The sequence below is a fragment of the Homalodisca vitripennis genome, chromosome 4 (assembly GCF_021130785.1).
Source record: "Homalodisca vitripennis isolate AUS2020 chromosome 4, UT_GWSS_2.1, whole genome shotgun sequence".
NCBI lineage: Eukaryota > Metazoa > Arthropoda > Insecta > Hemiptera > Cicadellidae > Homalodisca > Homalodisca vitripennis.
In genome coordinates this window covers 134,154,412-134,226,500 of record NC_060210.1, presented here as the reverse complement: position 1 = coordinate 134,226,500, position 72,089 = coordinate 134,154,412, and the positions used below count along the sequence as shown (strand labels likewise).

At 32.9% G+C, this 72,089-nt stretch overlaps 1 protein-coding gene and 1 long non-coding RNA gene across 5 annotated transcripts; one reads left to right on the top strand and one right to left on the bottom strand.

The window, feature by feature from the left end:
- Positions 1-21,447: 21,447 nt before the first annotated feature.
- Positions 21,448-50,230, top strand: LOC124360206. 4 transcript variants are annotated; one of them, XM_046813615.1, is made up of 16 exons: positions 21,448-21,663; positions 23,584-23,819; positions 24,348-24,530; positions 25,777-25,895; positions 27,708-27,747; positions 27,968-28,144; positions 29,537-29,703; positions 30,236-30,348; positions 32,754-32,835; positions 34,225-34,301; positions 35,594-35,685; positions 44,647-44,784; positions 44,889-45,055; positions 45,889-46,064; positions 46,209-46,338; positions 49,956-50,230. In XM_046813615.1, exons 1-16 carry the CDS (start codon positions 21,540-21,542, stop codon positions 50,215-50,217), a joined length of 2,283 nt encoding a protein of 760 aa, XP_046669571.1. In that variant the 5' UTR covers positions 21,448-21,539; the 3' UTR covers positions 50,218-50,230. The 4 variants fall into 4 exon arrangements, with proteins under 4 accessions (XP_046669571.1, XP_046669570.1, XP_046669569.1 ...); XM_046813614.1 differs by having other exon boundaries at positions 27,965-28,144; XM_046813613.1 differs by having other exon boundaries at positions 27,702-27,747.
- Positions 50,231-51,620: 1,390 nt separating this feature from the next.
- On the bottom strand, positions 51,621-58,299 carry LOC124361493. The gene is made up of 3 exons (XR_006922307.1): positions 58,094-58,299; positions 52,859-53,007; positions 51,621-51,740 (listed from the first exon to the last, which is right to left on the bottom strand). It is a non-coding gene; the product is annotated as an uncharacterized LOC124361493 (long non-coding RNA).
- Positions 58,300-72,089: the final 13,790 nt, after the last annotated feature.

Genomic DNA, 72,089 nt, shown 5'->3' with positions numbered 1-72,089 from the left:
TTTTTCTGTCAACAACCTTGTTTTACTCTTTTTCTTTGGTCCAATGTAAAACTAAATTGGACTATGCAACCTTGCTTCTGTTTAGTGGAATTTTTGGAAAATGTTTACCATAAATTCTTTACAATACTCCAAAGCTACTGAGTTTTATTTCATTCATTAGACATCTTAAAAAAGTAAGTAAAACATATTAACACAGTAAAATCAAATTTTTAAAAATTACATTTTGTATATTTTGCATAATTTCAAAATTGGACTAATATTTAAGTAAAAACTAAGTACATTTATAACACAATAGTATATATGTAGTAAAAATTAGATAGCTCTACTGTAAGTCGTTTTTGAGAAATTTTCCTTCAAAATTCCATACTAACAGTTTAGGCAGTACAGTTATGGAACTTTGACAGTTAAAGCAGTACCAAACCACCTTGATCTTGTGATCTTGTGGTTAATACAGCCTCTATCACATTCCATGTACTCTCCAATTCCTTCGATCTTCAGCCTAGGAAATATGATCAATTTACATCTTATCAGTGCCGTAAAGGTACTGATCATAATCAAATCAGTGATCCTAACACTTTAACAGGGACCTTCTGCACTAGATGATTCCCTGGAACCTTGTGCTTAGGTCATTATATTGTATCAGACGGCGTGGGAGCGCCAGGAAGTTGTATTTTGAATTCTTTACATATAAAGTAGCTATGATTGCATTGTATTTCCTAAAGTACTGTGTAACTTTTACATAACCATTGTAATAAGTCCAAATTTAAAATAAAAATGAGTACAAATAAGGAATTCCATATGAGTTTTGAGTATACTGCCAAAACCTTTAAACGTTTAACTTCCTCTTAGTACAGCGTCTGAAATCTGACTGTCACAGCTATAATTAATTGTGCACATAATGATACAGTGACAACTAGATTACACTATATTTTGAAGTATAAGAGCCTCAGTTTTCAAAACGATGTAATAAGTTTATTTTGAGCTTTTTCTTCATCACTTTTTTGGCACTCTTTAGACTAACAAGACTCCATATTACAGGAGTCAAGTCTTGAGTCCTGCTATCATATTTAAATTTTGGACCTATAACAGTTTTAATATAGGAGATGAATTCAACATCGTAAGTAGTAAAAGTTAGATAGTGCTTTATGAAATGCAATGCTATTTGCAGAACACAAATGATCAAGCACTATATAATTATTCATTGTAAAATATGTATATATAAAAGCACAGATTAAACCATTTGATAAGATTTGAGACTTTCATTGAAATATACTGTTAATGCAAAGCAGATTTTACAAAAATTTATATGGTACTGGTTCATATAAGAAGAACTATTATTTTTTAGGCTCAACATTTTCTAATATCTATTTATTTAACTGCGGCATTTAAAAATACCAGTGTTACAAAGCTCTATAGGAATGTAGAAGCGTGGAAGAAGTTTTCCTGTTATTCCAGTGGTTAAATGAAACTGATGAAAAATTCATATTTTATCGGTTTAATTTTTTTTATGGATAAACATCCATGTACAACTACATCCAAACTTTCACAGTTGTCATATTAGAAGGACGTTTTCAAGATATGCAATTACAATATATATGCATTAGTTTTATTGCAATTTTGAAAACGTAATCTTACTGTATGATTCAGTTTAATATAAATGCATGCATTATATGTTTAAAACGTAAAGATTAAGTTCACTGGGCATAAGAAATTTATAGATTTAAATGTGAAAATTAATGGCCTTGTAATTTAAATTGTTTATTTAAATGCCAAGGCCGTCTCTTAAGGTTATTTCCATCGTTCTTGTCGCCTCTGAAGTTATTACCTACCATAAATAATCGATTTCAAGCAATGATGAACATTGTTACTCTTTCGATGGGGGACCGCATGAAGACACTGTCCTTGCGAATAGCGATCGTCGACGATAAGCTATTGTTGGAGGTTCTAAGAAACAATAAGACGTTCGCAACTAAGTATAGATAGAATTCCTCAGTCTACTTATCTTCCTGATCCTGTACGTATTACATTGCTGCACTATGCGTTGGGCGTACCTCATACTCTTCATTGTTACTATAACCTCAAAAAGATGTGGGTCATCGTTAGTGAGGCTTAACACTGGATTAGAAAAAAATTTCTGACTTTCTGTGTGTTTTTTTTTTTTTTTAATTCAAGGTCTCAAAAACGAACTGACATATGCTTGAAATCGTGCACGAAGCTTCACTCTACACGAGGAAAAGTGAGTTTAATGATGATTTGTCTCAGCGTAACCGAATATTTTAAAATTATTCTTATGTGTAATCAAAAATTATTCTTTTCTCCATGGCAAGGAGAAATCCATAGAATAAATAAATTTGAAAACAAACTCTGTGTACTCATAACAGATTTTAACATATTAACATATATAGCCGTTTTATCCCTATCTAACATAATTTTATGGCGACTTGGTGTACAGACTTTTTGAACCCTGATATGAAACCCAATTCAAAAATGTAGCAAAATATCTCGAAAAATATTCCATATGTCGACTTAAAATTTTGCATTTCCACATCTAAAAGAATGATTTCTATAACGTTATATGTCCAAACATGGAATTTAATCGAGCATTGTTGAATCCTATCACTTAGTAGACTGACAAAATTTCTCTTTTGTTTGGTTTTTTATAAAAAAATGTCTATACTGTATGATTATCTGTGGTTCTATCCGTCATATTAAATGAGCTATAGGCTTGAAATTTGTCTTTGAACCTTACCGAAGCCTGTTGTGCAACACGTGGTGCGGCGTACTTCTACCTAGTTCTAGACACCGGCTTTTTAAGCAGCCTTATTTATTTGCATAAAGTTAGGATATTTACGAGGCAATAAAAGAACCATCATCAAACTAGAATTGCAAGAGGAGAAAGTGAAACAAAAGAGATGTGTAAACATGTCTACTCCTGGTTTTTTATTTCATGACATATACTAACCATGTGATAAATTATATCATCTATATAGTTAGTATTACAAAGTCTCAATAGGTGTATTCTCACCAAATGTTTAAAAATCAATTTGAAGGCCCACCAACGTGTTTAAAAATATAACCATACGACTTAACTTAATTTCAATCTGCATATAATCAGAACCAGTTAAAAATATTGTTTTTACAAATGCCAAATAATTTTATACATAAAAACTAAACTAAGCTATGTATATTTAGTTCTTAAGATGAGTGTACGTATTTGTGAGACAGTGTGTAAATGTAAGTATTTTTAATTATACATTGGGGTTCCATAGTAGAAATTTAAATATCTTGAAGAAGTAATTTAAAGATCCTCTCTTAAGCATTTTACAAATGGGTTACTGTGACAAAATCATTCAAATTTGGTTAATGCATTCTTCCATTGCTGTTACTGATGAAGACAGAAAATTTATAAAAATACTAGAAAATATATCCTAAAATTGCATCTAAATGTATAAACTTATACAAAGATAAAACTTATCTTGTGTCATACTACGTTTTACTTTACCATATACATAAACTAATATGTAAGCAGACAGAGTGCATTCATGAGATTTTAACATCTGACATATTCATAAAGTAAACACACACAAATTATAGAGTGGAAATCAATATTTAAAAGTACTCTTGCGTTGTATTTCCCTAGGGAGGTAGTGGACCTCCCTATTACCTTAGCATTACCTTAGGTACGAACCTCACTGGAACTATTGCTTTCAAACACTGCTACAAAATCGAACTTAATGAACAAAAATGTTTGAATATATCTTGTGACAATATATATTGAAAAATATTTCATCTCGGGGCTAAAGATTTGGCACGTAGGCAATAACTTATACATAGGCAATAACGAGTTCTATCATATTTTATGCTCAAATGTCCATGAACTTTGGCTGAGCGACATTTCGCCCATCACTAGTAGGCTGAGACAATTTTTCACGCCTAGCGAGGGGATGTAAACATCTATGTCCTGTATGATGTATGCTGTCTATCTATCAACAAAGCGTCTTACCAATTAAATGAGCTATTGATGAAGTTTTGCATGTAACCTCAGCTACGCCTGTCACACGTAGTGTCACGTACTTCTACGTGTTGTTTGAAATGGTTAACCCTTTTATTCTTGAACATAATTTGAAGATTGCTTCCCGCAGACATTAGTCCTGGCCATTCGAGTATATTCTTAAAACAGCGTATGAAAATAATTAAAAGTATTCTTGGCATAGTCCGTCGAAACAATTGAGAAATGAATTTTTGAAATCACAGTCGATGTTCCCATTTCATCAAACAATAGAAAGTATACAATTGCAGCTCAACTGCATCCTGGTTCTAACCACTATATTTGAATGTCTTGATAACCATAGGAACAGTCAATGTACGTTAAAACCGAAGGCTGTAATCTATACTGATAGCCAAAGGCATTACATGTGATTATATACTCTTAAAAACTATAATGCTTGACATCTTGTTGAAAATCTTATTGCTGAATTTTAAAGCAGGACTGTTGACAGTGTTGATGTTCTTACGTACATGCGTTTGATCTTTAATCCACGTTTTAGATGGATGTTCTAACTGGTCTTCTCAACCCAAACCAAGATCACTGCCCTTATCATTTTGAGCTCAAGCACTTTTTTGTTTACTGCCTGATAAGATAGATTAACATGCAGCTTAATATAACTTCTGAGTTTGAAAAAAATATGGGGATAAGCTTGTATTCATATCTCAAAAATTTCATCTCAACTCACATTGCAATTTGTAAGAGTGCATTTCTTATTCCAATCAATTATTCTCATTTATTTTAAAATTTAGGATTTTCTGTTAAACATTTGTGGATATGTTCGTTTAAGCAAAATTATGTTTGCTTACAACATTCTTTTCAAATGAAGAACATTGACAGGCCAAATTCTTCATATTATATTAGCCAAAATATAAAAAGTTCCATTTGCATGATAGTACCTTAATAGTACAATACTAGACCTTCGTCATTTGCTACCCAGTTCCAATAAATTAGTACCTTATGATACTTAAGTATTTTACAGGGGTTTTAATGAAAAAACAATAGTCCAGGAATTGAGCTCCAATTTTTACTTAATCTAGTGCTTCATGATCGAAACAGGAATTTCTTCTAAGAAAGGAACTCGATGCTTACTGTAATAACTTTGTTGGAGATCGAATCGGGAGATTATTGAGAGGGTTAATGGTATCAGAATTAAATTTTATTTCTCATGTCACATATTTTGTACTCTGACACACACAAATGACACTCAACCAACTGTGAAACAATGTTTGTAATGTAATAATAATCACTGCAGACAGAGAGATAAAAAGAGAAAAAAATTGTCAGCTAAATGATCTGCCAGATATGGTTGGCTACCGCTTACTAAGTGTTAAGAGCCACACACTGAACAGAGAATTACATCATCAATAAACATCTACAACTTAAATAGTGAATGTGACCACTTTCTCTCTTCAGCGTTACAGTTAAAATTATGTGGTAGAAAAAACTCTTCATATATAATAGTTATTATTTCTTTATTTGATTTCTTCACATGACTAAAGTATAAGTTACAACCCAAACAATATTACATCAAGTATAAATTACACACACACACACACACACACACACACACACACACACACACATATATATATATATATATATATATATATATATATATATATATATATATATATATATTCTATAACAACACACATTATATAGCATATTATATATATATATATATATGTGTGTGTGTGTGTGTGTGTGTGTGTGTGTGTGTGTGTGTTTGTTTGTGTGTGTGTGTGTGTGTGTGTGTGTGTGTGTGTGTGTGTGTGTGTGTGTGTGTGTGTGTGTGTGTGTGTGTGTGTGTGTGTGTGTGTGTGTGTGTGTGTGTGTGTGTGTTGTGTGTGTGTGTGTGTGTGTGTGTGTGTGTGTGTGTGTGTGTGTGTGTGTGTGTGTGTTGTAATAAAACAAAAAACAAGACAAAACAAAATTACTTCTTAAAATTATATTACTAGATTAATATATTGCAAACGACATGTAAGAGTAATTAATCTTATTGCAGTTAAATATAAAGAAAACCAAAAACAGTTAATTCAATTTAAGAAAAATATGTTGGAATGTTAATAAAAATACAACAAAAAAATAAAAAAACTGAAATACTAGAGGGCAAATACACACTTTCTAAGGGACATATTATAATACCTTAATCGAAGAAGTCATCAAGTTTCCAAATAAATAACAAATATTGATAGGAGGAAGTCACTGCATTAAACATGTAATTGCATTAAACATGTAATTTCTATGTCCAAAAACTTTAAAAAGGCCCAATATGTATAGGCAATACAACTTACTTATCTCATACGTTTCATATTCCATGAAATGTTTATTTACTGGCGATAATTTTGAAACTGTTCTCAATTAAAATATCAAAAAGTTTTGTAAAATTTACATATTTCTCGTGTTCGCAGTAGCGGAATGGGAGTTAAAAGAAAATATTTAAAGTACTTGAATTGTCCATTATGTTCACAAAATACATTGTTATCTCATATGGATGGTCTCAGTTTGTTTACAAGTTTATTTATTCTGCTACGTTCTCTTTTACATCATGGTTTCACATACATAATACATATATAAAAGGTTTCGCAAACGCTCAGCCAAATCCCACGACGTGAAATGCTCCATCGTTGATCTCAGTGCTGCAAACATGGAAATGAAACTTCATGGAACATTTTGAATATTTAGATCACTTCGTTATTGAGATATCTAGGGGATAGATAGACAGATTAAATTAAATTATTTCAAGCTTTTCCCTAATATTCAGTCAACAATAACTATGCCCAAATACCCTGACTCGAGTTAAGAGTATATTCCACTGAAAACTGTTTGATTTTTCAAACAGAAAATAATATTCCAAAAAACTGGAGAGAGTGAAACTTTGACTGTTTCCTATTCTAGGAAATTACCTTTCTTCATACACGCATATGTATATATGGCTGAATAACATTTATGGAAGAACTATTACATTGGATAATTAAATAAAATGTTTTAGATGAGTAATCAAAATTACTTCATTATTTTAATAAATGAACACACTGCAAGAGATACAGGAGATAAAATCCATGCAGAAATAACTATCCTATACTTTAGTTTTAAATCTTATAAATGGTACTTTAACATTGTAGTTATATAAATATTGATTGATAGCAAATTATTTTGTTACACACATGGGTAAAAATTAAGCATTTTTACTTGTGAATGTAATTAGAATTTAGTGCATATCGTATATTTAATAGTGGGCAAACCACACCAACAAGTATTATTGCCAAATTCTTAAGCAATACTTGAGTACAAAAAACATTACCAAGAACGATGTTCAGAGCAAGTATATAAATTAAGTTATGTGCGGAATGGTCTTCTAATGGGATTCATATATTTAACGTGAGAAATTGTGACTTCAGAAAGTAACGAGTTATCCTTGGAGTGGATCCTAAGAATATCCCGTTTCACATTCTTGTATCATGTACGTTTCCTGTGACCTCCAATACATCACATCTCGTGTTTGTATCCTGCAAACTAACAACAATTAAAAGTTTAATTTTTTAAACTCTAAAAAAAGCAAAGCACTTAATACCAATCCTTAAAAATCTGAATAAATATCCATTAAAACTCAACATTCATAATAAACTGAAGAGGGTTTTCAGTAAGGAATGATATCATTTTATAAACAATACCAAAGATCACCGTATCTACGATCGCTGTTGGTATTAAAGTTGGGAGCAGTTGTCCAACATTACGAGCAGGAAGAGGGATATCACTGATGTTCCAGCTCCAGCAGCCTCACTTTCTCCAGCAGCTGAACATTACTGGAGTCACTCATTGAATAATCAGCTGCATCTCTGCATGCCAACCTCTGGCCACGGATCGTTATACCGGAGATATCTGAATTCACTCATCTGGTTCTTCAAGTCTCATCGACATTCAGTGACCCTCCGTGACTTCCTGTTTTGGATCGTTCAAATTAATTATAAGAGTCTTTTTTGAAACGCATAGGGTTGTTGACTACAAAATAAGAAATTGATTGTTTCCCTCGAAGCTTTGAATTCCGATAGGTTTTACAGAATGAACATGTTTATGTTTGGATGTTTTGGAGAAACGTTAAATTTATAAATCAATACCATGGATCATCAAAAGACCCGACGCTTTGTTGTCGATTGTCAAAAGTTGTCGATTGAAATTTGCTGTCTTTTGCTACCTATTGGCCGTAGAGTGCAGAGTTCTACTGTAGGCCTAACCCTAGAGCAACCTATGTCCAAGTTTCAAGTCTCTAAACCTTTATATACAGAGTGATCACACAAATAGACTAAAAGATTACAATACAACACCAACTATTTAAGAACAATCTATTGGGTCGTCAATGGGGATACAACATTTTAATATGGTAACGTGCAAATCCAGTTGTTTTATTAGGACATGACTAAAGGAAAATATTAAAAAAGAGGGTGGGTGTTTAATTTTTTTCATAACAGATTTAAGAAAATCTGACCTAACTACAAGAAAAGAAACAAAATATGGCCTAACTACAAGAAAAGTAACAAAATATGGCCTACTTTTATGGCGTACGTTTTATATAAATGGAAACACCTCACCACTGATATTATAATTTTTTATGTATTTGGAATTCATGTTAAATAAAATTGTAACATTTGTTAACAATCCAATAAAAAAATTATCTCATCATTCAGAAAAGATGTTGCAATTTAAAAACAAGAGCTGTTTCTCTGCAGCATAACTGTGACGCTGGTAATCAATTTCGGAATTGAAATTGCATCCCATAACTTCCTGAGATAAGACTTGACAACTGTTTGAAGATCCAGACAAATTTTTGTTTGATAGATGTTTAAAGAATTATTTGTTCGCCATTTCTTACTTTCAAATCGTCGTGCTAAGAACATCTTAGTCTGATGTTCTCTTGTTGGAAACGACATTAAAATTGCGTTACCTTTATTTCTCATTTACTTCCGACTTGGTATAAAACCATGCAAGATTAAATTTCTGTAGCTTAGATATAAATTTAAGCTACAGATCTATTATATATTACTTTCCTATTATCAGTCAGTAATACAAAATACAGCAAATAAGCAATACAGCCTCAGTCATGTGCAAACACAGAGATACAATACACAAAACTAAGCGAAACAAGAAATTTACGTGACGTTTTTACTAGCCAAGTGTTAATTAAATCTATTACTCGAGGGTCTGGACAAATTACATGCATGTATATCGCCTATAGCCATGGAATGTTACACGAAGCTTCGTTTCCATGTAAGCATTAACTACTCCGATAAAAGTGTATGTTACTCCATTGAACTTGGCTTAACGTTAGTTAACATGTATAAATTGGTCTTAAGGGTAGCCATATTTCAGCGAGAAATTAACAGAATAAATACATTTGTGACAAACCGGTCGCAATCGTGTAGTGTGTTTCTACCTTGTTTGGATGTAAAAGGACACGCCTAGCAAACCTGTGGTGCCTACAATTTGAAGGCACTCTAAATGTCGATCAATGTCGGTCAAATGATAAAGATACATATATGTAGACTTTGGCAATGTGAAACAGGAAACTGCCATAATTTCCAGTAATTAATGCAGAATAATCTGGTTAATTACCAGATAATTATCAATAACAATAAATAAATATTACGTGTCTAATTAGTAGAAATATTAAGATAACAGCTACTCGGATTTAATGCTATTATTTAAAATCCTTATTTTTATGGATTTCAAGATTATGGCTGTTATAATTTTATAAAGTATGTAGATTTTTAACTTATCCATTATTATAAGGTATCCTAGACCAGAAGGGTTCACTTCTGGTTGATTTCATTTTTCCAGGTGAACCTACACTAGGTACAGCAAAAATCTATGAGTCTCTTAAATGTGGAAACCCTATGGATATATAGTAGCAGCACAACACTAGAAGCAAATATTCGAGATATTGGGGTGCAATAGTTGATTGATAGGTAATTTCTACTGCGGAACGACTGTTGGGTTGGTGGGGATCCATAAGCGTTAAAAGGCGTTGTTAGCCTCCATATAAGAGTTTGCCATCTCTGCCTGCTTTGAGTGGAGAGGCTGGTACAGAGCTGGCCAATTCTTCTTTCAAGAAAACACGACTTAGATTAATGTCCAAAATCCTTCCTCATGGTTTTAACAGGATAAGCTTCTACCCCTAATCTTATCCATCCAGAATACTCTGTCACTCCGGAAGCAGTCCTTTTAGGATTAATTACAATCTCTCAGCTTATTGTTCTAAGTGAAGTATATAATGAACAATAAGTGATGTTTTATATATATATATATATATATATATATATATATATATATATATATATACACACTTTTAAAAATATCTTTGTTACAAGATGGTATTTGTAATAAAGCATCAAAAGTAAACGTACAATAAGGTACCAGCGATAACGGGTAAAGAATTGAATTTAAGTTCTGCCTCACTCAAAATTAACAGGAGATTTGTAATTATATATTCCTTGGAAGATAATCATCCCACCTTGTTGTATAAAACATATTACAATATCCGTTTTATCTTACAAAATTTTAATAGCAGTTAAAAATATATACATGTTTAGGAACTATAAACAATCTTTGGAAGTTTCAAGACCGTAGCTGCTCTAACTTTCAAAACAGATTCAAGTTAAGTTTCAGACTTCAAAAGAACTTTAAAATGTGTATAATTAATATAACAAATCATCTACATAAAATAATACGCTTTATTTGATATTATAATATACAAGCAATTAACAATAAGTGATGTTATACAGTATACAGTTTTAAAAATCTCTTAATGTTACAAGATGGTATTCGTAATAAAGCATCAAAAGTAAACGTATAATAAGGTACCAGTGATAACGGCTAAACAACTGAATGTAAGTTCTGTCAATCAAATTTGAACCCTAACAAAATTGGATCCTTAAGTAGTGTATGTCTAATCGTTTTCCATAAATTCATTTCTAGTACAAACATCGTCAACATAAATTCAACTTTCATTGTTGTTAGACAGGCTTTAAAAAAACCCTATCTATTTTGTTCTATCAATAAAAATGCTAGATGTTGATCTTCTGTTATTTAACGATTGCCTGCCATCGTTAAGAAAGGTTGCTCCACAGACAGGAGTCGGTCAGAATCCAGTGTTGTATAAGTGCTAGACACCCATTGGATTACCGAACTGGAGTCAAGGTCAGTGGGTATCCAGGAGTTCCGGGTCATCCCAAGGCCGCGTCTGCTGGGATGAGCGCCTCTCTCGGCTACGGGAAGTAAACAATCTTCAGCTTGGTTACTGTTGGTTACTTAATCCAATCAAGATCTCACTTTATTGCGCCACCTGGAGTTGACTCGGAATGTAAATTTGTTACGGGTTGAACGTTACTAAATACGAGGATTTACTGATAATCAGTGGCATTCTTCTTTGATGGTGGGACAAGACAAGGTTCTCTCAGAATCGTGATTTTTATAAGCTTTATTGGACAGCCAAAAATTTAATGGCTATCTGGAAAAAAGAAGTTGCATCTCTATAGTTTAACTTTATGTTTGTATTTCATTAATTTATTTACACGTTTTAGCTTTTATTGGCTGTGTAAGGGAATTATTGTGAGATTAAAATTCAAAAGTTAGTTACAAACGTTTTTTATACAATTGTTTATTGCTACTGCAATTTGACTATTCACAATAGGTGTGACTGTTAGTCACAGCATCCACTTGAAATGCTGAAATAGATCGGTAACAGCCTAGACATCTTCTATCCTCTTTAATGTTATTTTTTTCATTATTGTAGCTGACGAATTTCGAATTAAACTTTTTCATTTTGTTAAGGATGTATGTCCCTATCCAACCATGTTAATTTTGCTAGGTTAATGTCCTCTTATCTCAGAAACTACTTAATATATGATTTTTTAAAAACTTACCATTTACATTTGTTAGATATTGTTTAACCTTTTAAATGTTTAAAGTTATATTTTTAATTTTAGTAGCTTACAGCAAATTGACAGGGTACCTTGTGAAGTATTTTTATAAAAAATATAGTAAACATTTCAAGATTACAACATGAGTATGAGTACTTTATGAGATAACTAATCATATGTATGTAATAAATGTGTTTTTTATGTTTACGGAAAAAAGCGTTGTCCTGGAGACACCAATAGATCCCACCAATAAATGTATTTACATATTAAAACATTTCCGGATCATGCACTGCCTTAAAATTCTTCAACTGTTATTTTCTTTTTCAGCATCTGGAATGCTTTCTGACTCCTATGGTCGCAGGGTTTCATGGTTTTTTATGCATTTGACACGCATGTGATTAACTTCATGAAGCCTTTACAAACAGTAATAATGTTTTTACACTTAACAGCCAAAAGACCTTCTTCATAACCTTTATTCGCATCACTGTATGTGAAGTTAGCATCTAGAGCTTCAACTTTCGAGCTTTAAGATATAAAAATTTATTTTTTGGTATTTCTTGACATCAGTATAGACATAAAATTTCCATTTACGTTTAGCGTACAATTATATAAGCATTTCTTTGATACATTTCGGTAAACCAAAGCTTTGTAGGTGTGTATCCCACCTAGTCTCTAGTACAGGAGGACCTAGAACATTTCATGAGTGCATGTATTATTTATATATAACCACGTATATAATATAGGTTTCACACTACGTATAATAGATAAGAAGTACAAAGTAAGCTAATTAATGAGGTTGCTCATGTTACGCGATTGTTAACTTCCAATATCCCGGCGGAGCAAGTACATTTTGTGATTTAATGTTTGTTGAAAATTAACTTCTGCTAACTTCAACAAAATTGTAAAATACCAATTCAAATTAAATATTTGTTGTAATTGAAATATTAGAAAAACACAGCTACAACACACACAGCTTACAAGGTAAATCGTGTTCTCTCATGAAATTCCAGCTAACTCAAAAAGTTTCCACTCCTATTGCTTAAAGGACTCTCTCAGTTGCTGGTGACATCTGCTTCCTATTTTGTTGGAGAAAGACTACGTTTCTAGTGATCAGGTTTTTTAATCAGCAGTCAGACGTATCTGTCTGTACAATTCAAGCTCTTTCTCCACACTCGATGGAGAGCAAGTACCAGAAAGGAGTGGTGTATAACATTGAAGGTCGAATGGTTAGACGTAGACTCGTTGTAGGACTTTTATAGTAGGCTCACAGTCTTGTCTAAGAAGGGATTTTCCACTAATTATAAATTTAATTATGCTGTTTTTTTTTTTCAGAGTGATCCTGTATTAGACTGAGATCAATTCATACGGAGTCTTCAGTTCAGTGTAACTCATAAGTGTTTTATAGTTCATAAAACATATGTACCCTTGGATCACCATCTAAGTGTGAAACTACACACTTCTTTTGTGCCACTGTCTTTGCCTGTCTTTATCGAGGTACGTTTGGTAAACCGATGGGTCAAGATGATCAAGTTCTTGTTGGATCTCTGATTTTTCGGATTAAAGCATCGCAGAGACGCTCTTCATAAAACAGTAAAACTCCTCTTACAAAAAAAGTCACAATATTATAAACAGTGAATATATTTAAGCATTGGCTGTGTTGTGTACCAGATTATCATCCATGAATCGTCGAAGGATTTAATGATATCCAAGACTATAATTATAATTTATATTTTATTTAAACGACTATGTACGATATTACAAAAATGGACTTAGTTAATGTCTAAGAAATTTGATTACATACCATCACCGTAGAAGAGACCTCTCGTTCATAATATTTCGTAATGCACTATTTATTTTGGAAGCTTAATTTTAGTTTGGTTAAAAACTTCTAGTTATAAGTTTCACCATTGCTCTTAAGTTCATCCAATCTTCAAAGAAGTAATACGCATCTCCTTTTTATTAGAAGACATTTCCCTATCCGGAATCACCTCTGAATAAGCTGATGTTTTTTATAGACCAGTGTGTTAAATACTGGAGTAGGAAAGCGAAACGATGCCAGTGATCAATTACGTAACTCGAACTGAAACGCTAAATTTTAATTTATTTGGTTCGTTAACTTCCAAGATTTTACTAGTTTATATTGATTTTTTAAAGTTTATTGGGTGGATTCCTGAAGTCCAAATTCGTAACCTCTGATGTGTGAGCACCTGTGATGTAAGATACTGTAATTGAGTAATAATTTTCGAACGTTAAGTAAATTGGCTTATTTAAGAGGTAGGAGTATGCAACGTATTGCGTCACAGGTTAAGCTGAGATTTCAAGTCTATTGCGTATTTTATTCTTGAGATGTTCTGCAAAATTCTTACATCCTCCCGCCAGACAAAAAAAGAGACTGTGTCAGAATACTGAGTGATAATCTTAAAAAAATGCTCAGAAAATTTCATGACTGGATATTCTCAATTAGAATTCATTCTTTCCATGTAGAAATAAAAAATTTATATTCTGGAGATGATCCTTCTCGAGATACCTTGCCAAATGATATATTCAAAGTTTTGTTAACTGAGGTTTCATAGCAGTGTTTAATAAAACATATCCCGTGAGTTAAAGAGGATTCTATAATGCAAGAGTGTGCTGAAATCAAGCATTGCCACCGACTTTAAAATTGGATTTCCACTCTATTATGTTTTCAATGTATGAATAAGCTATATGTGTAAGAATATGCCACACATTAAAACCTCATATAATTGTACTCAGCTACATTTTTTTGACAACATGATTACACATAAGATCAATGGAAACATATTTGCTAACGCTCATCCAAACGTCATGAGCCATCATGGTAGATGCACCATCACCATACTTAGTATTTCTTATGTATAAATGAAGATTCTTGCAAAACTTTGTCTATGGGTCAGTTATGAGGACAGACCGGCAGAAAGAATATAAATTTGTCCAGCCCCATAAATGATAGGCTTCGCTAACGCTCAGCTAATTAACATTCAATACATTGATTTTGTAAAGTTTAAAATATTGCAATATTCTATAAGGATTTACTTGCCAGCTTCGCGGTACCATTCCGGCTTATTATACTCGCTTATGCTTCATACGTTTAAATTGGAAAGGCATGCATAAGCTCTTTATAAAGCTCACACAAAACACTTTATTTTCTCGCTTTCCAATTCCTGCACACTATTAGCTCATGTTTTCTTCAGCTTAAGAAATATACAATTTGCATCTGATTAGTATAATATCACTGCAATACGGGTTGCACTATATTGTTTCCTCAGCGCTATGAAATACAATAGGCTACTTTATATCTTTATATCTGGTGCATTTAAGACCTCAACAATTTTCAAAGACTTGTAAAATATATCGTTTCTCTGACTGTAAAGTCACTCAAGAAATGCTCGCCAAGCAATGTTAGTGATCGTATCAGTGTTTCAACTTTACTCATTATAAAAACGACGTAATTCATTACTATGAAATTCAACATCAAGTATATCACGTGTACACATTCACAGTATTCTAAATAAAATTGGGTCTTATACAATGTTCAAATTAACTCATCTGTGCATTTAGTTTGGGATTTTTCTGTAGTAAAAATTATACACTTATAATAATTGGGTATTGATATCCATTTATTTATTTTCTTTCAATTGCAACATAATAGCAAGATAAACTACAAAATTCATAACAAGGTACCAATAACAAGATAAACTTATAACAGTATGAAAAACATAAAGCAGAACGATCCGTAACAAATAGCAAATAATTATAGCAAATAATATATACCAAATAATCAAATAAATCTTAATTTATTAGATTTAAAAATCGAAAAATATACCTAGTTTTGATGGTACAGAAGTGTTTTTGAATTTTTAACAGGCCAAGCACTGACTCTACACTAAAAAGAGAGGCCATGTAGATTGAATCTCATTTCACTGACACTTTTGTTTCTTGAATGAGGTAAAGGAGACATCGAAGAAGCCAATCTCAGAAAACACTAGGTCTTCTCCCTCACAAATCTCGGCAAATCACTATTATAGCTGTAGCTAGTAGGCAGGCATCTCCGCCGAAAGATAAATTTGGATCTAGTACCACAAGAAATCGCAATATCAATACTGTACGTCAACGTAGGACAGGTCAATGAGGCCGTTCACCGGTTCAAAAAAATCAGGCCGAGGTCAGAGATCCTGCGCCTCGACTGTGGGGTCTACAACTCATAGAGTCTCTCCAAAACAGTGGTAGGGGTTTCGAGATACCCATAACCAAGTCTAGAACCCGGCATTCTGATAAAACGTACATGTATTTTTTCGAAAACGTTAATGTGGCATTTCAAATTAGCGAAAATATATGCATCACACATAATAGGGTTGTTACTATAAAAAAGTTAGAGTTGAAGTAAATAGTTAATAAAATACAGTTAATTACTACTGCAGAACACTTTTTTGAGAGAAGCGCCTATATCTATTCTTCCATTACATATGTATAAAAGCCTACTGATTGACTTATCGCGAAATAATATAAAGGATTTACATGGAACTGTGTTCATCTTACCTTTTAGGTGCACGCTGAGAAATTAGCTATGCAAGTTTCACCAAAATCCGAAAAATCCTCAAAAACAGCGATACTATTCAGATTTTAAAACATTAAAATTACCATCAGGGCCCAACGTGAGTTCTGTGGATATGCACAAGACTATTCTGTTTGCATGTTTTTCTAACCGATTCCGGGAACTCGTGGAAAGCCGCAATATCACTTTTCGTTAATACTGGAGACTTGAAATGAGTAAACAATTTAAAACGTTTTTTACAATGATAATTGTAGAAATGCTAAATAATATACATTTTAACCCACAAGATTAGGGGCCTAGTGCAGTGGGGAGTTGGGTGCGAAAATTGTGAATTTCTCTTATCACAAATTTTAGCAATTTTTGGGACCTCTTGTATCAAATGAACTCTACTATATTTTCGTAAAACAAAACAAGGAGTTTAAACAGTTCAGAAACAATGGAGAACTTCAACATGATTTCGTGTTAGTACGACATATATTTCCCATTTTTAGTTTTTATAAAACTTACCATTATCATCAGTTTATGTTACATTACTGAATCACTTCTTAAACACAGATTAAAACGTTTAACCAAAATGCAGAATCACATATCCTCTCCACTACAGCGATCAGAATAAGCAGTATGATAGGCAGAGGCTTTTAACACGTGTGCTATTTTTACAAGTACTACTCCATCGTTAGGCGTGGTGCAGTTAAAATAATTTATTAATTTGAAAAAACTTATAGTTTCTGGTAACTTTAATTATGACTTAAAAACCAAGACACTTTCAGTCTTATTCATGAAAATTTATTCCCCTGAAACTGATATGGTCAAGCGTGTTTTAGAAGTTTTGTTACATATTTCTTCCAAAATAATCGTTGCTATTAGGCTCTCTGTACCGTCGGAAAGATCTAAAAGACCAGGTTAATTATGCGAGCCTAAGACCACTCTTTTCCAGATATCGTCTGACCTCCAGCCCTTACACATCTCAGGTCATCCAGAGAGTATGTATAAGTCAAAGCACTCACTGTTCACTTGTAACTCCCAACCATATTCCTACACAAGAACACACACGTAGCTAGGAGCTCAGGATCTAACTTACGGTCAACAATCAGCATATAGGAATATCAGTGAAGGAGCCGGTAGGTCTATATAATAAGTAAGCAGGGACTGTAGTACATTGCAATGTATTAACTTAAAAGGACTTCTAAAAATTTTAAAAACTATCAAATTGCCTATTGGATTAGCTGGCATTAGTCTAACCTAACCTCAAATTTCTTTTCTTGGGACCATTTTCTATCTCCGATTTTAATAGACAGGCTTAGGTCAGTATACGGACGATGAATATTATTGTCAGTCTACGAGATAGGCTTTATAATAGTTAATAATTTCCATTCAGCTAATTAGAAGAGGCCAAAATTAAAATATTGACTAAACAAGTTTAGAGAAAATTTATGTAATTTAAATCAACTGTATAACTTTTTAATAGGCATTGCATCATTACACAACCACGTGCACCGCGCTACCAGTTCTATAACTAACTATATGTTGCTGTGGGCTGGAATTAATTATAGCCCTGAATAAATAAATCAGTTCCACTCATTACCTTGCGGGCTTGGAAATTCGTGTTCTCCATAATCTATCTTGATGAGCCTGCTATCTTGTATTAATATACTGTCATCTAGAATTTTGGATGCTATGGCACCATGCAATCAAAACATCTATCACTTCATATTCAACTCAACTAATTCTCTTCCTTCCGTGTCTAATATTCGTATTCAAAATAACTAATGTTCTGTAAAACACAAACAGATGGACAGATTGTCCTTTTACTTTTTACCGCAAAATCAATTTAGCCCTTCCTTGAACTAAGAGGAACCGACGTACCAAGTTTCAACTCTCTGGAATGGCTTTGACCTCTTAAACTCAAAACAATAAAGTTCTCCCTTGGACAAAGAGGAACCTATTTACTAAATGTCAAGTCCCTAGGATATTCTATCAAAAATTATCACACATATGGACTGATGGACAATGACACCATTTCATAAACGACCCTACAGGGTCCAACAAAATACAACGTCGCCGTAACTTACATAATACACCTCACACTTCTACACGGTTATTTACAAAAAAAACTTTCTGTCGCACACAGCTGATTGCTTGGCCAGTTGATTATGGCATAGCCTGCCGATTGGTTAATGCAAGTCGAAGCCACAGCCATCACTAGCACTATCCACCACCAATGAACTATACTAATGGAACGCGCTCTGGGCCGGAGAAACCGAGCCGAAATCCTGGGCTGCGTTCCGAGTCTGCAGGCGCTGGAAATGGGCAAGAGCTCACTCCGCCAATATGGCAGGCATTATAGTAATGATCTAAAATCGCTTTAAAACGCCTTCTAGACTTAATAATGTTGTTAGATACCACAATTTATTTATTATTACAAAATAACTGTTTTTTTACCGTGGATGTTTACTTTTAGTTAAAAAAAAAACACAGATTTTTGTACAATATCAAAATAACTGAGATTTTGACTTGGTATTTTACTTATAAAGTCAGAAACGAAGATTACAGACATTAAAATATTTCCCAGGTGAAAAACAACTTTTTTATTGACAGTATTTTATTTAAAAGTAAACTATATAAATGTACAAACTCCAATGGCTGTTGCATATGATATAGAAAATAAAAAAAATGTTGGAACTGCTTAATTTTTTAGACATTTTCTTAGTGTGTCAGGCAAAATTAAATGGTAATCATGTTCGGTGAAATGTTTACTGCATAAAACATTATGTTTTGTTGGCTTAAAACTTTTTCTCTTTGTCACAGTAATCCACTTTTTAAATAAATTGTCATCATTCAATGGAAAGCTAAAATAAATATATTAACAAATAACAAAATACAGGTAGCTGAAAATCACAAAGATCCAATACTTATAAAGTAGAGTAGGTCAGTAGATATTGTTTTTAGCAATGATTTATAAGTTTATGCATTTATAAGTGCTATAACGACCAAAATTGATATCTTGGATCAATGCGGATGAAATAATTGAGTGATAAGCATGTTTTACTCAACTATATAATTATTGTTCATGATTAAAAAACGATAGCTTATTAGGCTAATTTACTCATTAACAGTCTTACCATATTTTAATTATTTGGGTAACCCAGTTAATAATTTGGCAATACAGAAAATAATATTGGTGAGAATTACTATTTTGGAAGTTGCAAATAAAAATATTTACATGGTTGATACAGTAAGAACTTACTTGTGAAAAGAAATGTGGCTGCCTTTAGTCCATCTGGACGTGCAATTGTACGCAGAGCAACTCTTCATCATGTCACGAAATAACAAACATTACTAACATTGACAAATAAAAAGAAAACAAACTAGTTGAGTTGCTCAGATCAGACGTCTTGACGTAATAAACAGGAAGAGTTACCAACAATGCAAATAACAACAATGATTTTTATTTCGGCATGAAAAGGCGTGATGCCGTTTTGTCCCGTTGATCGCCGCACAACTCGGTGAGTCCTTGCCCACTTTAAGCGCCTGCAAGTCCATGGATACACTCGAAACGCACAGCTGTGTGCGACCGGAAAACAGAACATGTGGGTTATGGGCAGTGCGCGTTCCAGTAGTATAGTTCGTTGTCCACCACCTGCCGTGCATTCTACGGCCGCCCCGGGCTTTTTCTTCAATTCATGTAGCTTTATCTGTCGGCGAAATCTATTTCGTTGCAACTTCAAACGAAGGATACGTTGTGTTAAAATAAAAAATCAACGTAATTCCTTTTCATACTTTGCCTTTCAAGTAATACTTAAATGTCTTTCCACAACTATATCTTTTAATAAACCGATTTGAATAATCGATATATCCTCAAAACACAGAAAGACAGCTACTGAAAGAAATTTCTGACATATATTTAGGATTAAATATATACAAAATACCAATTACTACTGAAGAAGCTTTCTATTTTTTTAAGAGGTACCAATCTCCTTTTAGTATTACTCTACCAATTTGACTAAGACTAATATGGCTGAGTGGGAATTCAATAAACAGAGTCTATGATTTTCAAAGATTATACCTTGTATTCTAATAAGGATTCTGAGGCAGTCATTTTGTTCCATCAGATAGTTATATTCTTTAAAGCATACATAGCAATACCTCGTACACTAAATCCTTTGTTCTGAGTTTTAACACCTTTTTCTAAAAGTAATTAGTTCGTTTTTATGAATTAAATTTAAAATGTTTAAAAAGATTTTTATTATTGTCGGAGCTTATTGAATACAACATGTTTTTACTAGTTTCATATAATATATATTATTCATAATCGTCGTTTCCTTCTTTTGCTGCTAGATAGCACACAACCACAAACATATGAAGTGTAACATATTTAGCATTCCATCAACTCATAGACTGATACATAATCAAAGGCAGAGATAAAGTGCAGTCGGTACAGTACTAGGTTTACAGTACTGTATAATCATCGTATAACTTTTGAACTTGTAGGAATGAGTTATAAGTAATCTCAAAATTAAACTATTGTTACATCACGTATAGTGGCTTCCACGCCTGCAGCAGCAAGAATGGGTTGGAAAGCGCTGTCTAATAAATTAAACATTGTTAATAAAGATCATATTACAATTCGCAATAAAAAGTTTTGCGGTTGAAGCTAGGGTTAAGAAACGTGTATTGCTGTCATAAAACCATCAGTAAAAATCAAGAAATATTCAAGCTAATTATATTAGTACGCGATTTGACCGTAAATTTAACGACGTTTTAATTTAATTTGATATTTCAATTTAGTGAACTATAGAGGCCAACACGTATCATACAAATCTGTCCCAGTATATGCTCTTCTCCTTATATTTATAATTACCTCAGCTGATTTACTTACGAACTAAAAGTGTGCTGTTATTCTCCCTGTGTGATTGTTCTTGTTATTATATTAATTGATTTCAAACAGTAAAAACATGGTTTGTTATAAATCTAATTAGTAAGCTCCGCCAAGTGATCTTAAATGTCAAATCGAATACAGAAATTGTTGTTTTCGGAATACAGTGACTTCGAGGACATCGTTTTGGTGGAAAGTCCTTTTGCTGAAACAAACAGACATGGCACAGGCATCCGCCAAGTTCAGATAGGTTAGTTTCACTTACATATACGAATGTATAAGAGGTGCTTCTAATTGATACACCATTTTAAACATGAATTGTTTCTTTTTATTCATTATATTTTCGTAGAACTAAATAACAACGAGAAAAATGTGTTTTAAATTAATTATTTGTATTTTTGAATTATCCTGAGACCACTCTACATCTGGTACTTTGGGATTATACCGACCACACTAGTATGAAGAACACAAAAATAGAAATTTATAGAAACAAACATGATAGAACGAAAAAAACAACTCTTCAATTACAAAATTACAAACTTACAAGCATTTCCAGGTATTGTGATCGCTGTTATCTTATCTTTCTCGAGAATCCTGATTACGGCAGGCCGCGCGGCATCACGTGATTTGCACGGTACATAATTGCCTTTCCATTACAATTCAATTTATATTTCTGATTAGCCCCTCTAGAATTTGATATTTTACTGATAGGTACTATCTCGAGGGATGTTTTTCTTTCGTCGACATCAGCGCGGGGCAGCACCGAAGGTGCTGTCAATGCCCGCGCTGATGGCCGGAGGCACTCGCATTTTGGGTGGCGGAATGTGATCAAGAATAAAAACAAGTTTTTAGTGTTTTTTTAATAAAGAGTTTAGTTTGGTAAATGTTTGTTTTTGTTGAATTTTTGTGTTTGGAGAAATGTAGAGGTAAAACACGGAAGTACAACAAAGCGATGCACCAGCTGAACGGGCGGCGAGACTGCAATCACGTTATCTACTAGACGCTCGACTTTGACCTCTGTCTGAGGATGGGGAGGGGTTTGCGATAAGACAATTCCTGTTTTATATTGACGAAATATTGTTCTACGCTAATCTAGTAATCAGTAGAAACGAAATGTGAAATAACGATTCATGTCTGGGTGTGGTCGGTATAATCCCAAAGTACCCTACATCTATCTACTATTTGTTATTAGGCTACTCTTATATAAGTAGGTAAATACATAAGAAAAATTTACTAGCGGTCACGTGATCTGAACTTGAATTAGGTATGGTGTTTTAAACTCTAGTGGTGTTTTTCTTTTTCGCCAAAAGTAAGAATATTCGACGTCAGATCACGATGATCTGACACGTAATCTCAGGTCGGGAAATGCCCCTGGCCATCAGAAGGCGCCAACCCTCACTTCTGGCGTAAACAGAAAAACATCTGTGAGGTAGTTCCAAATTCAAGCTCAGATAATGTGAGCGCTCGTAAAGTTTAACTTTAATTTTTGGTATAACTAGAAACCGTATGACACTATTATATTTATGATAACCTAATCTAAACATACTTATATCACGAAATAACAAGTAGTAGATGGGGAAAGAGTGGTCTCCGGATAGTAGGCTACCTAAGTACCAAATTTTTTAATAAAGAATAAAATTGTTTAATGTACCATATATTTTGCTTGCTATTACATTTAAAAAGTATGGGAATCCTAGAATTGCTTCTGCGTAGTAACTCAATAACTACGGAGGTGGAATTAATCAAATGGTAACTAAATTTAAAAATCTATATAATGGCAACACTGATGTATGGGATATTAGTTTATTAAAAGACTAAATAGAAGGCGTTTTAATGGTTATTATTGTGTGTACTCTGTACTAGAAATTATACAGAAACATCACAGGAACCAAACATGTACTGTAGCGTCCATAATCGAGGCCGACAATATTTATGTGATTAAGAGTTTAGACCCTTACGGAAGGATTAATTTTTTCAAAACGTTTCTATAGTTTATATACACGTATTTGAAAACACCAACCACTTTAAAACATATTTCAGGATTTGATAAAAAACCTCTCTCTAGCTCCCGCCATTAAGATTGTTCAGTCAGTTGGATCTTTCGTTCTTAATGCACATTAAGCAACCATAATAAACGAACCATTTGAATAAACATACACTGTTAATGCAGGACTGACTCCTACGAAACTGATTCTGGCCTCATACTTCGTGGAGACGCTGGAAGGGGAGGAGAAGCCTAGGTTGGGAAGAGACCCTGACATCGAAAGCTTCGAGTTGGTGTCAGCATACCCTGTGGAGTGCGTGAACCTCTCGGTGTTCCGGCACAGGCGGCGACAGACCCTCAAGGCTCGGTTCTGTAACGGCAAGGTGTTGTACTTCGAGATAGGAGGCTGGCAAGAACGGAAGGTGAGGTACTATTTAATTCACAACTACCAACTCGAGATCCCAGCATTGCCGCCTTCTTCCTCAAATTCAAATCATAAACACGTCTCTGCGCTGAAAATACACACAACGTAGGAAATATGTACATAGTATGTAATGGTACCATGATATGGTCTAATTCAATTTTTATATATTCGTGAATGAGTCCTTTTGTTTTCTTTTAGAGGTCTCATTTATTGCACAAAATGTGTTTCTACTCGTTCACTTGTTCCTTATTAATTTTGTTCCAACAAAAACGCTGCTAAAAATTAGACTTTAATGAATAATATAGCCATTAAAAATAAGAAGTCAGATATTAGAAAAAAAATACTGCCAAATATACACTTAGAGTTTTACATTTATTCTAACCTTCACATTAATGAGTACACACCTATGGTATCCACCTTTTTCAATTTTAGTAGCACCAATAAACGAAACTGTTCGAATGTGAAATCACTCAGACTAATTTAAGACAAATAGTATAGACTAAAAATTCCACATACTATTTTCCAGATGTTGTGGTCAGTATGGTGTGAAAGGATAAAGTTCTTGGCCCCGTACGAGACTGGAACCTCAGTTTCTGAGACTTCTGTAGCCAGTAGCTCGAGTAGTGGCTCACTCTACATCGTCCGTAGCTCACTCTCTGTCTCCCAGACCGGACAGCCCACGCTCTGGTGTCACTACGCTTCCTCTCAGGTATAGAACTTCTGTGTCTGAAACTTCTGTAGCCAGTAGCTCGAGTAGTGGCTCACTCTACATCGTCCGTAGCTCACTCTCTGTCTCCCAGACCGGACAGCCCACGCTCTGGTGTCACTACGCTTCTTCTCAGGTATAGAACTTCTGTGTCTGAAACTTCTGTAGCCAGTAGCTCGAGTAGTAGCTCATTCTATATCGTCCGTAGCTCACTCTCGGTCTCCCAGACCGGACAGCCCACACTGTGGTGTTACTACGCTTCCTCTTAGGTATACCTGTAGAACCTCAGTTTCTGAGACTTCTGCAGCCAGTAGCTCGAGTAGTAGCTCAGTCTCTATTTCCCAGGCCAAACACACCGCTCTCTGGTATCACTACAGATCAGTGTTACTGTCATTAGTGTGCCCTGTTTCGATATTATATACAGGGGAAAATGTTAAATACTTTTTTTATAAATATAAACCGTAACCAGTTGAAAATTATGTTGAAAAATTGTTCAAATACTATATAACTATTTGAACATATCATTTATTTTTACTGTAATATCGTGGAAATATGGGAAATTTGTTAAATCCTGAAACTTTCTATGTTGAATTTTTCCATTTTAGAATGATTATGTATTGATTGAAACAATTGCGCAAATTATTTTACACGTTATTTAACACATGCTCCATTCACCGTTTTATATTTAAATTCGTAGAAAGTACCGGATTTAATGTGAAACCCAAATTTTGTTATGTTTTTGTCTTCCATTTTGAAATGAGAAAATATTTGGAAATCAAACTTTAAAATACTTTTCCCTGTCAAATAGCTTTAACAACATTTGTCATATGTTTCAGGTTTACATTTCACAATTTTGAAATTCAAACCTTTGACCTCCGTTTTGGCAAGCCTTGTTCTATAAATGTAATGAAATTATTTTAAATAGATTATCTGTATGTGATTTAGGGGGTTTGTAGCTGTATGTTGTGTTTTTCTGTGAAATTACGAATCTGTCTACCAATATACGTTTAGGACATCTTATTTTACTCACTCTGTATATATATTGTATACTTTATAGGTTGTTTTCAAGACAATAGATGTTTCTTATAACACTGAAGTATTGAATACAAATACATCATTAAAATAAACTAGTTTTATTCTCAATCATAAGGGATTTCACAAACAATGTGATCTCTAATTATGCTTATTGTCCTGTCGACGCGTTACTTCAAAATTTAATGAGCAACCTTTTACTTTTTTAACATTCCAGGCGACAAATACTACTCTGGGGTCCTGGGCTGACCCTCACTTGTATCTGGGACCTGCGTTCTTCGAGAAAGGTATTAACTTCATGACATTGCCAGAGATTGGAAAAATAAACAAAAAACGGTGAGGGATTTGTAATAATTAAGTATATATGAATAATATATATTTTACAATGGTCAACAGTAGAACTAAGTCGTAGTTTGAAAGATTGCACTGATTGTTAAAAATTTAAAACTAAGATTTATGGGGCCAGAGACTGTAAGTTCCCACGATTCCAGAAACTTAGAGGTTGGCAGCTTACAGAGGCCAATTAATCGTAGATTCGGAAGTCTCATACTGTACACTGTAAGTTAAGGGGCGAACCAGAGGAACTAAATACAGATATTCTTGATCTGCTTTCCCAGGGTTAAAGAATATATAAGAGCAGTAATAAATCTTGATTGAATTTAAGAATTAATAATAACCGAAAAGCAAACTTAAAGTTATGTTTAAGTTCTTGAAAGAAAGTATTTTGTTTGTTTACTAAACTCATGATTGCAATCAAACTTAATGGTTACTTTAATCACTGTATATAAATGATATCAATTGGAAGCGAGTTGCTGCAATAATAATGTTTGTGTCCTGACCATCTTCGAAATGTCGTGAGACAGTCCTTTACATGGTCATCGGTAGATGATAGTAACCTTTGACACCAAAAAGTGCTGTATTGTAGGGGTCATTGATTTTTATATCTAAAACTGTAGGTTCTTAGTGTTAATTGCAATACCTGCGTAATATGCAACCAGTACAGGCCGAAGGATTCAAGAGGTTGGGTTGTTTCACAAGTGGTATAGTGTAAACTCTAGAGGCTCTCAATAACAAGGTGGCTTTGATACCGGAGTATTCTAAACTTCAAATCCTATTGATGCAAAAGGCGTCCTGAATTTTGTGACTAATGAGCCGAATGGTCTTATATTGATATAGTCACCAAACATAAGTTTTTTGTTTTAAATTATTGATAAGATGTTTAATTGAAAGTTTGGAATTCTAAATGCACATAAAAGGAAATATATGTTTCAGTGACAACTTCGAGATGAGCTCCAAATTTAATAGATAATAACGAACTTCTCGTGTAAGCAACACGGTAGTTAATTATTAATGCTTAATACTCATAGAGTAGCATACTTTTAACATTACTAATACGTTTATAAAGCTAAAATTAACTGTTAAGAAATTTTATTTCTAGTACGACCTAATTTAATATTCAAAAATCATAACACAGATAAAAGGTTTTCAAACGATTTAGATGTTTTCAAAAGAATTTCAATTATTTCAACCCTGCAGTATTAGCACTTTTAACAGTGTAGTAAGACTTTTCCTTATTCATAAACTATTTATCGCAAAGCTCTTTGCAAGACACTCTACCACACGTCTCGACTATAATAATGATCTACAAATTTCGAAATGAACATTATTTAACCGGCAATTAACTTACCGCCTACAATTTTACAAACGATTTCAATTACATCGCAAGATACGTACCAATTTGACTGTCTCATATTCACACGAATTCACTATATCATTATAGGTTTATTAATAAAAGGTATAAAGATTGTGCTTCACAAACGTAAGTCCTAATAAGTTGATTGCTGCTATTATTTATAACTGTTTTAACAACTACGAATTCATACCAAAATTGAAGTAATTACTTATTACATTATTACTGTATTTCCCATTCATTATCATAGAACATTTCAAACAGGTTTCTCATACTAGGATCCTGGAAGAGTTGTATTTGACTTACTTATTCTCGACTACACTGAATTGGTATATAGTATCCTTTGATGGCCTAAGAATAATGTAGTTTTCCTTGTAAATTTGCTCATTGTTCAAAGTCTTGCAAGTTTTGAAGGGATGTTTCTACAAATTGAATCAATGCCAGTTTTTAAGTTTCAGGAAGCGGACAGACAAAAACAAAAGAAGACCTCTCTTCCAGGTAAAGCTAATGTGTTATCAAGATTAGTCTGATTTTCTTCTAGAGTTTGACTGTATTGTACATATGTGCAGTAAACCTTTACCTGATATAAACAAAACATGATTTTCATACTTATTAAGTAAGCCTTATTAAGTTCACCTAGTATGTATAAAATAATGCTTACCGTTTGAATTTCCTATCTGTTAACTAAACCTAGCTACATTCCTGAAATTTCCAGCAGCCTTTGGCTCTGTCGCCAGAACTCGAGGCTGTGGCTCGGGAAGCTATAGAACTGTGGGAGTCTCAGAGAAGACTTGTACCGAAGGTGCGCAGACGGTACGGTTTCTCTCCGTTCCCAATGCTACTGGAGGGACTGGGACTGTGTAACTTATCGAAACCACAGGCATTCTCATTACAGGTAATCGTACACACAATTATCACTTCCTAATTCCATTTGCCATTGGCGCAATCTAGCGGGAACGGCGATTACCATAAGATAATCTAGCTTCCTGCTCATTGCATGGTTAACCGCTGAGCGATTCTGTCCTGCCATTAGTGATACTTTGAAGTCACCTTTAAGCCATTGAACTCCAGGACAACACGGTAAAATTGATTTTGAGGTTTGGAAATTACTTTTTAATGTTAAATTTCTGCTCTTTAAGATAACTTTCTTGAATACAGAAAAAGTATAACAGGATCTGAAATTTAGGTAATTGTGTAATCAAACACAAATAAAAACTGCTGAAGATAAAAATTTAAAGTTCGTAGTGTGAATATGAATTATAGCTCAAGAAATTTAAATATCAATTCTATTAATTTATAAGTTAAGAAATATTTTCATTCAATGTAATTCAGGAAAATTAAAAGTTATTTAAATGGATCTTTTTTAAATTAAAAAGATGTCATTTAAAATAAAATTATATTAAACTAGCAGTTACCGGTGGCTTCGCAGGTAATTTTCAATATTGAAGCACATAAAAAAGGTACTTATATAAAGAATATACTATATATTCTTTTCAATAATTATACTTGTTCTTATTTTAAGTGTTAAGTGCATTTATTTCAAGTTCGAATCAATTAAATTTCTGACATCCAAGTTAAGCTTCCTGCCCAGTCCCTGACAAAATATTAGTCAACTGAAATTATTTTTTTAACTTATTGGACGTTAGATTTTAATAGTATCTAAAATTTTATTTTACAATGAAAAATATGCATTAGTTAAAAGTTTTTTAATTATTACTCAAAGGAGTATAAGACCATGAGATAAAAGCAAACAATTTAAGAGTCTACTGTAGTAGACTGACCCAGTTTTTTTTCCATAAGAACAATTAATCCTGATGCAGTACAAAGCTCTTATTTGTATCGTAGCGTTAAGTGATATGTCTCATTTTAAAGATTTGTAGTGTATAATTTTGTAGACGTTGAAGTACACGAAGTTTGAAATTTTATTCTGAATAACCTTTATAAATGTATATAAAATGAGACATCTCCCTTCATCCTGCGACGGAAAATAATGGCGTGAATCTGCAAAATGTTTAATACTTTTCTTATTGGAGAAATCTCAAGGTTATTTTTACTATATCGTCCAACTTTCACGACGTTAGTTCACGTTTAACAAAGGGGAAAGTACTTATCATAAATGCCCTGGCCACTGATGTGAGGGCTTCACTTCAGGGGGGAAAATAGAAACATCCCTCTAGATAATACCCAAATTCAACTCAGATCACGGGAGGGCTTTGTTTGTATAACTTTCCTTATTTCTGCACTGTGCCCTTTATTCGCGTCACCGCCGGCTATTACTGTTTCTCAGAAGAAGAAGTCGGTGTCCCTGGTTCACCTGACGACGCCCATAGATACCGACATCCGTCCGGTGCCTCCTCGCCCTGTGCTGGCCAGGACTGATTCTCTGGAATCGCTGGCCGTACCCGCCCTCTGTCCTGACAAACTGTTCCAGCTGTCAGAGGACCGGCCAGTTCCGTGAGTCCTTGTCCTTCCTTGTTATACTTAGATTTCGTTTGTGGACCATTCATACACTGCATAGATAGATATTTTATATATGGAAATGCCAGCAGTAACTTTAGCTTGTTCTTATTGAAAAAACATAAATAACACAACGGGGTTTTAATTTTCTAAATCCGTTTTATCTGGAATGGTTTGATTAGTAATCGGATAGTTCTTCAAGCAAAAACTATTTTTAAATTACTGCATCAATTTTTATTATATCTATGTATATAATTCAAAATTTAGTACAATTTTGTATGGTTTTTATCTTGCTTTCTCTGGCTAGCTTATGAGTGTAAATAACACAAATATGAAACTGTAAGTTCTAATAAAAATTGGCATAAGTGAGTTTTAAAAACAGTGCACTGTATATAATACCTCACAGTTAACAAAATTATAACACCACAATCTTTTGAGTGATTTCAGGTATGTCTCAGTTAGTCAGTGTTATACAATATATAATTGTGTCATACTAAAATACCATAATTTATACTTTATTACTTTGCAGAAACTTACTAGAATTTTGGGAGCCAGGAGGAGAATGTATGATAAAACGTTACCAAAAACAGTACAAGGTTCACACACGCCATTTTACCCTTTCAAGAAAAGAACACAATGATGGTAATATGAGTTCGTATATGCTTTAAGATTTATTCCAGTAATATATAATCATACTTATATTGGTAAAGACAATATACTCGAACATTTTATAGATTCATTCTAAAATGGAAAACAGCTGTATGCCACTGCACGACGTTAAAAATATTTTTAGAGTACACGCAGGCAATGATTACACTGGTGGGAGGGGGGGGTTATAAGGACATTTCATGATGACCTTTTATTGAAGTTGAAATATTATGGTATTTCTGGTACACCTCTAAAATTTTTTGAATCTTATCTTAAGAACCGTTTACAGTCAGTTTCAGTTAATGGTGAAACATCCAAGGATGTTTTTGTTGAATGGGGAGTACCTCAAGGATCTGTGTTGGGACCACTCTTATTTTTAATTAGCATTAATGATTTGCCAAACTCATTAAACACAAAATCATTTTTATTTGCTGATGATACTACATTCCTAAATACTGCCAATAATGTGAATGAACTTAATTTACTATCTCAAGCCACTATAACAGATGCTGCTTCTTGGTTCAGAACAAATGGATTTTTGCACAATGAAAATAAAACTCAAAAGATGTTATTTACGTTAAGAACTATGGACAGCAATAATATTGACAAGGATAGGGTTTCCAGGACTAAATTTTTAGGAATCTACATTGATAATAAGTTAAGTTGGCAGGCTCATATAGATTATATATCATCAAAATTATCAAGAGTTATATATCTTTTATAACAATTAACAAGATTGTGTACCAAGTCACTATCTGAAAACAGCTTATTATGCTTATTTTCAATCAGTTTTTCGATATGGTTTAATTTTATTTGGCAACTGTTCTAGGATCGATGAAATTTTAATTCTTCAAAAAAAAGCAATTAGAGTAATAACAAAATCAGAAACAAAAGCTCACTGTAGACCTTTGTTCACTCAATTAGAAGTGCAAACAATCATAAACTTATATATATTTGATTTGATTTGATCTAGTCACATTGTATTGTCTATTAAAGTGTACAATAAGTGTACACTTATATAGACATAATAGACAATAAGTGTACCTTATAAATGAAAATTCAGTGACGATATTTAAACACAAATTTTATAAGTGGTTACTCAACAATCCCTTTTATTCTTTAAATGAATTTTTTTTACTGTCTGTGATCAATTTTTAAACTAAGAATTTATTTTTATACTGTGCAACTGTACTTAATTATTTATTAACGTTTTATAGTAAGTGTTTGTCTAATTTTATTAATAAATAAATTTATGTTTTGTTTATGTATGTATAACTTATATTGTTTCTTTTGTTATTTTGGTCTCTAGTTTTCATAGAGATTAAGTTGTTAAGATTTTATTAAGTAATACATTTTTAACTGTTTTTTATTTATTGACTTATTTGTTGTAACTTTAAATATTCTTATATTATTTATTTAAGTAGGTTAGTGACGTGGCAATACTGCTCAATATAAATAACTTTGTCAATGCTTTTGTAAGCCTGAACGACAATAAAACATATTCTTATTCTTATTCATTCAGAACAACGCTTTCTAATTTGCGCCTTCAATTCTATACGTTACAGATACAGTACTTTTGTGAGTGAAACAGAGTATGTACTAAATTTAAGGCGCGTTAAAGAATATATTTCAAATGGGTGGATGGATATTATTACAAGAGAAATAATGATAAAATAAATGTTTAAATCTAGAATTGTAAAAGACAGTTAGAAAATTGTAAAATAAAATATACCGGTTTATTTGAATATCTAATGTATTCAAACAGTATAAAATAATTCCATTTTGCAAATGCTGTTATAACATTTATAAGATTGTACTTTTCCAAGTAACAACTAATTGATATTTCATGTGTGTTTAATATGTATTTTGGCGTTGCTTAATTTATGTAAAGAATAAGGATTTGTCTTATTGTCAAAATTTGATTATTGTATCTTAATATTTACTCTATAGGATTTCGGAAATTTGCCATCGTTATATGTTGAAAGATGTATAACACAACATTTTAATGATTGAAACCCATACTCGTCAAGAGAAAAAATGTGTCAAGCATACCCAAAATCTGCCTGGAGTCAAGACAGGAGGGCGTGAACCCAGGCTTTGTCCTCATTACAGGATGCAAGTCACGAGCACACGAATTCATGAACACTATCACACGTCATACTAACACAGGCAAAAGTGGGGAATTATTTTTTCACATAATGAAGAGGATAGATTTCAATTCTCAAAACGTTGTGTCACACTTCTTGTAACATATAACGATGGGAAATGTCTGACATCCCATTTCCTCTCAAGCCTTCCATCGTCAATAGTAAACTTTAAACAAAGGACGTTCTTTATATTTATATCATCATTAAATAACTACTTTTAGCCATTAATTACAAATTTTAGAATTTTCTCAGACTTGGAGTCAGAAAGAGATTCAACTGCAAATCTTTCCTCTGAAACCAAAGAGGGCGTCACAACTACCAACACTTCCAACAGGTAAAATGCGTAAATACCGTACAACGTTAAAATTGAAAAGTAAGTACAGTAAAGGTTAATCTATCCAACATAACGTCAAATTTCCAATATGTGTGTCCGATATTCTGTTTACTATACTGATATTGTAACTTATATTTGTTAGAGCAAAGAATACGTGAAAGCTCAGAACTTTCACAGCAGAGAGAGGCTTCGAGTTTATTGCAGTTTCAAAAACTGGAATTGCAAACTGAAACATAATATACGCAAAGTATACAGGGTGTCTTTTTATCTTATAAACGACTAAATTAACGGTTTAAAAAGGGGGTACACACAATTTTTAGTAAAAATAAAAATTGTATTTAATCATTTGACATTTTGCTGTTAAACAACAATTTCAAAATTTCTAATGGAAAATCGTGTATTTTTTGGCCATTTCTTACATAAAAATAACATTACGAAATGTTTTAACTCATGGAAAATCTTTTCTCTAATTTACTCCTTTAGGAAGTACACCGAGTATGTTTTTTAAAAAGGCACCTTTAAAATACAAAGCTTTCTATGAGTAATTATTATTGTTAATTGGCCTACTAGTGCGCTGTCCAGGTTCAGTGATAAAACTGTAGTGTAGCTAAAGAATTGGAAACACGAGTATAACAACTTTATACTACAAAAATAATGGCGGTCAAGGTCGTTTGGTTAAGCCTTTTTATTTCATTAACCATTCCATATGAAGTATTTAACCTGTACACAACATTATCATCAAAATCTACTTTGTTATATAAATGTGTCCTTTTCTGTCATATCACGGAACTGCCTGCAAGCAGGAAAACCCGTGGTTGCAAATTGTTATGTAAATAGATTAGGATATGTAGCACATAATTTAATTCCGATAGATAAAATGGTGCAATAAATACTACAAAAGTGGTGAAAAGAATCTATGAATCCTTAGGTAGGACAAGGTCTTATAATTCATCATGGTGAATCTTTTGAGACATAAAATACTTATACAAACGCATAAAAACTATTTTAATATGTCCGTATTACATAAAATTGAAATTCGGGTTCAAGTTATAGACGTGTTCGGTGTGTTGCATGTCTTTTCCACCTAACAGCATTGCACGGAATCCAACGGATTTAGTGAAACAAAATATAATAATGTTTTTTAGGACATTTTCATCAAACATTATGAGCCATAAAAAATCTATGTATTGCTATATATTTCAATTATAATATAAATAAATAATTAATCATAACTATTGAGCTTCTTAAAAACTATATTGTTACTCTTTTCGCTATCAATTAGTACATGAACACTAGACCAAATATTAATTTTGGACAGATGATGGAGCAAATCATTATCATTTTTCACCTGTACTGTTAATAATGAACTGCCTGCGTTCTATGTTCTAGAACAGAAGACACTGCTGCAGACAATAAAAACGGTAGCGGAGACTCCTGCGGTAGCCAGTGTCACCTTCAGTTGTCAGGTAACACGTCATTGTGTCATGACCCATCTCTTTAGACTGTCAAGACTTACAGTTGAGATAGTAGACTTGCTAAACAACGTCCAGTCAGTACGGTACAGTCATAGAACATCTGAATGGTCACTTTATGTAATAAATTGTATTTTTGTAAAAATGTGTTTGCACTAAAACTTTTATTATTACATTACATAATTGTCAATAGTTCGAGGAGTATACCAAAAAGAGTGAATTCTAAAATGATGACTAAATATTGCAAGGTGGTGGTAAATATACTAAAAAATAAATAGTTTCCATATCTGTTCAATACGATATTGTGCTCTTTTAATGTAATATATTTTGTCGACTCATTTACTTAACTTTTACGAAATTAATACAGCATTGGGTCTACAAACTTAAGATATATTAATACATAAGTGGAAAATTAAACAGGAACGAGTTTTCCAGAGGGTGAAAAAGTATTCAAACTCCTAGACACGTAATGGAAATCAACGTAGTGTTTTCGAGTAATAAATAAAATGACTAAACACTTAATTATTGGTAATAATTTTAAGAATAATTAGAGTTAAGTAGTAAAAATATGAGTCTTTTAATTATTCTGGCTTATTCCCACTAAACCAGTACTTCAAAAATTACATTATTAACATATGCATTAATAGTCGCAATTTACAAATTTACATTAAACAATAAAATAAAAACAAACACAACAAACAAACAGAGTGCTTCTAGGTACTCCGTTGTAAATACATACTCGTATTTTTCAAAATACATTAACTTAGTTTTTGGCTTTAACTTGAAACCTTAAAACATGTACACAGATAAAAAAAACGAAGAAATATTTTCATTCGTTACCAATAAATAAAAATTGAGTAAATTACTGCTTTATTTTATTAGCCCCATTTTATTATATATGAACTCAAGGCTGACAGTACGCTGATAGCCTACACTATAAGTTACACTGTGGTTGGTTTTTTAGTTGCACAAGGGCAGTAAACCGTACGCTCCCCGTTAGCAAATATCACAATTTTTATTTCCAGGTTTAATTACATCTTTTGACATTCAAATGCGTTTTCGTGAGATTAACATTGACAAACAAGTATCACAATTTTAAGACTATAAATTATATTTATTGTTATAATTGGACTGAAAGTAGGAACAAAAATGATACAAATTTAAGTGAATAAGAGACGAGTGATAGCATTTTAGATATTTCTTTTAATATTTTGTGTTTGATGTAAAGAAATCTACTGAGATAGCAGAGTTTTATGCTTTTTTGAAATGCACTTGATATGTTTTAGTAAACAGACAGATGAAGGAAGACAAGTCACGGTTCTCGTCCTCCGGACTGGCTCATCAGTTGACTATGATAGACAAGCAGTTACTTTTACAGGTAAATAAGCCTTACATGTTTGTAACACCTCATATGTTGGGGTAAAGTCTGTGCTGCGTTAAGATGGGTCAGTTGTAGTATTATAGCTACTGGCCTGTAAAACCTGTCGTTAATATGTGTGTTATCTTCGGTATAGTCTTTTATTTGGTCCTCGTGAAGACGTCGCTTGCTCTTCTATAATGCCTACTATATCTCAGAAAGTTCAGTAGTGAATATAAAATGTATAGTGCAAGTAGCTGTTTCCCGCGGTTTCGCACGCTTTTCGTAAGCTTTGCACGTGTATGTGAACCTCTGGTTCAAGTGAAATATGTTCCCAACACCGATGGAGAGTATGCCTTGGTGCCACTATCAATAAAATCTGTGTATGTTTATTATTATAAAGTGTTCAAACAGTCAGTCAACCTTTAAGTTCAACCATAAATTTTTCTTAAAGACAAATATACATTATAACTTAGCGCCTTCAAATAGTGTTTGTCTATTTAAACATAACTGTTTCGTAATTGCAGTTTACACTGTACAGGCGCTTTGAAAACTATGATAACTATATATATATATATATGGACCTATATATGCATAATGGAAACAACCAACAATTTTTGGGAAATTGAGATATCACCGCCATCTTGAAGAGCTTGAAAGAATTTATACCCTGATTTTTTTACTTTAACTGGCTTTGAAACTACAAATGCAAAAAAAATCATGAAAAAAACATCAAATGCTGTATGTCGGATTCAATATTATGAATAAAGGAACCAAGTGGCTTGGTTCTTTGTTTCAAAATTCAGAGACTGGTTTTGTAATATGCATAAACAGAACCAACCAACTTGATTCTCTTTGTTGTGTAGTCTTCATCTTGATCAGCTGTTTTGCATACAGGAACCAAGTTTGAAGTTAGATAAACCTGCTTGCAATACAATAATAATAGAGTAACATAAATGATTGTTTTATGTCTGTATTGTGTCTAAGTGTTACAAAAATGGATATAAAGAGAAGAACTTTGTTAATTATGGAAATGGCAAAAGTTTCAAACCCCTGATTCTTCTGAACCAGATCATGAGCCTACGTTATTGGAAAACTGATCAGGTAAGCACATAATTTTTAGGTTAAATAATAGGTTTTGAGCCTTGACTAATAATTACTTTAATTTATAATGAAATATTGTAATAATAATAAAATATACATTAAAATAAGATGAAATTAATATTTTCCAGTAAAATAAATAATTAATTGCCTTTGTTTGTTTCAGGAGTCGACAAATATACAACAAGAGCATAGCTATGTCTGCAATGATAGTCCTATATCACATAAACCTACACAGAATGAAGGACGAAAACGGTGTAGATCTCAATGAAAATGTTGGAAAATAACATGCCTGATTTGGTAAGTTTAGATTTGGTATAAAACTTATCTGAAGGACAGATACAAATTTATTTCGAACATAACCTAGCCTATAACAATAGCTAACAAACTGGCAAAATGTTTAGGGTAGTGGTGTTAATGGCAGAAAGATTTTTTCTACACATTACTTGCAGTATTACGTACCAAAAACTGGCCTATAGCCTTTATTTATGAACTTTTGGTATATATGCAGCAGTTGGTACTTGTGGAAAAATCAATATTTTTTACTAATTTCCATGTAAAATTACTTGCTAAACATGAATATGACGGTCTTTTTTGTCGGAAAAAGTCGTTAAATGTTCCAAGGCAGCAGATTACAATCATTGAAATCTGTACTTTAAGTAGCATTTAAGTGAATTTAACAGCGTTTCCGACAAAAAGAGACCATTATAATCGTGTTCAGCAAGTAATTTTACATGGAAAAATGTTTAAAAATATATATTTTTCCACAAGTACCAACTGCTGCATTAGTTACCAAACTTTTTGTTTGGTATTGGATTTTTTAGTTCAATACTAGGCCCTAAATTAAATACTAAATAAAAGGTTTCAAAATATCGCCTATTTGCTAATTTTTTTCGATTGTCAGCGTGCAAAGCTGTTAGGTTATATTATTATAATTAGGATTGGTAAGCTACTATTCATGTTCATGACTATCTTATTTAGAAATTATGCCAAAAAATGACAAAATACTTCTTTTAATCTGAACTACTTCAATTTACAACTTTATGTTCTGTTCTAGGATACAAAGCTACCTGGATATTTCAAAAATGGAAATTGTGTACGACTTTCCAAATATTTCATTTGATACCAGCAAATCACAAGAACCTAGTCTAACAGATTCAATATTAGATGATGGTGATAGTGTTCAATTATCTGGTGCTATTGAAATTACAGATAATATTGGAAGATTGATGGTAGAAAATGGAACTAACCATGCACCAGATGATCTTAACTCTTTTATATTGTTCCTCATCTGGAAATGGAAGAGCATGAGGTAAGAAAAAGGAATACAAATTTTAACATACATAAATTCTTTTTCAGGTCCGTAAAAAAAATCTTCCAGTTATCTGGTAGAGATTCTCTTAATGTCTTAAAATTATTGATCGTTTGTAAACATATCTTTGCTCCGGCTCTTAGGCTATGGTACTGTCAATGTTGTATTTTATGAATAGATCATAAACCAGAAAATCAGTCGGCTGTACTACTAACTCAACTAAAGATTTTTATTTTAAAGATGTTATGTCTAAAATAAATGGTTGAAAATGAATATTTATTATAAGTATACTTTATTTACCCAAGTAATATTTTTACTCAAGTTTTACTGAAATGTGTTTAAAGAAAACTCATTCATTTCTCCCCAGCATGTGATTGAGCATCCAAGTAATTAAATCCATGATCTCTTAAACTTAAGTCCAAGACACTAACCATTAGACTAGCATTAGACTAGCAATAATCTGCCTATTATGAGACCTGAAGCTAATAATCTGTTTTTTTTTTCAGTATGCAAGATGAAGATGACCCACTAATTACTGGATCAAAATAATTTATTAATGTTGGTGAACTAAATACTGAAGAACCGAACATTGAGGATCAAGTAGTCGAAGTAATTGCTGAACCCCAGATTGAGTAACAACAGAGCAGAAGTAGTAGACGAAACGCCTAGCAAACAGATGATAGCTCTTCTAGTGGTTCTGATTTTGAAGAAATTGACAGTTCAGGAAGACCAAAAGAAAGGTAGGAAGAGAAAGTATGCACAATCAGAGATATCAGAAAAAAAAGGAAAAATAGTATATAAAAAATACATTTCTCAAACACAGGAAAAGTGTGTACCCTAAAAACTTCAGGGATTTTCATTTGCTTGCTTGCAAGTGTAATGAGAAAGTGTCACTTGAAGTAAGAAAAAGCACTTTTAAGATTTTATGATTTGGGGGGACTATAATGCCCAAAACATGTTTATTTGTGCATCAGTACAGGAAGAAAAACAAAAAAGACCAACAGTACAACTATCTAAAAGACAGTTTACAAGGAAATATACAATTTAAACAATACTGTTATTTGCAGGAATATGTACGTACAAACCTTAAGAGTGTCCACAAAAAGAATTAATACAGCTCTTAAAAAGCTTAAAAAACGATAATGTGAAAGATGAAAGGGGGAAATGGTTGGCAGTAACAAGATTGAAGACAAACGGATTGAAGAAGTCCGAAACCACATTAAAAGAATTCCAGCATTACAAGTCCCACTACTGTAGAACGACAACAGAATCATGCTGGTTACCCCCTGCTGATATGACATTGCCACGTATGTACAGTTTGTACAAGGCTGAAGTAGAGCAATGTCCTGTGTCCCAATCAAAATATAATCAAATATTTTATGCAGATTTTAACCTAAAACGGAAACCACTTCAGAAAGACACCTGCAGTACCTGTGACACACTACATGCCCTGGAAAATTCAACTACAGTGATATAGAGAGAGATGAAATTAAAATAAAAACATGAGGTCATCTGAAATTAGTCGAAGAAGTAAGAGCTCAGTTCAAGGACGAGGCTTACTAACGGCAAAAACTGTTGAATCAAAAAAAACGCTGTCTTTTGATCTTCAAAAAAACCCTACCATTACCTCGTCTGCGACAAATGGTCATTTACTATAAACGACAAATCATTGCTTTATAATCTGGGTATTCATTCGGGGAAAACTGGTAAAGGTCATTTTAATGTTTGGCTGGAGAATACTGCTGGCCGAGGTACTCAAGAGGTTGGCTCTTGTTTGAAGGCATATTTTGGAAAATTGTCCTGGGATTAAGGAATTGACCTTGTGTGTCCGATTCATGTGGGGGGCAGAACAGGAGCATAAAAATAGTTCTCCTCCTCAAACCATGTCCTTAGCTTACACCCGACCTTGGAAAACATTGTCTTAAAGGTACATGATTTCCAGGGACATTCCTTACCTTTCCCAATGACGCAGAGCAGAGTTGGGGATGTCGAGTGCCACTTGAAAACACAACAGAGAATGTACACAGATTCAGATTACATAAGTGTGATGGAGAATTGTAGGAGAAAGAACAAGTTTATTGTAACAAGAATGGAAAAAGAGGACTTCTTTAGCACATCATATTTAGAAAAGAAAATAACAAACAGGAAAGAAGATGTAGATGGAATAAAAGTTGGATGGCTTAAGTTCAGAGAAATTGAAATCTTTAAAGATAAAACCCTTTCTCAATATTTGTAAGGACAAGTCTAGGTGGACTGCAACAAGAAATTGATATAAAGAAAAAGAAGAAGGTAGGAGCTAATACGTGCTCCTTGCGATTAGCAGAAAATTTACCACTCCTATGGCCCATGGAAAAGGGATTTCATTGCCTAAGTTAAAAGATCTCAAGTCAATCATGAGTTTAATCCCATCAGATGCGAAGGAATTTTACAAACAATTTTCCTCTGACACCAACGTACAAGATGATATTGATGGTTTACAATGCGAATCTGGATTTTGAACTAGAGGCTGAGGAAAATATCAATTCAGTGAATATAGCATTATGTTCTAGTTTTTTTAATTTGTTCTACTATAAAAATAAATACTAGTGATGACGTATGAGAGATGAAAAGATCCAACTTTCATCAACGATGTAACTGATTGTTATAACGTTTTCCACACACTAAAAAATAATACAAATAGATATTATGTAATTTTATTAGTAATAGATTTTTTAATAAAGTTATTTTTAAAATGAGGTGTATTTTTAAACTTTAATTATTTAGATTAAACAAGATTGCAGGATAATAACAGACATTTGTATCAATTGGTTCCCTTGTGTTATAAAGCTCAAATCATATTATTTGAATTTAAGCATAAGGGAACCAACCAACAATTTCCTTAAAATATCAACCAATATTATATTTCTTGCTGTGGTATTTTATTTAACAACTTAATAAAGCCTTTAATATGTTTATTAAACACATCTGGAATATATTTCTTTGTTACTGGGAATGGGGACCACGCCTAACTTTTAACTTTTAACCTCTTTTTCTCAGTTAGACATCATTGTGGGTTGGTTCCATTATGCATACATACGTCCATATATATATATATAATATATATATATATATATATATATATATATATATATATGAATGTTTGTCTATATGTCCTTTATAGAATCGTAAAATATTTTACCGATCATTATGAAAATTGTTATGTATAGGTATTTTCCACGGAGAAGGTTTATATGCTATGCCCATTGATGTAACTATATATAGATGAATTGTTTCTTCAGCTTCTTGTCCTCAGAGCTTGGATTACGTGAGATAATGTCAACAATAAATCACTTTATAGAACTGTCTGTAAAGTAATCGATATCCTTTGTAGTTTTGCAACATGCCGATTAAGATTAACACTTTCCATAGCAATACAAAAGTTAATAATAATTATATTTAACAAAGTGGTTGTATAATAAACAAATAATTTCATCGCTTTCCCCTCTCAAGGAACAATCGTTCGACAACTGAAAGTTTATTTTTGAGTTTCTATTTTCTAAAAGGATGAAAATTGCAATACAACATTTTGAGAACAAAGCCTTATGTTGATACAATAAACAAGAAAATACATCAAATTATTAACCTTAACCTAGTTCAAGTTCAAGTTCTTTATTAGGCATGTTGACAAAGTTAACAATGCATATGCCAAGTCAATACAATAAAACATTAAATCAAAACAATCGTTCTAAACTTTATTTTATAAAGACTTATCATTCAAAAAATGATCTACAGAATAATATGCCTTTTCAGCAAGAAACAGCTTCAACTTCCTCCTAAAAACATTGTGAGTCTGTACCAACTTTAAGCTTAATGGCAGTCTATTCAATAAAATCACTGCAGAATATTTAAAATGTTTCTTATAAAACGAAGTGGACTGTGGAGGGATGTTCATAATGCATCTGGGATTACTTCTCGTACCGTAGCAGTGTAATGGGAGAAACTGTTCAAAAAGGTGGAGATTTTTATGGAGATAGGAGAATGGTTTCCAAAATATAAATGGAAGGGAAGGTAAGAATTTTGTTGAAAGTAAAAAGGTCTGCACATGAAGTTCGGGGTAAAACACGAGATATTATTCTCATGGCTTTCCTTTGAAGCCTGAAGACAGACTTGGTTTTGGTGCTCTCCGAGCCCCAAATGCAAACTCCATAAGACAAAAACGGATAAACGATACGATGTTACATAATACGCAGTAACAAGAACATCAATGGACGCAAAATGAGACAGCTTTCTCAGCACAAAAATACCTTGACTCACCTTCTTGCACACATACTCTTAAGTGCATAGTGAAAGATAAGCTACAATCTATAATGAGGCCAAGAAATTTAACGACACCCTCAGAGAAGATAGGCTCAGCGCCCAGGTGGATACTGAGTAAACTCTTGTTTGGCCTGCTCCCTATACAAAATTCAACGAGGGTCGTTTTAGAGATGTTCACCTGCAATCTGTTTAGTTCCACCGAATTCAGAAGTGCATTTCCTGCTAAGAATGTATTATTGAGCTCTAGGCAATCTTTGGAAGGGCTGGAAAAAGTTAGGGATGTGTCATCCGCATAGAGGCACAGATCGGGCCCAGATATTGAACCCTGTGGGACGCCCTTTCTGAACGTTTCTTGCTCGGAAAATGCACTATAGATGGTTTTGGACTAATCGACAGAACTCACCTTAACACACTGGGTTCTTCCCACCAGATAAGATTGAAACCAACAAAGAGCAATACCTCTAATTCCCATGTTAAACATTTTATTTTGTATAAGGTCATGGTCAACAAGGATTTGCTTAGATCAAAGAACAAGCCGCTAGAATGGTTTCCTGAGTCGATAGCGTCAACAATATTTTGGACAACCCAGAACATCGCATCAACAGTACTCTTCCCTTGGGTGAACCCGTACTGATGACTGAATAGCAACTTGTTACTCTTCAGAAAACTCCATAGCCTATTTAACACGACTTTTTCAATAATTTTTGAAAAAGTTGAGATGATAGATACTGGCAAAAATTGGAACATTCCAGATTGATACCCTTCTTATAAAGAGGGTTTACTACAGAAAGTTTTAGACAATCTGGGAAGACACCTGTTGAAAATTAATGATTGATCAAATCACAAAGTGTTCTGTAGCAACTTTTTTTAGCAAAAGTGATGACACTTCATCATATCCAGCTGAATACTTTGTTCTCAATAGCTAGATAGGAATGTTCCTATACCATATATTATTATGAAATATAGTTCGTATAAATAATAATTTGTTTATATGTTATAGTGTTTATATTTGTAATAAACAAGAAATCCTTCGTTGAAGAACATTTTCTTTTTAAAGAAGAAATTCCCCTTTATCCTCACTCTGTCCATCCTCACGGGCTACCGACCTGTGCGAGGATCTTATCAAACGGAATAAAAGTAATATTCACAGACAGGATTTGAACCTGCGCTATCCTGCATCTTTTTAAATAGTTGCATAAAAGCAATTTTACAGGTGCATTCCTTACAGACTAACAGCTAATAGATAACAACTGTTTTTCGTTATTGTGTGCTTTCTTATTGTTAATGTTTTTTTTTTTTTTTTTTTTTCTCTCTTCCACTTAACATTTTTATGCCAATGAATAGCAGCCTATTGTTGGAAAGCTTATCTTATTACTCACCTAATCCGTGTGATAACTGATTGCTTGTGTCAAGTTTCTTATTCGTTCTAGATCAATTATTACTTCTAAAATTGTTATTGTTGCAACGTTACATTATGTAAGCCACTAATAATACAGTTTTGATATTCGTTTATTGTTTCGTGTCTCCCATTGCTATTTTTGGTATTGTGTCTCTTATATTGTTCTATATCGTTCACTGGTATAGCTAATGTAACATATTAGTCCAGTAAAAGAACTTTTAGACTTTTAGTTATACTACCACGAAGCCCAAACAGCGTCCCATGGTTGGTTTTCCGCTTATTGGCTTTCCTTCTAAATCCATCATCAGATCATTTGTTGATGGACTGTATCATTTAAAAAGCATTTTGATAGACTGTTGACTTCCAAAATCACTAAATATTTTATAAATTTACAAACCAATTTTTCACTGTTCATTGGTTCGCAAAACGGCTGTCTTGAGTAGTTTGAGCAAAGATATAGTACTCCGGACTATCCTAGATTAAATATTACTGTCAACAAAACTGGATTTTTAACAGCAGTCCTGGTATTAAATTAGACTATAGTTGCCCGTATTTTGTTGGTTGGCATTTACCACATAATCCAACATTACAACAACAATATTAGAAGGCCCTCACCGGAACATGCAATTTGCTATCTCCTATGTAGTATATAAAATTTTAATTTTAGGTTAATTAATAAGAAATACCGTTTGTATTTCTTTATGCGCAAAGATATGATGTTTTTTTTCTTACCTGAGGAAAAGAGCAGATACCAGTTACTGAAACTTTCTTGCTCAAGTTCATGTAACAAAATACGATGGATCATTTTTGACCACCTTCAGTGTGTAATTAATTTAAAATTCAAAATTAGATAATGGTGGATATTGTATTACAGCTGACTACGCTGGAGCTCGGCCGGTTGCAAAAGGATGCATCTACGCGACGCACCCCTCGCTTGAGGTCTATGATGTCCTTCTCTAACAGGATTGTATGTTTGGTGGTCAGCAACGTCCTTTCTGGAACCGACATTAAGGTTTGTTCCCTTACGTAGAATTACGTTCTTTACTACTAACTTTATCCTTTGTTGTATGTGAGCCCTAATCTCTGAAGAGATATTCAGCAGTTCTCTGTCCTTAGGCAAGAGCAGTACGGATTGTGAAGTTTGTCGGGGTGGCGTACAAGTGTCATCAGCTCCACAACCTTCAGTCCACGGTGAGTGTGTTGAGAGGGCTACAGAGTCCCCCAGTCTACAGGCTGCACCGCAGTTGGGCATACGCGCGCAGACATCACGCTTCCAAATATAGGTGAGCATAATATTTTAGATCAATGATATTCTATTTGTGAAGTAATGAGTTACAACAAAATCAATGTACATTTATAGCACGCTAAAACAATTACCGTAATACAAATCAGTAAGATTAATAAGATAGCAAGATCTCCAGAGAAAAGTTGTAGGTAAATCGTTACAGAGAGGCTTGTGGTCAATATCAAATCCCGTACTATACATCCTTGTGGCCGGAGAGACGCATAGGCCACTGCCAAAGCTGATAATGTACATTCTTGTGGCCGGAGATACGTATTCATAGGCCACTGCAAAAACCGATAATGTACATTCTTGTTGCTGGAGATATGTATAGGCTGCAAGAAAAGCCAATATTTTAATTACATGTGGTATATAAGACAAAGAATCTGCATATATTATAGCCGATATTGTGGTACCATGTGATAGACAAAGAATCTGCCTATAGTGAGACAAAGGTTTTAGTAAAAAAGAGATTCTGCTACCCTTTTCCCGAAGGGACAACATAGTTTTGCTCATGGATGTCTACATGTACATAAAGCAGATCGATACAAATTACTTAAATGACCGAAGAGTTCTATTAATTTAGAATAGACTGTAGTCACTTTTTTCATTGGAAATATTGACTTTTTAAAATTATATAGAAAATTTTGAACAAATTTTACACAAATTATGTGAATAAATTAAATATTATTAGACACTAATTAACTAGGTAGTTGTGACACTTTCGCGTAATTAAACGGAACAAATTATATTTGGTTTACATAAATATGTTTTTTTATATTTAAATCCTAAATTCTCTCATAATTGTTTTTGTGATATCATTTTAATGTCTAGACGCTTCGAGGACTTGAGCAAGCGCTATCTGGACCCTCGACTGCCTCTCTACCAGAAGACCTACGATAACCTTACCGCTACGCCGCCCTTCCTGCCCTGTGTGACTATGCTGGTCGCTGTGTTACTTGGGCGACTATCGGAGCTGCCGCAAGTCAAGTCAACCATGTTTCAGTCAGGTTAGCGAAACAAACAAATATTAAAAAAATATTTTTGTTTGTTTATTACTGTTAGAACTTAAGTAGTTCTTCTTCAAGATTAAACATTGAGGCAATAAAAATGTGCTTGGAATATAAAATTCAGTTCTTTTCTACCTATTTCAGACTGCTCGACTTCTTGCCTCCCGACTCCCAGCGTTACTCAAAGTTCCATGCCTAAGCCACTGCGAAAATTTTTGTCCGCCTTCAGTATCTACCCTCCACCAGTTAAGGATATTCCTCAACTATTTTCGTGGTAAATGTGAAAGTTTAAAGCTGCAGTTCATCTTCAGTTTATGAATTCTGATATTGGTATTACTTATTATTGAAAACTCTTAACATATGTTTATTTATGTTATAATCGGTCGTTAAGAGAAATACAATCATACAACAAACAACTACAAGTCATAAGTTTTTATTAACACCTATGACTGTATTAGTTACACAAGAGATAACTAATATAATAATATACAGGCAAAAAGGTTGGGTTGGCGATGCATTTTCAGATTCTATTTGTGATGCTCAGCTCAAAATGAAAAATATTTTTTTTCTAATTACTACTTCGTTTAGTAGCTATACGCCATTTTGTTTTTTATGAAAACAATTTTATCTTTGTTTTGATCTTTATGATTGTTACAGAACTTGGTAAACCATATTAGAAGGTATTACGCCTGAAAAATATTGTTTAAATTAGTTTTCATATTTTTAAAATTACGGCCATTTGATTTTTGTTTTATGATATATCTAATAAACCACTGGTTTTATCAAAGACACAACAAATATTATTTTTTACTTATTCTTCTAAGAATAACTCATTTGTAAAAATCGGTTCAGAAATAACTGTTTTATGGAAGGCCACAGAAAATACCTGGCCCTTATCTGACAGTAATTAAACAACTGTTATTTCAATCAGCTGTTACTGTAATTAAAATACAACAGTAAAACTGATTATTGAACGTAGTTAATGTAAACATAATCCAATCCAACGTTTTTTAGATCAGTTTGCAATAGGTAGTGTTATGGTATTACACATAGAATCTGAAACTGCATAGCCAGCACAACCTTTTCGTTTCACCCTGTATATCGAGGCATGGCAAAAGTAAGCGCTCAGACTGCCATCTTTAGAGTGAAAGATGAAGTAACAAATATTTGAACGGTAACAATCAATGTTACGTGGAGCAGCTCTAGCGTCAACCCTCGGAACTAACTGAGATAATCCCCAGGATCTTAGCCCAACTACGTCCGTATAAATGATGTATTTCCTGTGTAATTAATATAATAAAAGCTACCACTTTATAAGTAAGTATATGAACAACACTACTTACTTATAAGTTAGTATATTACAGAAAAGATCATTTTTCATCCCACAATCAATCCATCCAGGTGGTTTACCATGCGATTTCCAATAACAATTAACATATTGGCTACGGTGGAAGTACACTACCACTACTACTGCGACTGTCCTAAAAAACATATATATATATATATATATATATATATATATATATATATATATATATATATATCTTATATATATATAAAAATCTTGAGTCACGATGTATGTTGCCAATAAACTCCAAAACGACTGAACCAATTTCAATCAAATTTCACATGTATCCGTAATTTAGTCTAACTTAGAAGATAGGATAGTTATTATCTGAATTATTCGCTTATGTCGTGAATATAAACGAATAAAATGAAGAAAAGTTTTCAAAGTGCCTGCACATTTTAACCTGCAATTACGAGATAGATACGTATATTAAACAGTGAAACACTATTTGAAGGCGCTAAGTTATGATGTATAATTGTCTAAACTAAATTTTTGGTTGAACTTAAAGGTTGAGTGGTAGACCACTTTGTAATAAAATACATTATGCATGTACAATACATTTTTGACATATTTTCTTGATCGTGACATCAAGGTAAAATCTACATCGGGGTTGGAAATATAATTTACTTCAACCAGAAATGCTCATACGCGGGCAAAACTTACGAAAAGCGTGCGAAGCCGCGGGAAACAGCTAGTATATATATATATATATATATATATATATATATATATATATATATATATATATATATATATTAACATTAAACTATACTAAACATGATAGGGAGCATATTATACAATTTCGAATTATTATAAATTATACATTTACTGCAGAATTCTTCAATCCACTTAAGATTCTGAAGATTTGCTTGAATAAAGAAACATTAATATTAGCAAGATGAAACATTTTAGAAAGTACCATTTCCTACGCCTGGTAAAATATTCCTTCTCTTCCATACTGTACCAGATGAAATTTTCTCTTTGATTGTAAAAGATATATCCAAACGTATACTGAGTCAAATTTCGTCGCTCATTACCACCATAGCATGAAAGTCTCGTTTAGAACTTAATATTTATAGCAAGGACCATTTAGATTTCGTTATCTTTCCTTGAATTCCTTAGAGCTTCATTTAGTAGCAGAAATGAGGTTAGTTACCGTCCAGGAAATTGTTTAGTTTTATTGTGTGTAGAATTTAATATTGATAAATACGTTCCACTTTAGTGGTGCAGTTTCTGGTGGGAGTGCAGTATTGCACTTTTTATCAGTACAATTGACCTTGTACTGTATCGACTCTCCCCCTTATTCTGTTTGATAAGATCCTCGCACAGGCCAGTGGCCCATGAGGGCGGACAGAATAAGGCTTAAAAGGGGATCGGTGTCTCCTTTAAAAAAAAGTGGGTCTCTATCGGTCTATCCATTCGTTGAACTTCTGATCTAGTAGTATAGTGTATATCTAAACCCAAAACTTCTATAGTTTTTTTTTTTTTTTTTTTTTTTTTTTTTTTTTTTGTAAAAGAAAATAATCTTTTGCGCACTATGTACAAATTCTATCAATACATTCTTCCAGAACAAGAGCGTTCTGAAGATTTCTAAAATAATTATATATTGATATTTTATCCAATAAAATAAGTTTGGACGCAAAAGAATCGATATGTATTTAGTTGATATAATGAAGTACGCCACAATGTGCAACGAAGGATATTCAGTGTAGCTTTAAATATTCATTAACAGTTTAAAAAAATACTTTAGACACTATTGGACTGGTTCGGAAGGAATAGAAGAGCCATATTTTCAATTTAGTGTAGATATAATCTGTAGGGTATAATAACTTGTATTTAAGATCTACTTGTGGATCTTTCCCATCACTACGTCTATCCCATTCTTTTTTGTGGAATTTGCCGTATAACATTCGTGATGATGTTACAACATTAATTTCACCAGTGAAATACTTGTCATCACGGGCAAATGCCAGAATACAACGAAACTTTGCGGAAATATTTAGATCTGTGTTTTCTGTTGAAAGAGAAGGATATGCAGAACTTATTGTAGGCCAAGAAAGACCATCTACTATTGTGCATCTCTAAAACATTTAGATATTCGCATTTAACAGACAAGCTCTGACAGAAAACTGTAACGGAAACTTTAAAGTTATTCTTCACTTTTGTCTTTAAATGTGATTTATATCAATTGGTTTCTGTTATATTATATATGATTTCTGTTCAGGATTCTGTATTAATGCAAGTAAATCATTCACTTTTACTCATTAACTATGGAAATATTTATGAAGAATTTGGAGAAATTCTGTGTTTGTGGCAACGTGATCTGGCCACGCTGATAAACGAAACATCCCAGTATACTCTGGTAAGAAAAGAAAAATTATTTCAACATCTCCTTGTTTCAGTCAAAGATTTCTCAAGAACCTGAAAAAGTTCTATATCCCATCACCGTGTTCTGTCCACCACGCTGACAATATGAACAGCTGCAGTAATTGATACTATGAACTGATGAACTGACGATTCTCCTTAATTTGTTCATGTTGCAGTCAGTCAGAGACTCACCTTCACGCCTTGTCCAGAGAAATACTACTGGAGAATCTGGATAAGTTCTTTGCCCCGGTAACCGTGTCCTGCCCTTCCCGCAGACAACTGGAGGACTTGCAGTACTTCCTAGAGACTAGCCAAGGGGCGGCCTCACGCTACGCCATTCCCGCCAACCCGCGAGTTCGCAGCTTTCTCCTGAACGAGCCACATGACACCATCTACAACTTGTTCAGTTTGTCCAAACAGATAGAGCCGTCCGAATAAAATATGCACAGTAAAAGTCTGTTGACCTTTAATGCATTTTAAGGATTTGCATAATTACTAGGTTAAATAACTATAATTAATATATGTATATATGGTAATATGTGATATATGGTATATGGTATACAACATAACAAAAGTAGTAAGCCAATGGCTATTTGGTTTGAAGTTAAATGATTGATAAAATATGTGTCTTTCTAACTAATGTGTTCACTTAAAATATGTGAACTAATAAACAATAAACTTATGAACAAGAAATAAAACTGTAATTGAATAATAAACATTGACGAATACCTCACAGCTGATCTTTCATCAGAAATGCCAAAGAGTAAAAATACAAATGTTTGTATAAATTCGAAGGATCAACCCGAAACAAAATTTTGATTGTAATATAAGTTGATAAATAATTACACTTCTTTTAAAATTAAATCTATTTATCAATTTTATATACTTAGTCCCACACGTACTGCTAAAGTCAAATGCCTGTACACCTTAACTAACATTATACGAGTAGAAAGGTTTCATGATTTAGATGTTTTACAAGAGCGTACGGCACAACTTGTAGCTACTGAAAATGGCGAGCAACGAGAATACCGATTAGAAGAACAAAGACGTCGAGACGGGAGACGTCGTAGGGCATTAGAACTTAATAATTATTTACCGAGATATAAATATGCCGTTACTGCAGCTGTGCAATATCACGCCTTATGACCATTTGAAATTGTGTGTATCCATTTCGGTGCGTTGCATTTCCCTGAGGAACGGGTTTCCAATCGCACAAGTAGAAATTCTTTTGGTGACTGTTTTTTGCATGGACGAATTTTAGTGGAGCGACCAAAATTTTTAAATGAATTAGTACGTCTTTTTTTAAAACCGTCACCCATATTCAAAAGAGGTTTGGAAAAAATTATAAAAAATAAGAAAAATAAACACATTTTTTTGCTATAACATCCTTTAATGCAGAAGATGGAAGAACAATAAATAGGCATGGAATTATAGTTTCATCGTTTGCGGACAAGTATACTATTAAACGAACCCCAAAACACGGTTTACCAGAAATAATATGGAGCGAAGCTCGGTTTCATGATATTAGTCTAAATAAGTGTTAATGAAATAAAATAAATTTTTCTACGTGTTTGATTATATTTAGTTAATACGACTGTTTTAAAAATTCAACCATTTTCAAATATTCTTGCAAAACGAAGCAATTTAATAATAACTTAATGTGTGTGGGCGAGACTTTTTTACTATTTTTAGATATTTTTAACTAGTTTTTCATTACTAATAATCAAAATGTTTTTCAAAATATTTCATCATTTTTCAAAATACTTTTGGTATACTTAAGTTGGATTTTATTTTATACGTATATAACTTAATAGCATAGTAGGTAATAAAAACTTATGGTCTTATTAAAGATGATTTTAATATTTGTATTCTAATCACATCACAGTTTTAATTTTAAAAATATGGTACAAATTGATTATTTAATATTTCTGGTCCTTCCCCAATTTCGCCACCGAGTTCGGCTGCAACAAAATGTCAGTTGTATAGTAACGCATTTCTATTTGTTTTTAAGTTTTTTTAATAAGAGCAAAAGTTAAGAATACTCAAAAAATAAAAACTGAACTGTACCTTTATGTATGTTATGCATAGGTGCCATACACTTGATCTTCTTATGTACATTTTTCTATTGTTAAGTTGGACATTGTTGAATTTCTCGCCATAATATGTGTGTTTTACCTCTGAAGAAGAGGATAGATTACAATCGTCGAAACGCAGTGTTCTATTTTGGTAACATTTCATATGGTTATACCATCATCATGCGGTATGTTTGTGTACAGTAATGTGACATCAACAGTAAATAGAATCATTTTGAAATTAAGTCATCAGTGTTCTTTACATATGGAACTCCCAAAATTTCCAGAATTTCCACTATTTATCTTCTTCCAAAAATGCATAAAGATATTAGATAACCTCCAAGACGTCCAATTATACCTAGCTATAGTAGCCCAACTGAGAGAATATCTGCATTTATCAAAGAGCTACTACAACCATTTTTTTCTAACAACTACCATCTTACGTAAAGAACATTTCAAGACTTCTGACACCTCTAGACCATTACATATCATATGTTTGAGTTTTTGACATAAAACTCGTTTTTTTTTCGTATATGTTTGCTTCGACGAGTCATTGATCGCCATTGATCTGTTTTCCTTTTTTTCTTTAGTTTTTTTAGTTAAGCAGTCTTAAGATTTAAAACACATAAAGAAGATAATATATTTTGAAAACATAGTGTTCTATTTGTGTAACGTATAATGATTGCAAATGATCGAAGCTCTGTTACTATCAAATTTTTCATCACCAATAACAAGCACTAAACAAGTTAGTGATGAGCAATAGATGCTTGGGTATAGACTGACGTTGCGGACCTTTTTTAACAGTTGCATGAGATATCACATAGAATTGAGTCAAGATAGAAATCCTATATGGCTTGTTGCATTCAGAATATACAATACACCAGTTAGTTTATAAATTCCGTTACAAAATCGGTAGTTTAATTAAAACAAGAATGTAGTGTAAACTTGTAAACTTTTTAAGAATTTCATAAATTATAGTACAAATAGTGTGGGTGCATAATACCGACCTTCTCTCTTTGATAGCTCGATGAGGTAATCGAGCATAAACTGGGGTTCTTCGTCGTTTAAGCGTTCTTCCAGTGAGATGCCAGAAATCACTGGGGGCAAGAGGGTTCCCAAGCATAGAATCCCAACAACGGTCAACATCATCGTTTCCCTGAAACACCAACATATCCTCTACCCTTAAAATAAAAAAATGAATATACAAAATAATTACTTAGCTTATACTCAATTGTAAATTTTTCATATGTATCCAATAAAATCAATTAACGATGCTCGCATTTAAATTTATCTACATCAATTAGATTCGCAGAATATATAACGGGGTCTCGATATATTTAGGAAAACGTTTATTTTCTATATTTTTCAAGTTCAGGCCCATGAAGCTATTGTAATAATATGAAGTATTGGTCAGATAATTCAAACGATGAAGAAAACTGCTCGGTCTATTATGGTGTTTTAAATGTAATTGCTGGAGGATATAGTTTAAAATACAACCAATATATACAATACATTATGTAATATCTAAAACTAAATGTATTGGAACATTCCAATATGTTATGCAGTAAATTAATGCATTTCATTTTTCATTAGTGTTGATGTAAATAAGTAAGGCATTTTTTCGCTGAATAAACAATCGAATTATAACTCACAGAAAAATTGCATTTAATAACACGATTCACAGAACCCGATCTCCTGCTGTAGCTTGCAAAACACCACTAATACACAGTTCTAACGTAACAGTACAGAATACCATTGTTGATCAGCTGTTATTCGTGCGTTACCAACTTAGAAATTAATAAAACAAAAACTGCATTTCGATGATTAGTAAACAATAATGGGAAAAATGTTTTGCTTCATTTATTTTCGAACATTTGATGTAAATTTTTATTAAAAAAAAAAATACAACGTAATAAAACATGATATTTTTATTTACAAACAAATTTATTTAACAGTTAATCTTGTTTTCTCAATTTATCTCATCATTAAGGAACAAACATTTTGTTTTTGTTTTATTTTAACTAAATACCGTACGGTATTTCTTTACAGCTAGTAATGTATTATACTGAATAAAATCGATTTTTTTGATACTTATATTTCTGTTTTATTTTAGACTTTGATTATATCAATTTTCTCAGAATTAAATTCTCTACAATTAATGTTTGTTGATTTTATGTATTTATTACCAATTTAACAAAGTTATTGTACATCAAACTTAAAAAAAACATTGTTTCGTACCCCAATTTTTTGCATTTAACCCTGAATCCCTCAAAAACTACTACAGGTACAGTTCTGAAACCTATTTTATTAGCTTTATCAGGTAAAAATACATAAGAATCCACGATATTTCTTACTTAATTAACCTTTCCAAAAGTTCAGTATGGCTTTATTGTACTCTTTACCCAGGAATTCAGGCGAAATCTTTCGCTAGCTGTAACTCGCTAACGAAGCGTTTTCGGACCTATGTTTATATAACATTTTTTCATTATTTTTACTAGTACAATGTGCTGTAGAAGTGGGGGGAGAACTTCATGAATCACCCTGTATATCTAGCCAAGATACGGAAAAACACTATACGAGAATCATTTCACTAATAAAACACAAGCTAACTGCAGAATGAAGGCCGACTCCACATTGCGTTTTTTATAAGTTCTACTTCAAGATATGATGAGTCCGTGTTTTTATTTAAAACGCAATTTAATATGACTAGTAACAATACTGCCTTAAAATACTGTACTATGACTGAGCATTGTTGCAAATAAAATATGAAAACTTACAGTGGAGAAAACTCGACAGAAATTTTCAATGCTTGCTTTAAGTGAAGTGTGAAGTAGTTTATGGCAGTTTGTCGGAAGGCTCGAAGTTTGTCTGATTGAGACAAGAGCACAAAGTATTATGTTAGATTGACACCTTCGCTGCGGCTCTATACTGAGTGAGACCAACAATTCGCAATCTGACTCTATGGCGAAAGGTATTTGCCGCAGTGAACGTGTTAAAAAGATCAAGAATTTCAACTAATGAACAAAACGGGACACTCGGTTTTGAAACAATCGCTTTGAAGAGATTGTCGTAAGATATGTGAGGAAGTTTCAGAAACCACTGGATTTCCAATAACATCCGCATTAGAACTATGACAAGTAATATAGACAAATTCAATTCCTGTGTTTACAGGCTTATTTATCTGAAAAATTCCTGACACGTGTTGACCCAGTTCTGACTTATGATTGTTCAAAGAAACTATCAGAGGGTAGCATCAATCATCTCCAAGAGTTATTTTTGCTACCACCACTCGAACCATTCGTCAGTTAAAAATAAAGATGATGCACTCCTGCAAAATCGAACTGCCAAGCCTCCCGCCTTGCAGGAAAACTATAAATATGCCAAAAGTAGATAATTGGACGCATTATTTATGGATTCCCCTTCGTATGATATTTATTGTTTACTTTGCTTCAACAATTCATCTTATGAATTTTGAAAGGACAACAGCATTGCGCAAATTTGTCATCATTATGTATCGTAGCAACATGTATTCCAGGTCTGTATGCCAGGATTTTGAGTACATCTTAAATCATAAAGTTAAACACTAAAGGAAATAGACAGTAAAAAATGATAGCGATTAATTAGACACCAATGTTAAAAAATAATATTTAATAGTTGAAAGTCAAAACCAGTCTTAGAAACCTAGCACCAGTAAGAAAAACAAGCAAAAACGACAAGGCCGACACCATACCGGCACCGCATCAAAGCATGATGCACACACTGCAACAGGTAAGTTGAGACATAACAGGAAATTCCTTAACAGCATCTTCTACATGGTTCAGTGGTTCAGGGGCACGATAGACCTGGAGTGCATCAGAATACAGGATAACATAGTTACGGAAAAGAGTTATGGAAAAGAGTGACGTCTTTGGTTGTCTTTTATGCTTGTACAGTATATATTGTCCTCGATCTCAAAAGATCATTGTACGTGTCAGGAGTTGTAAAGTAGAGGTCTCCTTAATGCAATAAATCAATGCAACGGATTATAGAAGGTCTCGACAGAAGGTAACAAAAGGGTTATCTGATAGATGGAAGGACCGTCATTTAACCTAATTACTAAACAGTTTTTCCTAGGACCAACAGTAACTTATGTACCAAGTTCCAAGTTCCTAGGACGGTTTCATTAAGAGGTATCACGCACGGGCAGAGAGTCGAACGGATTGTCTTTTTTCCAAAATAGTCGAATTTTTCGTCAAACCAAGAACCCGTACACCAAGTTTTAATTCTCTACGACCTTTCTATCAAGAGTTATGTCACAAACTCAAAGACGAAATGACAGACAATGACACATTTAATTAAGAATCTGTCGAGCCCTTAACAATTTGGGTTGGTTCACAAAGTTTCTTCTTAATGTTTAATGTTAATAAAGTAATATTTATATCGCCTCCACAGGAGAGAAAAGGATTTAATTATAGAACAATTTCATTATCGCAAAACTAATTTTGTTAACTTAGCCAATTATCAAGTTAGTGTTGAATTGGTAAATGTACCATTTGAATATGCAGCTTATGGAACACAGATTTTAGGAGGACGGATTTTTCCACAAGAGGATGACTAAGAGAACTCTAGTTTGGTTTTTTCTTTAAGCAGTAGAAATATACGACCCAAAGTCATTATGAAATCCTAACACCACCAAACACCGCATTAAGTACTCGTGCATGATAAAAATACTATACTTCATTGTATGTTTTATAACTTCAATGACTTACTTTACTAACATTTTTCAATATTCGTAACTTACAAGTAATCCTGTGGAGTATCTTAGGTGTTAAATTCTAGTGTAAAAAATCCGGCATTGAGGACTTATAAATGTCACCTTCTCTTATATTCATTTTTCTTAGAAAGCAATTTAGTCTATCGTTACTGAACACGACTATAATTGAGATGTTCTTTTAGTTTCCATGTATAACCTATGAAGCAATATGTTTAAAGACTAGAAACTATTCAAATTGTGTTCTAGATCCTAGGGTAGTTACATATTTATCCCAGATTCAGGGTTGCTTCGATAACGATCACAACCGCTCACTCTCCTAGTAGAGATTTCCGAGTATTATTCTATTTAAACAATTTAGTATTATACATACACTAAAACATGAAATCCATTCTATTAAGGTAACCCTTACGAAAAAAGAAGATGATAACTAGAGGATCGGCGAACTATTATATTTATTTCTTCACAAAACTTTTATTGCCATTTTATAGCTTAGAATGTCTTGTTTACAACGGTATATAACACTTCAACACTGTTTGATAGTAAAGGCATGCTAAAAGTACTTTTATACGAGTATGTCATTTGTTTATTTTCTAAAATAGAATCATCCATCCCTTCGAACACCATACATGCTATTTATCCTTATTACACATTAATAGTTTTCATATAAGGCTTTCATCTATGCTATGTAAAGATGATAATCTGTTGTGTTGGCTAACCTTACAAATGGTTTTTATCAGCTGTTAGTTTGATTTAAATATATAAATAAATCGTACAATTTTTAGTTACATTCCAAAAAATATTTGTTTGGCTGAGGACTCTAAAACTTGGTGTAAGAATGGCAGTTTCTTGTTATAATGATGGAAGAATAAGGATTCGCAAGATTATTTTAAACTATGGTTTAAAACCAGGCCATCATCTGATTTGTACCATGGAAAACTTAACCGAATGCGCATAAGAAATGCAGAAAAGTATGACTTCGAGGTGAATGTTAGAAACAAATTTGAAGATGAAGAGGGTGGAGAACTATCACAAACAACAGGATTACACTAAAGTAAGGAATTATTTTGTTTATTTGAATTAAAATTTACTGTTCTCTGAATTTTGCAATTTCCCGAAAGTTTGATTTTTTAAGACGTGTGTTCTTTTTTTCTCTGTTCAGAAATCACTGCAGGTTTCAACTGAACGAAATAAATTGTCAAAAATAGCAATAAAAATTATATTTAGATAAATATATATATTTTATTTTAAGAAATTAACGCATTGTATAAAGTTATATTTTAAGCTCGATATATGCGTAAAAGAGTCTAATAATTAAAACAAAACAAAAACAGAAATAAGCTACCTCTACTAGTTTAACATTACAGAACATAGGTACACCTACCTCCTTAAAGCAATTGTCTATTATATATGTACTAAAACATGAAATATGTTCTTCTAATAAGGTAGAAAGGGATATCAACCCTTACGTAAAAAATGGATGATAACTTACTTAACTTTGAAATCAGGACCAAGTAAGCAATATTCTGTTTGGTGTCCACAATGTATATATTTCCACCTGAATAGATACTGTACTTTCAAAATAACTAATGATGTTATATACGATTAATAGCAGTTCATAATCATTAGTTTTTTCATATAAGTTATATGAATACAGAAACCCGACTGTATTTCAAACTGGTCTCTGATTATGTCATAGTAATGTATTTTGTATTACATTAAAATATCCAATACATTTCTTTGAAATAGATTTAATTACGGGTAACGTTGAATTGCAAGGCAACATGCTAATGTTAAAATTAAATTGCTCGTGGTTATGTACAGTTCCTACAGCTATTAAATATCTAATCACAAGAAATAGTTAATCAAGCATGGTAAACTAAATCGCCAGTTATGAGTTCTCGACCATTAAAGAACGTATAATCGGACAGTAGTATGAAGCCAGACTGATAATTTATAATAACTTCAAGACAACAATTTAAAAAAAAGGAGAAAGAAATATACGTAACAAATTACTAACTTTCGTTTATTTCTAGAATATTATGTGTATGAAAGGTAACTGAAAGGAATTTTCTTTGCAGAAATTGAACAAAACGTGTCAAAACCATACAGGACCAAACTTTGAGCAGAATGTGTTTTCATCAATGTATTCACTTCTATTGGATACTGCACTATGTAAGTAGCGTAACATTCATACGTATACAAAATGTCCATATGGCATTCTAATTAAACATAACCTTGTAAAGAATGGGAAATTTAAAAACAACATCTCCAGATTCAAGTTTTTTAAACTGTGATTCTTCTTATCCGCTACGTTACAATATTACGTTTAACATGAATGACAACTAATGCAACTAGCTAAATTACAGCCATTTTATTTATTTCTTCTTACAATAATTACATATAATTTTGCTTTTGCTAGATAATATATATACACATATTACATTATATTATATTAGTTAGCCGAGTAAGTGTTCGTGCAGTAAATAACCGTTAATCCCGAAAAAACAGAACGCAGTAAGCACAACAAGTACATGCTGCTTTCACGGTTCCAGAATATTCCAGGCGTTGTAACATTTTGATGCAGCAACGTCTGAAATATTCTTAACTAGAATCTCAGCACAGATCATATTGTGTTCTATTTTTAAGGACGTACAATAAAGTTACACAGTGTATTTACTTTTTTCTTCCTAAAATATGTTTTAATAATGAATTATAAATACACAGATTAACTTCTACTTTAATTGCTTTATATTACTGTAATTTGGTTTAATACTGTCATACAAACACTGTTAACTGCGTCGTACTTTCTGTAATTCACGTTTGGACTAGAAAATTGTCGCTTAGTTACAAACAATGTTCCAGTTCGTGTAATGTAGGATGAGCCTTCTCAATATCCTTATGTTTATTGAATTGGTTTGGATTGCTTAGCATTAAATTGAAAATCTAAGTAATAACTTGGTATTGTGGCATTCTGAAATATAACGCTGTGACAGACTTGTGGTGTTCTTATTGTCTCATCAGGTGCACAAATCTGTGCACTACTATGCTTCTGGCACGATCCCATATAGCGGTGGAGCAACCGAGTTTTCTACACACAACGTACAGCAGTGGTGTGAAGGGTTGATTCATTACGAATGCTACGCTCACCTTAATTTCATCTTTCATTCAGTACAGTGTTCCATGTCCAAACTCGGAATTATTGACAAGATAAAAGTATGCTACAGCAAAATTTCAAGTTTACAGCTCGTTTCGTTCTCGAGATGTCCTGCGAACAAATAGACATACATAATCATACAGCAAATAAATTTCTCGCAGACGAACGAATTATCAGTCTATTAAGTGATAGACTTCAATGACGTTCAGGCAAATCCCATGGTTATGATTACAACCATTGAGCTCTTGTCTTGTTGTCTATGTAGAAATGAAGTTTTACAAATAAATTTAAAGTCTACTGACGAAATCTTTTTCGACATATTTTGCCACATGATACACCTATATTTTTGCGTATTGAGTTAGGCTTCATAGCAGAGTTAGAAATAAAAGTTGCGTTGAGGTACGGAGGGTACTTCAAATACAAGAGTGCGCTGAAATCAAATCTTGGACCAAGAGCAACTTATTTATCAAGTTTCAAGTCTCTGTGGTCTTTCAAGCTATAGCACAGATTGAAGAATTACCTCTCTGACCTACAAAATGAATAATCCACTTCCTCGGAACAACAAGAAGCTATATACCAAGTTTCAAGTCTGTGCTGTTCTATGAAGGGTTATTGTACTGACGGGCTGGCAATGGCATGATTTTCAGATGGTCCTGTTGGATCCCTAGCAATAATCAATTCATTTACGACTATAGTTTTGTTAGTCTGATTTTAAGTGTTGAAGTGATAAATCAAAAGCTGTAAGTGCTGATTATTCCTACGTTTAAGTTATTCTAAAAATAATTTATTTTATAATTAAATGTCAGAAAACTAACATCACTGTTTATAAGAATGGGTATTTAAAAGATATAACCAGCTGTAATTTATGCGTGAACACACTGCATATATTATTACTGTAAGTACACAATTCTTCAATAGTTTTTAATTTATTTTACGAGGCTTTTCTAAGTCAAAGATGCTATCTTCAGGTGTGAATTAAAACGATCTGAAACAGTATAAATGTTTTTAAAACTATAAACAATTATCAGTTGAATAAAAAAAACCAAATAAAATATTCGTATCAATAAAAGTACAATATATTATATTATAATAGGTATACGTTTACAAGTTTGAGTCCAAAGGAATTTAGTTATATTTTAAAGAAAACGGAATTTTTAAACGGTCCTAAATCGTTATTCAATACTTTATTTTCATGATTCTTAATTCATGTTTGATTAATAGATCACTTACACCTTAAAATAATGATGAATAAACGAAAGAACTAAACAATGAACTAAAAAGGATGGCTGTTTTCAATGGATAGTAAACTAATTAAATGACAGTTTATTAAAACAATTTCAGGATATTTGGATATTTAATAAAACATTCAAGAACCACTTTACAAATTCAGTAAGAAGAAAAACTTATTTGGCTATCCATGAGTCATGTCATAAAGAAATAAAAAACTATTGGCAAAAAATGATGACGTAAACGTAACTTTTTCAACAATGCATAAGATAAATATAATATACTTGGAAATCCAAAAGACAAAATTTTATATGAAAATAAGTGTGGAATTTACAAAATTTACTGTAAAGATTGTGACAAAATTTACATTGCTAAAACCAAAGAACTATTTTTTAAAAATTTAAAGAACATAAACAATATTTTAAATACGGACAAACTAAAAAGTCAGCTATTTTACCAAATATGAGTTTGAAGCTAATTATATTTTTCAAAACTTCAAATTATTGAAATTTGTCTGTAAAAAAGAACAACTCATAAAACATAATGCATTGAAAGACATGAATATCAGATATAAAAAATTATTTTGGAGTGAATAAAAATTCACCGCTCTTAAATTATTTTTGATCCAAACTTGTACACGTACATTTATTACAATATTTATTATACTTTATTAATACAAATCTTTTAAGTTTTGTTCAGCTGATAGTTTTTAAATTTTAAACATATTTGTAATATTTTGATATTGGAAGACACCGTGAAATAAATTAAAATTTATTGGACAATTTTTACAGCAATATTTTGTTTTCCAACAAGAAGAGCTACTCCTTTAATGAAACACTACATATACTCAACATTACCAACATGACAATGCATGCAGTTAAATGCTATCTACAATACATAGAATAAAAATAAAAGCAACCAATAGGCACACTCAAGGCCGACTGAGCATTATAATATATTCGTCTAGCCAACGTCAGACTACCGAAGCCAAAAGCCTGTTCACTTCTAATCTTCGACTTAAATTAGATTTCGTACTAAACCGTTAATGTCGTCGTTATATCATGTTTGAAAGGGTCTTACAATAAAATTCGTTGACAAGTTGCTCGCGCCAGTTATTATCTTGCTTATGTCGTTAATTCACCATGTTAACTGGGCCTGTGTAAAACAACATAAAGCAAAACATGACTTATTCTTTCTTGGCAGTGTCGTCGATTACCATGGTGACAAATCAGTGTGAAAGAGCATTTATTTTCCCACAGCACAACGAAATCTAATGTTATAGTAAGAGCATAGAGTGTGTCTCACTATCATCATATCAAATCCTGTTACTTATAAAATAATATATACGGAAAGTCACTGCATCAAAAAAGATGGATTGTGATTTAATGGGGTGTTTCGCTCCCCGAATGGAGTTATGTTTAGACTTTTACTATTTATATACTGATAAATAGTTATTTAATTCTAAATTATAAAACCTTTAACTTATAATTTTTGCTTTCGTATTGACAAAATTATTACAAGACGTAATATACTTACCATGTGATATAATAATTTAATTTAATTGAGGAATTGGCTTATGTGTGAAGCAGGCAGAGCCTAGGCTAAATCCGTGATCACCAAATTTAAAATTAATCTTTATTTTGAAAGGAAAATTAATATTTATAAGCTTATACTGTACATTTTAAAATAAAAAGTTGGTTTAAAATAAACAATGGTAATAAATAATTATAAAATGCACTGACAGGGTGGATAGCTGTGGGCGAAGTCTAGTTTGTAAAAATCCATTCTTGAATAGTGAAAAATAAATATTCAAATAATGATGAAAGCTTTATGTTAAGCTTATGCATTATGTTTCTAAATAGAACATAAAAGGTACGAAATGAATTCATTTGACCAGTATCAATCGAATCACAGATACCCCAATATTTGATGCGTAGTCGGTGCTATAAGAATGTGCTGTCCTGCGGCAAATAAGGTTATAATATCTATTTATATACATTTATTAATATATATGATATATTATGTTCGTACCCAAAATAAGTAATAACCAATTATATCACAAAAGATAGTATTTTTTCAACCAAGACTTAATTGGTAGCGTATTTTTTTAAATTTGAATTTATAGCCAGTTGTTTTCCAAACAGGGGGCAACAGCTGATAATTCAAGCTGGTTTAACCACTTAGTTCTTGTATAAATCAGGTGGTGAAAAATAATGACCGGTTTAGGCCGGTATTCTGTTACCGTACTTCGATAACAAAAAAGGTTTTCTGGATTATATGTATATTTTCGAAAATTGATAACTCTTTTCAGAGTGGGATAAAACCTTTCTGAGCTAGAGTCGGATATGCCGGCGGCTGTTCTAACAGCAGTTTCCAAGGGCTCCCATTGCAATAATGATAAACCTCAAGTACAATTACCTCAAATTTCTTGACTGTCGCAATATTACAGGTGATATATAAATTAACAGATTTTTATTAATACGAATCTAAAGACTTTTTCTTCGATATTTTTACGAGTTATTTGCTAAGAAAACTCTTTTACTTTATCGCTTAAATATTTTAAAAGTGTACACGTACAAAGGAAAAACTCCAAGACGTTTAGATTAGATTATTATGTTTAAGAGGAACCAACAACCCATGTGTCATTTTACTATAAATTTCAACGACAAAATCACGATTTAACATTAATGTTTATAAAATACTAACTTAGGTTGATAAATAATAATAAAACAAAATAATATGCTCCAGAGAAGGTAAAACACAGCATCATTGGTTCCGGCAAAATTAAATAAGTAATTTCATCATCTTATTGCATTTACACCTTCTTAAGAGCCGAATGTAGTAAAATTAAATGTAGTGAAACTTTCACCAAAAGAGCGGTGTTAAATCTCATGCAAGTTTACTCTCTTATTTTTATCGTATCGTTATGAGAGATATCTCATTGTAAATACATAATTAATACGTACTCAAACATATTTTTTAAAAGTAAATACTTTTTTAAATTTAAAAGATAAAGCGTAACTAAGATTTACATTTTTCGGAACAGCCTATCAACAAATAAAATTCCCTTAGGTACGTATTAAATATATTTTAAAATCATACATCTTCCATAACTCTACGACTTATAATAAGGGCGTAAAACCGCATGAGGTTTAACATTCTTCTTCTGGGGAAATGAAAAGGTCATTTTACTACAGCTGGCTAAAAAATTGTAGTTAGCAGAGACTTCTACTCAGTGTGTGTTTAGACGTCTGTATACTAACTAGTCGCGGGATTCTTGGCATTGGACTGTGAAATTTATAATCCCTGACATGATGGCGTCTACTGAATAGGTGTTGCGATCTGGCATGTGAAGGCACTGGCATATCTACTTACCAAGCAACTAATAGCTATCGACGTGTCCTTTTAGTAATTTATAAAAAATTAATTACTGACAGCGCCTTGTGTACAGATCCTGAAGATTGACCTAACATTGAAATAATAAACAGGTACTTCCCTGTGAGCTGGGGCTCGTCGAACGCCGAAAAACCTCCATTGGACAGATCAAAGCATCTTATTCGCACGAAACAAATGAGGTTACCAAATAATAAAATAAATAAAACGTCTTTTATTCAATAGCGTGTTTTGAAAGATATACTTATTTTCTTCAGAACAATTCAAGTCAGCCTTAAATGAATACTAAATACTAAAAGACAATTAATTATAGTATGGCAACAGTTTCTTAACTAAATGTACAGACTAAATAAATAAATAATAATACAGTAATGCATTTAAAGTTCGTGTAACAAAACCCATGTAAAATGTTATAAACTAACAGCTTAATTATGTTCATTGTCCATAATTAAATTCCTTTTAATTTAAACGAGCAATAACTGTGTTCTCTTAGACGAGTCGGGAAGTTGTGCGCAATGCCACCCAAAATATGAGAAGCTCCTCCTCCTGACGTCAAGTCTGACTAATAGCGAGTGCTAAGTTGTAAGACCACCGGGGAAAACAATTACTCGCCCAGGCACTGCGTTCCATTTTTCACAGAACCGTGTGTACCATGCAGGATGGATTACATTGTCAGCAACTTGATGGAGTTTCGATAGAAGATACTTGACCGAACCTTCTCAAATTTTTATACCCACGAGATTAAATATTAAAATTAAATATACCGTAAGCAGGGTTAATGTACTCAATGTTAATGTAATAATACAGAGACCTCAATGACAAGTGAAGGCTATTTACTCTAATACAAATATAGACATCAAAAGAAAGATTGCTCTGACTTGAAAAAAGTTCCAGGTCCCGCATTGCCCGCACACTTTCCAGAAGAGGACTATATTTAGAGCATTCAGAATAGGAATGCTGTCTAGATCTATGAAAAGTCGTGACATAGCACTTTGATGTGTGAGCCACATTGTTGATTGCACACCATCATTCACTGCATCCATTGAAGTTTTGACTGACGTCAAATGGAGTTTTCTGGAGCTGAAATATCTGTGAAAATGTTTGTGTAATCTATGAACATCAGCAATTTCACAAACAGAGAATCCACTTTCATTCCACCGTTATTTATTAAAAATAATCCCATTTTAAAATAAAGCAGTACTACGAGTCACGTAAAAGGCTTGCAAAATTTGAATGCTTCAGTCGATATTTCCCGAGATTTCTTGCTACATGGTACATTCACAATTTTTTCGATTAAATCAGGTTTCATAGCAGTGTTTTAAATGAAATGAAAAGTTCCGATGAGGTAGGAAGGGTACTACAATGCAAGACTGCACTGAAATCATATATTGTTTTCGATTTTAACATTGCCTTTCTACTCAATTGTTTGCTACTTTGCTATATGACTAAGCTGTACAAACATAAAGAAAAAAGATTCCAGCTCCACGAGCATTAGGCTTCGCTAACGCTCAGCCAAAAACATCGTCTAGCTTTAGAAGATACATTATCGTATAGGACCTATAGACAAAAGGGGGAGATACAAAACTGTAAAGATACCAGGAGCAGGATATATAAAGATATAAAGTATATCGTGTCAGAATAATCCGAGAGCAGCGGGGACACAAGTAGAACAGGTCTGCGACAGAGAGGTCACTGACTGGAGTGGCTAACGCGCCAAATTCGAGCAGTTTTTTATAGCTCTCGCTTGCTCATTACCTGCCCCGTTAGGTTGAAACCCTTATCCGTGTATGTTTCTGGGCGTGAGCAGAATATTGGAAGGAAAGGTGGGTGGATCAACTCTGTTTAACTTACGGGTATTTAAATACTGTTAAATAATGCTCAGTTATTTCTCAAAGTTCACATTTTTCTCTCTTGAGTTTAATGATTTAAATACTATTTTGATGTAATCATAAGTATTATTATAATTTAACTGATTAAAATGTAAAGGGAAGACAGCGTCAGATCTAATTCAGTTATAACAAATATATTGTTCATTTTGAATTTCAGTCAATTACAGAGCTACAAATCAATTATGTATGTCATAGGCACGTTATCTACTGTTTTATAGTTTCCACCTCCTCGAAACATTGCTATTACGATTAAAAGTAATGACCTAACCAATAAGAAAAAAAGCCTACCTTGTTCACTGATATCTTCAAAGATGGTTTGTGCCGTGACGATCGCAATGTTCTATTGGCAGTTTAGAGTGGTTTTCATTGACTGCAGACCTGTTGTGACCTGTATGATTTGGTTCAGTTTTAATAATTAGTATGTTTTTTTATTAATTGCATGGAGTTGAAACTTATGCGTGGCATAACGCACGGTTATAACCTGTACTATAATTATGTGTTAGATTAATTATCCATCTGAGGAACAATTAACCAAACAAACAAAAACATATAAAATGTATAAATTTGGTTGCATTTATCTATTTTTTGTGTTGTTCATAAAATCAACAACTTACGTTATTGGAAACATTTAATGAAAGAGAACGAGGTGTATTTATACTTTTCTCATTTATTTTACACATTGTGAGTATTGTACATGGTAATAAAATAAGCTGTCCTAGAACCGATCGTACTCGTAGGCTCTTATTGGAGCCATAATCTTACTTGGCCAATTTCAAAAGTGACCGAAGCAATGAATTAATTCAAAACATTAATCTTTTCAAACTATCCACTCTAGCAGTATGTTGCATCTGAAAGTATTACATGACGACAACTAATCTTAACTCGTCGTTCAATGGACTAGTTTGTGTAACTCTAATAATTAATATAACAACGCTATTGCTTTGTACTGTATAGCTACCCCATAGTTGTTTCTTTACATATATAATTGTCGATTGGTAGTGAAGGCTATCACTTGAAGAGCTGGAAAAAATTTAATTTCTTACTTTTTGTCTACCTGTCTGCCCGCATTGTATCTCGAGAGCGAAATGACCTATAGACTTGAAATGATTGATGAAGCTTCATTTTGTGCAAGCAACATCTAGTTGGATGACGGTGCATTTCACTCCAAGGGATTTAGATGAGCCTTAGTGAATATTTTCACATTAGTCTTATGGACAATAAATAGTGATGGTAACGAGAATAGCAGGATAAATACATTTTTAAACAAACTGAGTACAATCATAATTTTAACATGTGGTGTAATAAAACATATGGCCCAACTATCAGAATTAAATAAGCTATAAACCCAAAATATTGCATGTATCTCATGCAAGTCTGTTACGCGACACGTGATGTGGCGTACTCTTACCTTGTTCATGTATTAAATGATATAGCAAAATACTGAATCTTAAATGGTCAAAAATAATGAGTCTTGGCCTCTTTGCATTCAATGTTTCTGAAAAATTAACTTACGATTCGTAGTTTAAATAGTATTGTTCGTGTAAAAGTAGGCTGAAATCGAACAAAACTGTGGCTACTGTAGTGCTTATAGACAGGCGACCTATGAAATTAACCTATGTATGTCAAGGGCTTCACTAAGCCCAGCAATAATGCTGGATAGCCAATAAAATGTTTTAGGATTAGTGTGTAGTTTAAGAAACTACATAAATTAATTCAATGTCCTCGTTCATAGTAGTATAGGTATTCACAATGTTCTCTCTACAGGATGTCATAATAATAATTAAATTTTCCCTTTTAAGTAAACTATTTTGATGGTCAGAAAATATAAGACACGTAGTATGGCCTCAACTATGTCACAATTTACCACGCTTGAAACACTCCGAAAGACACAGTCCACATCAGTCTTGTGCATTATGGATGTAGTAACGTGGCAGTTGCATAACGTCCAATCACGTTTATAACAGAGGAACTGGAAACATACTTACTTTACGGAAAGAAGATACACTCATAAGGAAATGCATGTCCTTTAAAGAGTGGGTTTCAGTAATACGTTAGTAAGTTCATGTACAGCTACTTCATACCTATCAGCATTTCCGCAACCTATAGAAAGTACAGTGATGCTCGGCACCGTACTTGTTTGCGTGGTAAACATTTCTCCACCGACAGCGACAGTCGGGTCCGTGGTGAGTCACCAGGAAAATGGAACATGATCCCTTTTTTTGTCAGACCGCCTTTTAAGTTGGGCGTGTACCAATTACCATAAGATTTTAGGCTGAACATGTTAGTGCCGGTCAAAAAGTGTTTGCCTCGGGTCTTAATGTTACATTTTAATTTGGAGAATATTAAATAGAATGATAAATTTAACATATTTAGATATTTTTAAACATATGTATTTAATTTACTTGGTTTCTGGTAGTCTACCTCTGGTAGTCTATATCTATGTTCATTTACTAAGGTTTAAAGTGCTTCAAAACTGTTGCAATATTGCACTTGAACTGTAATCTCATTTTTCCATCAATCTGCTCCCAAAACATTTGTTGCTGAAAAAACCACTATTATCCAAGGTCAAAGTCAAAGTCAAAGTCAAAATTTCTTTATTGCCATAATAACATAAGTACATGCATTGGCTTGCGTCAAAGTAAATATAACTAAAAACTACTAACAATCTATGTATGGTACTCTATCTACCGTTAATATACTCTTCCATAGAATAAAAACAATTTTCAATTAGAAATGACTTGAGCTTTTTTTTAAAATAGTTTAGATCCAAGTTAGATTTAAGGTGATCAGGGAGAGCGTTAAACAATGATATGGCACTGTAATAGGTGTGATGCTTATAGAAGGAAGTGGTATGATAAGGAATATTCAGTTTTTGTTTGTTTCGTCGTAGGTTATATCCAGATTGAGGGACAAGAGATTGAAAAATACCATGGTTCTGCTTAAAAAACATCAAAGTGTAAAAAATGTAAACACAAGGAAATGTCAGAACTTCAAGCTTTTTAAAAACAGATTTACAAGACTCTCTTTGACGAATGCCAGAAACAATTCGCATTGCCCTCTTCTGCAAGACAAAGATACAATGCGTATTGCATCACTCATACCCGTTGTTTTGCTGAGGGCAGTTTACAGAGAAGCAATTTTCAGAGGGAATATTCAAATTGGTTACTGTATACTCAGCAGGAACAGCGTTTAGTTTTGATACAGAATCCAGATGATATGCCGTAAGACTAGACTTATCAATAAATAAAAGTGACCAATGAGAGTCCTTCCCCTCGCCAGTTACATTAGTGCCGTTACTGACAGCAACAAAAACATATTTACATGCTTGATAAGCTGCGGAATTTAGCACATCAGATATAATTACTTTGTTGCCAGATTTGATAGCATGAGAAACAGCGGGACTAAGAAATAAACATTGACCCAAATCATTAGCAATATTTTGCATTGACTGAAAGTAGTCATCGATGATATCGTCCTCCAACCATTTATCCGTTGACATTTTTTTTATGTTGATAATTTCTTTTTTAGCTAAGTCAAACTTAACACTAATATTTTCTATTAATTTCTTTTTGTTTTCAATATCAAGGTTAAGATTCTTAATGTTATTATACATATCATCAGGCTTACTTTTATAAGAGTCTTTTTCAGCTGTGACCGACGCAAAGTGAAGGTCCCGTTGCCTCAGTGCCGCTTGCAGAGACTCGATGCGTTTGTTGAGAGAGAGAATCTCAGACGTTGATTGGTCCTGGACTTTGAACGACGTATCCATCTCCTCCTGTCGAATATCTTTTTCCAAATCCAGTCGGGTCAAGACAATATTTTATATTTCATGTTTGAAACTGCTTCAAACTATTTTCAAATTTAACATTCCAATCTTGAAGATAGTCACACCTAGATCGATTAATCTCAGTTGGAAATCAAGGTGGTGGTTCACCCCGTGTAAAATGTTAATGCTAGCGGTTTCTGCTAAATTCATTGCGAACTCGACAATGAAGTATTTCCTGGATACTGCAGTACAATCGTGATCTGGCCGAGTATTTATAGCGATTGGACTCCGGCCAATTACAAGGCCAGCTGATTTACTATTGGAGCAGAAAAACAGGTGGCCATCAATATCAGCTAAGAGGATGGGACAACACGAATGTCCTGCCGCGGCGATCTGTGTTCCACCATTTCCATTGACATTCGTTTTCTTTGCAATCTGCATTGTACTTTTCCCATTTATCTCACAGTTGTTCGTAAAGTACAAGTAATCAAAGGTGCATTGCAATCTATCTTGAAACCATTGCAAGAGCCTCTTGAACTTATGAAGTTTTTCTTTTCTAATTCCAAATTGTAGTGCTTTTCATATAATGTGATTAATTTAATAAAAAGTAATATGTCATATATTAATTAAGTACTTTATTAGTATAATATACTTTTATGAGTCGGACAAAGACATTATGAGACTGGAAAAAAGAGGTTCTGAATGAATTAACTTGATTTTTCTATTCATGAGACCCAGGTAGGCGAAAAAAGCTACATCTATTATTGAGAGATAAAGTGTACGTAGGTGTTAAAATGTGAGGAATTCGGGTAAGGGGCTCTTGAGAATCTGAAGAGAATTTCCACACAGAACCTCAGCGCGGAGTTTTCTAACATTAATTATCTCGAAAAAATCTCGAATTTATGAACTCGGGCTTTTCATAATTTATGAATATATGTTCATAATTAACTGGATGAGCGTCGGCGAAGCCTATCACTAGAGTGGCTGTCAATGTATCCGCGCTATATAACGTTACGAACTGATCTGCAGATTTGGAACTTTGCACGTAGCTCCATTTATATATAGACAACATAGATTTCGGTGATGCAGCAAATAGCACTCTTTGAGATTTGGTTGACCATTAGTTTTAATTGTTCTTATGGGTAACAATAATGATCAAGTAAATCGCAGAGTAAATAAATTGGCTAAACAAATTGAGTACAGTCATATTACATTTTAACTTTTGATATAGTAAAAAATATACAACTTACAACTACATACATCAATATTTGGTGACTTGGAGTGTTGTATTATTTAAACACTGCTATAAAGTCTTACTTAATGTAAAAAATGTGGTACATCTAGCTAGAGAAATATTTCATCAGTAATCTTTAGTTTTCGCATTTCAGACGATTTACATTTTTACACAGACTAGAATTAGTTCTGGAATGATGGTGCTTGTCCAGCCATGGAATTCGGCGGAGCGTCAATAGTAGGCAGACCCAATATTAGTCTTTGTCTGTCGGGAATGTAAATATTTATTTTCCGCATGACTTTCTGTCTGTATACTGAATGAATGAGATATCGACTTGAAATTTTGCATACAGCTTCAGTGAAGTCTGTTACGGAATACTTTATGTGGCTTGTTGTATTTAACTTATCAGTTATCCATATCTACTATGGCATATACACATACAAAGGTTAGGAACTCTACCCAAAGTGTTTTCTACTTCTAGACAGCTAGTTCAATTAAATATTTGGTATAAAATGTTTGTCAAAACCCCTCTTAAGTTAACCAATGATAACGTAGTTTTAATGAATAATAAAAATAATTTATTTGATCATTGTAAAACATACAGCTATATATTGCACTCTTTGTGAACTTATTTACTCGCATGCCTGGACTGCTCCCTGGCCGCAACACTACCCACTGCAATGCACAGTAGATGCATCTCCCGCACATATCTGTGGGCGTAGCATATATCACGTTAAACAATGCAAGGTTCACACCTTTGTACATTCACACGCCATTTATAGACTTCAGTAGCCTCAGGATAATGGCAGCATTAATCAAAAC

What these genes read in the sequence shown, in the direction of transcription:
- LOC124360206 (XM_046813612.1), top strand. Translation starts at nt 21,540, where the DNA reads ATGTCAAATCGAATACAGAAATTGTTGTTTTCGGAATACAGTGACTTC. An exon ending in CATCCGCCAAGTTCAGATAG is followed by an intron (nt 21,664 to 23,583) that starts GTTAGTTTCACT and finishes CTGTTAATGCAG; the next exon opens with GACTGACTCCTACGAAACTG. An exon ending in GTCAACCATGTTTCAGTCAG is followed by an intron (nt 46,065 to 46,208) that starts GTTAGCGAAACA and finishes TACCTATTTCAG; the next exon opens with ACTGCTCGACTTCTTGCCTC.